Raw genomic sequence first — 72,089 nt, forward strand, 5'->3', positions numbered from 1 at the left:
ATTTATTGGGTATTTCTATATAGGATTAGATACATTTACTAATATGAACCAACATAACAAAATAATTAAACAAACAAACATTAAGTGCCAATGTTATGTCAAGTCTAATCTTTTTAGTGTTTTTCTATTTGACATTATTTAATGCCTTCTTCTATTCCATGAGGTATTTGTTATCATTCTTCTTATTTAAAAATTATCTTGAAAAACATGTGGCTAATATATATAGGTGTATTAAAGATTGGAATACAATTCATCTCAAAATACTTTCATTTATACCATGTTATAGTGCTTCTTTGGAACAGAGGAGTAACACAACTCTCTTTTCTTCTTACTCTTCCTCTACATATTTAATAATTAAATGTTATAGAAGACTCTTGGCATATACCTATCATCTGGCATAGTTATTAATGGTTCTCATTTCTTCTCAAAAGTGTCCTGGTTCGAATGATAATTAAAAGGTCTGGCAACGTTGCACACTTCAAAATGTGGTATTGCAGCCTACCACAAGATGTCAGCAGTGTAACCTCCCGAAAACAGCCCAGGAAAAGCATTTTAATACAAACGTCAAATAATTAAGTGTAGTTCAAGAGTTACCTGCAGGTGAAACCATTCAAAACAAGTGAGAGCACAGGGGGAGGAGAGAAGGAGCAGGTAGAGAACAGGTTACTCACTGATCTCTGGAAGGGAGAGAGGATTTCCCCTCCTAGTTAGAATGCCTCCAGTCTATTCTGGAAGGAGCACCAGGGTCTTTTCATTTTTCATTCACAAGGGACAAACATTATTCAGTAAAGTGAGGACACAGCTGTGAATAGAGATATTTTTGTCTTTCAGACATTACTCCTCAAAGTGGGAGTGGATGGTTTCACGGGTAGCTTTTTCGTTTTAACAAGCCTATTTATTAAGTGACAGCATTTGTCAGGAGCTGACTTGCTTGAACATAATTTCTTTAAACGTGATTTGAAAATATCTACATTTGGAGCTCAATGGCATACCGGGACATCTCTTGGACTAATCCACAGGCGCTACGTATATTACCTCTCTCAATGGGATGTCTTTGCTCTCTAGAAACCGTCCTCATTTCACATATGTGACAAATAATGGCACTTGGGGCAAGCATGGGTTTACAGACGTTCGTGCCTTACAGTCCTTGGAATTGGTTCCTGTTGTTAGTGGTCCTTAGGTGTTCTGAAGCATCTTCTACTTTGGAAAAATCTGCAAATTCTACTGTTGAGCATGAGACTAATGTTCGGTTTGCTGCTGCCAGCTCAGAACTAGATGAGAAGATATCTGTTTTTGCACTGGATTATGACTATGTGCAAATTCCTTATGAGGTCACTCTCTGGATTCTTCTAGCATCCCTTGCAAAAATAGGTAAGTCCCCAAAGACCTGGTGTTGGGAGCTGTTTCTGCAAGAGATAATCTATGTGAAAATTCCTGGTAGATGATGAAGTGTGTGGATTGTTGATATTGCATAAAATTCCCGTGCCCCCAAATAAAAGAAAATTCTAACAATTTTTAAAATAATTTAGCATTATGTTTTAGGAATTGTGTTGTAAACTATAAAAGCATACTTTTGGAACTAAGGTTCTTTTTTATTTCTTCTTATTCTTAGGTAATAAGCATGTGATAAATTTTAGCTGGCATAAAATCACTCTATACTTTTAAAAATATAGGGTAAAATGAATATGGATCTTGCAATTATGCCCTTTGGAAATTCCAGGAAATACATAATGGTACTTCTGTGAAATGGTCTTCCTTCTTTCTTGGCTATATAACCTTATGATTGATCAATAGGTCTCATTGTTTATTCTTTAACAAGTGTTGCATTCTTTAAAAATTGACAACCTCAGGTGCCCCCTATCTCTCAATGATGGGAGAATGGGCATATGAAATGATATGCCAATATTGTTTTAAAATATTATTTAATATCTGAGACACATAGAATAAGTGGGCATTCAATTCTTAGATTAAGTACTAGTCAAGGGTTCTTCATGTGAAAAACCAAAGTGATGGTTTATATTTTGTCCCTTTAAACCCCCTTTTGTCCCTTAAAATTAGCTTATTCCACAATGGAAATTTGATACAAGTATCTCAATACTATTTTCTTTGTATCAATTATGAACACATAACTGACCAGATAAATTACTTTGTGGAGATACAATCTTTGAAATATGTGGATGGTCATTGGCATGTGCTCTCTATGATGGATGCAAAAAAGGAGTGAGTCATATTATCTGTCACTAAACTCTAGCATCAGAATTATGGGACAAATCCATGAATCTAGCTCTCTCTTGGGATAATGTAAATATAGGAGAATTTATTTATTAAGTATTCCTCCATAACTTCTATTTATTTTGAGCTAGTAAGATGTGACTAAGATGTTATTGAAGAGCTTTTGTGTGATTTGTCAACTTATTAAATTGCACAGAGGCCTCTGTATTATTTTTATAAAGTTCCAGTTTGATTTCTAAATATTATGATATTCCTAGTTGAAAACTAGAAATCTAATTCCTTCTACACAAACTTGTGATCACTAGTTACTCGAGACAAACTTACATTATTTTGAATTTCCTTTAAAAGAAATGCTAGGAATTCTGTCCCTACTTGACTTCTTCCTTCTTCATGGTAAGGGAAAGTTGGTCTGGGAATCAAAAACAAAATCTTTCATTAACTACCTAGGCACTTTGTCTTTCTAAACCTCAACTTGTTCATTTATGAGGTCATTTCTAAGATTTCTTTCTAGTATTAAAAAAAGAACTTATATAAAAAAATAAAATGATGTATATTCCACATCAACAAGCATCTCAGTGAAGAAAGTTGCATTTTATTTCTTTGTAGAACAGAATATAATTTCTATTGGGTATGCTCAGGCACTCTATATTGAGAATACTGTAGAAATCATCATACAAATAATTTTTTTTATATTCTTGATTTTTATGTTGATATAATACAGAATATATAGAAAAAATAACTGGGCAAGGGCAATAGTACAGAGGAAAGTGTACTTGCTTTGCACACTGCCTGTCCAGATTAAATCCCTGGCACTACAGAGGTTCACATCTCTAAACCCATCAGGAGAGATCCCTGAGCAAATAAGGTGGCGCAAAACAAAACAAAACAAAACAAAAAACATCCTGAAATAAGTAAGAAAAAAACTCTCATGTATACTATCAACGATCAATGTGATCAAACTTACTCAGATTCACTTTTATAATTGCTATCCTTCAAGAATCAGATTTTTTTAAATTTCCTACCTGAAAGAGACCATATTTATTGAATATTTACTATGTACCAAGTAGTAAGGTTATTGTTTTATGCCCTTAAATAAAAGCTCATTAATCTAAAACAAAGATATATAATGGCAGGAAACATTAAGACTTTAGGAAATCATTTAATTTTTAATTGTCTATAATCTCTGACATCAAGGGCCAGGATTATCTATCACAAGAAGGTCTCTAACAATTACTATAAAAATATTTCACAGCTTCTCTTAATTTTGCCTCTTCAGCTTCATTGAGATATATTTTTCAATATTATTAGTTTAAATTGTGCAATATCCCCCAATCCTTTTCAAAATGTAACTATACATATTATCAAAGAAAGAAAATAGAGAACAAACACAGGATGAAGCATCCACTGACACTATGATTTATCTTTTATTTCAGTTCCATTTTTTAGAACATTAAAAAAAGAGCATTCCTTGTCTCATTGGTCAGACAAGAATTGTAGAGCTAGTAGGAGTTGATGTTTGTGATCATTTATGTTACAAGAACTTGTAACTATTAACTTTCAAAGTGACAGCCTGCTGCCCATTACAGAAAAAGAGGAAATTTTGTAAACTACAACATGTTACATAGTGTTTTCTTTTGCCTCATATCCTACTATGGCATGACATACTGCTACTGCTATATAAATAAAATGTGGCTTAATGTTGGTTCTATTCTAGCAAACTCAATTCCTAGAAGCGCAGGCAAACTATGAAATTAAGAATTTTAGTGTTGAAAAACACAGTAAGGACTTTTATATCTTTTATATATTTAACAGATCGTGTGAGGAAGGTGAAGGAAGGTTAATTGTCATTCAAGGCCACAGAATTATAGAAGGATCCTCAGGCTGGATATAGAAAATGGTTTAGAGTGCTGTATCTTAATGGTAACCCTATTACATTGTAATAACCTCCTTCCCACTAAGTGAATGGAGCTATTGAAATCTATGGTCAGGAGCCAGAGAGATAGCATAGTGTTAAGGCATTTGACTTGCATGCAGCCAACTCAGGATGGACGGTGGTTCAAATCCCAGCATCCCATATGGTCCCCAGAGTGTGCCAGGAGCGATTTCTGAGCAGGAAACATTAACGGCAAGAAACACTAAGTTAAGTATTAAACACTCAAACATTAAGTGCTCAGGAACCCCTGAGCACTGCTGGGTGTGGGTGTGATCCAAAAACAAAACAAAACAAAACAAAACAAAACAACAACAACAACAAAAAAAACAGAAAAGAAAATAAAAGAAAAAGAAAAGAAATCTATGCTCAGGGAAATTAATATACTCTGGAATTTTCAGAGAGACATCAATAAGCTCTCCATAAGTTCTCCATTATTTGGTTCAGGATTTTCTTTGAGTTCTTCCAATATTCTTTCCAATAGATAAATTTTCTATCTAGATGGTTCTTCTCAAGTAAAATGCAAAATAAATAGTTAGATAATTCCTGTCTCTCCTTTTCTCTTAATGTTTTGAAATATTTATTCAGTTTTTCAGCTTCATATGTTGGAGGCTATCTTAATTCCATTTTATGCTCTCAATTCCTTTGTTCAAAATTAGCAGACAACATATCTGGAAGTTTGTCCTTGGATATTTTATTATGCCCCATTAGTCAGAGTCTAGTCTTATTTTAGTATCAAATTAGTTTGATCATATGGCTTTATAGTATAGTTTTATATTAGGTAGTCAGTTGCCTCTTAGTTTCTTAATTTTCAGTATGGTTTTGTATATTTGGTTATTTTATGATCCCATACGAATCTTTATTTTTTTAAATAATATCTTTATTTAAGCACCATGTTTGCAAACATGATTGTGATTGGGTTTCAGTCATTAAAAGAACACCCTCTTCACCAGTGCAACATTCCCACCACCAAAGCCCCCATGTCTCTTCTCCCCACCCCTGGCCTGTATTTGAGACAGGCATTCTCTTTATCTCACTCATTAACATTTTCATGAATTTCAGAAGTGTTTGATCCACTTCTTTGAAAAATGTCATAGGTATGTTTAGAGGGATGGCATTAAATTTGTACAAAGCTTTGGGGAGTATTGTCATTTTAATGATATTAATCCTGCCAATCCAAGAGCAGGGTATGGATTTCCATTTCCGTGTGTCTTCTCTTATTTCTTGTATCAGGGTTTTATAGTTTTCTTTGCATAGGTCCTTCACATCTTTAGTCAAGTAGGCTCCAAGGTATTTGAGTTTATGTGAGACTAATGTGAATGGGGTTGTTTTCTTAATATTCATTTTCTCCCTATCATTATTGGTGTATAAAAAGGTCACTGATTTATGTGTCTTAATTTTATAGCCTGCTACGTTGCTATATGCATCTATTTTTTCTAAAAGTTTTTTGATAGAATCTTTATGGGGTTCTAAGATAGTATCATGTCATCTGCGAACAGTGAGAACTTGATTTCTTCCTTTCCTACCTAGATTCCCTTGATATCTTTTTCTTGCCTAATCGCCATAGCAAGTACTTTCAGTATTATTTTAAATAGGAGTGGTGAGAGGGGGTAACCTTGTCTTGAAGTTTAGAGGGAAGGTTTTCAGTTTCGCTCCACTGAGGATAATATTTGCCATTGGCTTGTGATAAATGGCCTTGACTAGATTGAGAAAGGTTCCATTCATTCCATCTTGCTGAGAGTTCATTTGGAACAATAAACATAAAATAAAATAAAAATAACATTTATTTGGAACAATAAACACCCATGAATAGCTAAAGCAATACTTGAGAAAAGGAATATGGGAAGTATTACTTATCCCAACTTTAAACTGTATTACAAAGCAATAGTTATCAAAACAGCATGGTATTGGAATAAATATAGACCCTCAGATCAGTGGAACAGGCTTGAGTACACAGAGAATGTTCCCCAGATATATCATCACTTAATTTTTGATAAAAGTGCAAGAAATCCTAAATGGAACAGGGAAGGCCTCTTCAATAAGTGGTGTTGGCACAACTGGCTAGTCACTTGTAAAAAAGTGAACTTAGACCTCCAGTTAACATCATGTACAAAGGTAAAATCCAAATGGATTAAAGACCTAGATATCAGACCTGAAACCATAAAGTATATAGAATAACATGTAGGTCAAACACTCCTTGACATAGGGACTAAAGGTATCTTTAAAGAGGAAACAGTACTCTCCAAACAAGTGAAAGCAGAAATAAATAGATGGGACTATATTAAGCTGAGAAGCTTCTGCACCTCAAAGGAAATAGTGCCCAGAATACAAGAGCCATCCACTGAGTGGGAGAAACTATTCACCCAATACCCATCAGATAAGGGGTTAATATCCAAAATATAAAAGGCACTGACAGAACTTTACAAGAAAAAAACATCTAACCCCATCAAAAATGGGGAGAAGAAATGAACAGACATTTTTAACAGTATCTCAGAGACAAGAGAGATGAGGGCTGGTAGGTGCAGCTCAGGACATGCAGCTCATCACATAGAGTGATGAGTGCAGTTGCAGAGATGACTACACTGAAAACTATCATAAAATGTGAATGAATGAGGGAAGTAGAAAGCCTGTCACGAGTACAGGTGTAGGGGTTAGGGAGGAGGGAGATCTGGGAAATTGGTGGTGGGAATGTTGCACCGGTGAAGGGGGGGTGCTCTTTACATGACTGTAATCATACAACTATAATCATGTTTGTAATCACGGTGTTTAAATAAAGATAAAAAAAAGAAGAAAAAAAAGAAATTAACAGACACTTTGACAAAAAAGAAATACAAATGGCTAAAAGGCACATGAAAAAATGCTCCACATCACTAATCATCAGGGAGATGCAAATCAAAACAACTATGAGGTACCATCTCATGCCACAGAAATTGGCACACATCAGAAAGAATGAGAACAAGCAGTGCTGGCCGGGATGTGGAGAGAAAGGAACTCTTATTCACTGCTGTTGGGAATGCCCTCTGGTCAAACGTTTGTGGAAAGTGATATGAAGATTTCTCCAAAAGCTGGAAGTTGAGCTCCCATACAATCCAGCTATACCACTCCTAGGGATATATCCTAGGAACACAAAAATACAATACAAAAATTCCTTTCTCACACCTGTATTCATTGCAGCATTGTTTACAATAGCCAGTCTCTGAAAACAGCCTAGATGCCCCTCAATTGAGAATGGTTAAAGAAACTATGATACATATACACAATGGAATATTATGTAGACATCAGAAGAGATGAAATCATGAAATTTTCCTATACATGGATGTATATGGAATCTATTATGCTGAGTGAAATAAGTCAGAGCGAGAGAGATAAACACAGAATGGTCTCACTTATCTATGGGTTTTGAGAAAAACGAAAAACATTTGTGTAATAATTCTCAGAGCCAAAATAGAGGAGGACTGGAGGGTCCATCTCCTGACATGAAGCTCACCACAGGGATCGTTTAGTGCAGTCACAGAAATAATTACACTGAGAATTATCATAACAAAATGTGACTGAATGGGGGAAGTAGAAAGCCTGTCTAGAGTACAGGCCAGTGTGGGGTGGGGAGGAAGGACACTTGGGATATTGGTCATGGGAATGTTGCACTGGTGAAGAATTTTATATATATATACATATACATATATACATATATATATACACACACAAACGTATATATATAAAATCAAAAAAGAAAAAGAAAAAAAACATTGTCATGATAGTTATACTGTAGTTATTTCTCTAAATGTACTCTTTGTGCTGAGCTTCATATTGCGAGCCAGTGCTTCCAGCCCTCATCTCTATTGTCTCTAGGCATAAATACAATAATGTCTTTTCTTCTTCTTCTTCTTCTTCTTCTTCTTCTTCTTCTTCTTCTTCTTCTTCTTCTTCTTCTTCTTCTTCTTCTTCTTCTTCAATTTACCTTTTATTTCTCAGTGTGTTGTTCATCCTCTAATTATTAGAGTTTTTCCACATTTATTAAAAATGAATCTATATCTCACACCTTACACAAAGTCAATTCAAAGATGATCAAAAACCTTGAGATCAAACTGGGATATTATAGTACACTGAGGAAAACATAAGCAGAACATTCCTATATTTTCTGAACTTCATAAAGTGTATTTGTAAAATATGAACTCCAAAGATAACTTCAGTGAAATGATGCTATTCATAAAGGCAACAAAATAAAAAAATTTAAAAATGAGATTTAATTTGTGTACTAATTTTTTCATGTTCTGGTATAGTGCATAATCATTTTAATGTATACTTACTCATTGTATTATTCCATTATTATTATTATTACGTGTTAATCTTTTATTTCTAAAAGTGGGTCATGCTAGAATTTTTGAAAACATGCTTAGTCCTTCATCCTACAGAACTTTTTAGTACATTTGTATTGGCACAGGAATGCTTAACTGATATTGTTTAGGAGATGCATTCTGTAACTTCCATCTTAGGCAGGGAAGCGATCAGGTGCATATGCTGTATAAAAATTATCTGGAAAAAAAGATCTGAGATAGACTAGAAGATTGAGTTGGATTGGAGATAAGGAATAAATATGCAGAAAAAAATCCTGAGAAATAGGAAGATCTTGAATAAAACAGTGGCAACAGAAATGAAAATACTAAAAGTAACTTAAAGAGAACAAGATCATGAAATAAAAAAATTGATTGCATGAAGCTGATTGTGTGATTATATTCGAAAGGTAGAGAGGGTTGATTTGAAAAAATGTGGCTTGATTTTCCTTTTAACCAGAAAAAATTTTTTCATTGGTTATATAGAAAAAATAGAATAACACATAATTTTGATTGGTAGAGGGAAAAGTGAGGCAAGCAAGTTCAGAATAAGCTGAGATTTGATTGCATAAGCATTAGAGATTGTATAAGTGCAGAATTTCAATCTCTTTCTTCTTCCTGTATGTTTGTGCTCTGATCCATATAAGAGAGTGACAGTAGAAAGTAGTAAAAATGAGTACAATTGGCTGGGCAAGGCTCTATAACCTGGGCATGTCATGTTAAATATTTTTTAAATAATTTTAAAATTGTGTTTAAAATCCCTTCAACACTTCCAGTTCTTCTCATAGATGAGGTACTCAAGGTTCAGAATGCCAGTCAACTCTCTCCTGGTAACTTTGATTCTCTCTGTTCTTTCTTAGGCTTCCATATCTACCACAGATTACCAGGCCTCATGCCAGAAAGCTGCCTCCTCATCATTGTTGGGGCCCTGGTAGGTGCCATAATCTTTGGCACTGACCACAAGTCACCTCCTGTCATGGATTCGAGCATCTACTTCCTGTATCTCCTTCCACCCATAGTCCTTGAGGGTGGTTACTTCATGCCCACAAGGCCATTCTTTGAGAACATTGGCTCTATTTTGTGGTGGGCAGGCCTTGGGGCTCTGATCAATGCCTTTGGAATTGGCCTCTCACTTTATCTCATTTGCCAGATAAAAGTTTTTGGGCTCAGTGATGTGAGTTTGCTCCAGAACCTGCTCTTTGGCAGCCTTATTTCTGCCGTGGACCCTGTGGCTGTGCTGGCAGTGTTTGAAGAGGCCCGGGTGAACGAACCACTCTACATGATGATCTTCGGGGAGGCTCTGCTCAATGATGGCATCAGTGTGGTGAGATGCCCGTGACACTCTTACAGGGGGAGAAAGAATGGAAATGGGGAAAGAAATATATCTTCAGGATTACTTTCTAAACCAGACAGAATCACAGCATGGCATAGATTGGCTTTCGTCAATGCAGAATAGCCCATACTCTGTGGACTTTTGGGGGGAGGGACAGGATATATGTTATTGTTCAAGATCTCTACTTGATAGTCACTAGCCACTAAGCTTCAACTAGAAATAACAGAGAGTGAACATAGAATTCCTGGTTATACTTAGCTTTTCACTTAGCAAAGAAAAAACTGTTACTAAAACCTCTTTGTAAAAAGCAGAAGTTTCTCACTTTATTTTCTATCATTCATTGGACTATTAGACTTCACTCTTACTCATTTAATGAGCGTTTTGTCTACTTAGTGGCCTAAACAACCTGACAGTACAAAAGAGAAGGCACCTTGCGTGCAACTGACCCAGGCTTGAACTCTACACTGAGTCTTCCAGGAGTGATCTCTGAGCATAGAGCCTGGGATACAGCCTGAGCATTGCTGGGTGTGGTGTAAAAAACAAAAGAAAAAAATACATAAATAATTACACGAAACAGCATAAGATGATTGAAAGTTAAATAAAATATGGTATAGGCAGAGCTATGATAGTGTTTGCATAAATACGTTATCTTGTCTCTGTCCCAAGCAAATTAATCATAAAATATGTAAAAGAATCACTTTACTTGGAGACCTATAGAGGAGACAAGAATTTACAGTCTTTATAGACACACAAATGAAGGTCCAGGTGTTTTTTGGCAAAAAATGCTGAGACATTTCAGTCTAATCAGTCCCATTGTACAATTTTATTCCATTGCTACAAACCTTTACTAGGTATTAGCCTATTTTTTTGTGCATACTTTGATAGATCTTACTTATTTTTTTTTTGGGTCACACCCAGCGTTGCTCAGGGGTTACTCCTGGCTGTCTGCTCAGAAATAGCTCCTGGCAGGCACAGGGGGCCATATGGGACACCGGGATTCGAACCAACTACCTTTGGTCCTGGATCGGCTGCTTGCAAGGCAAACGCCGCTGTGCTATCTCTCCGGGCCCAGATCTTACTTATTTATTTTTTTTTTATTTATTTATTTTTTTTTTTTGGTTTTTGGGCCACACCCTGTGACGCTCAGGGGTTACTCCTGGCTATGCGCTCAGAAGTTGCTCCTGGCTTCTTAGGGGACCATATGGGACACCGGGGGATCGAACCGCGGTCCGTCCTAGGCTAGCGCAGGCAAGGCAGGCACCTTACCTCCAGCGCTACCGCCCGGCCCCAGATCTTACTTATTTTAAAATAAATTTCATTACATAAATATTACAATCCATTTTCATTATAAAAAAATTGAACCAGAACCAGGGCCAGAGTGGTTGTACCATGAATAGAGGTTTGTTTTGCTCATGGCTGACATGGGGTTCAATTCTTGGCATCCCAAATGGTTCCCCAAGCACTTTCAGGAGTGATTTCTGAGTGCAGAACTTCTGTGAATTACTGGGTATGGCCCCAAAATCAAACAGAAAATGAAACAAACAAAAAAAGAATTGATGTACAGAATGTTACACTATAAAAAAATTCATGAAACTTGCACTTGTTTTCCTGACTCTATTCAAGAAGCATCAATTTCATTTACCCACAAATGATTCCTTCCCATATATAATTTCCATAATCCCCTTATAATATACAAATTCCTATGATATATACATAGATGGAAATATGCAATATTACATTATAAGGTGGGATTGAATTACTTGTACATATTACTTTAGTATAAAATTGTAGTTCTTTCTGTCTTTCTTTCTTTTTTTTTTTTTTTTTTTTTTTGGTTTTTGGGCCACACCCAGTAACGCTCAGGGGTTACTCCTGGCTATTTGCTCAGAAGTTGCTCCTGGCTTGGGGGACCATATGGGACACCGGGGGATCAAACCGTGGTCCATCTAAGGCTAGCGCAGGCAAGGCAGGCACCTTACCTTTAGCGCCACCGCCCGGCCCCTCTTTTTTTTTTTTTTTTTTTTTTTTAGTTTTTGGCTCACACCCGGTAGCGCTCAGGGGTTACTCCTGGCTCTATGTTCAGAAATCACCCCTCGCAGGCACGGGGGACCATATAGGATACCGGGATTTGAACCACCGTCCTTCTGCATGGAAGGCAAATGCCTTATCTCCATTCCATCTCAGCAGCCCCAACTTTATGTCTTATTGTGAAATATTTAAAATAGATAATTTATTATAATTTGATTATTATAAATTAAATATTTTTATAATCATTATATAATATTTACAATTCAATATAATAATTCATTCAAAAATTCAACATATAATTTATTAAAACTTTTAAATTAATTAAATTTAATAACAATATAATTATTATTCATTTAAATAATAATGAATAATTATTTTCTTATAATGATTCATTTAAACATTTCCTGATAAATAGTCAGTTTATGAGGGACAGATCTCACATCATCAGAGTTATGGAGAAGCTTCTACCCAGAGAGAGATGAGATCAAGAGTTTAATAGTCACATGCATTAACAACCTCAGGAAGAGAACGGCCCTCACAGAAATCAGAGCTACAGTTTGACATTACTCAGGGCCAACAGTGAACAAATAGTGAGTGTGGAAGGTAACTTAGCAGAGAATCTCCAATTTTTGAGAATACCAGATTTATAAACATGCACATTATTTTTTTTTTGAGAGGAAATTACAAAAAGTCATTTGGTCATAACAAACCCAGGAAACTTCAGTGATACTCAGCAGTCAGGCTCTGATGTTTCATCTCTCATAGAGAGCCTCAGGCATGTGCCTCAGAGTTCCCAGTAGACATTGTAAATTTTCAGATGTTTAAACATAATCCTCAACTTTCTTCCCAAGACATTGTGGGGTTGCATTCTGGGAAGTTGCACTTTTGACAAGCTTCTGGGGCAAATGATCATGTTTGTAAACTATTGTCTTAAGTTGAAAGAAGATGGTGCATCTTGCTCCAGTGTGATGAGCATCTAGATGAGCATCTTAGCATCTAGAACCGTGACTATACACCTCTCTTCAGATTGAGCTGGAGTAATTTTTGAGATCTCCTTCCTCCCCTTATTCAAGTACTTTCATTCTCCCAGTGTTGTCTATAAAGTGTCCTTGTATGGGGACCAAGTCTATCTCCTGAGGCAGTTTTTCTGATCTATAATATGTTGATTTTATAGTTCATCTCCCAGGTATTACTGCATTTCACTTTGAATTCACTTCAATTCACTTATGGAGCTCTGGGGTTATTACTTATGCAATCTCATCACTGAAAAACCTAATATGAAATGACATAAAATGACCAGAGTCCTTTCATGGCAGACCATTCTGAGGTTATTCAACATTTCATTTATAAGTTATTAGAAATGTCTATAATAAGGTTCAATCTTCTGAATGTCACTATTTAAATTTCCTCAGATCACATTATCTATTCATCAAGATCTTTATGGTAGAATTGATAAAAAAATTCTTGACAGTAGTTGTTATTAATTGTCAACAAAAGCATTTAGCTCAGCTACTTCTTATGGTGCTTTCCCTGAACATTAGTATCTGACCACCATGAGATGTATCTAGATTTTTAGATCTAGAGCCAATTTAGCTTGGTTTCTGGTTGGGCTTTCTTTGCTAGCAACAACTTTCCCAAAGTTTAATTGCTTCCACTTGGGCATTTTTTAAAACAATAATTTCAAAATAAAAGTATAATTTTCGCTGACCAGAGCATCTGCTGAGGACACTGCTATGACCTTCACTGGGCAAAGCTGCTGCTGTGCTGGCTCCAAAAGGATTGTCCACACGTCATTCCCAGGTCACTGTGTGGTCACCCACAACACAGTGAGTATTAAGTGTGTACTGGGGCACTTCTCTGCCTCTGCATGAAACCTGAGAGTCTCCAAACCAGATTTAGAATGTAGTTTGAAAGCAATTGGCATTCTATGCATCCAGTTTTATTTTGAGCTAAGGGCTGAATTCACCCTTTCATTGAGGAAAGGAGCCTTCCAAGGGCAGGAGTCCCAAGCATGCTCTTTCCATGGAAAGTTTGAGTCATCTAGAAAGTGACCCATGATTTGTGGGCTATGTGTGAAAAGTCTACAGATCTCTCTCCACTGACAGATTGTCTCCTCACTACAGTCAAAGAGCAGTTCTAGAACCAGATTAAAACCAATTATTCTTTTGCACTAGGTAGGTCCCTTGTCCCACTCATTTCTTCTATTTGTTGTATATTTTAGATTATAACTTCAGTCACCAGAATATATAATCAGTGTGAGACAAAGGAACATAATATCCAAATGGCTTTAAAATTGATTTTTCTGGTAAATCTTATGACAAAAAAATCATAGCAAGAAAAGAGGTATTTTTGTATGGGTTGTATTTTCTGTTTAAGGTCACATTTTATTTATTATTTTATTAAATTTTAGATTTTACTATGAGACATGAATTACACATAAATTTTCTCCGGTAAAAAATAAGACAGAAGACATCAAAATAAACCAATCAAAGGCATTGAGTTTGCCACTGAATGGCTAGACATGGGTCGGCTAGTTCCAGTTTCTTTCATTTTAGTCTTGCCTTTTAAAATCCAGTTCATGAATCTATGAGAAACCTGATTGCTACTAATGAGGAGACTGGGCTCACATAATAGTGAATTCTGTTTTTTCTGCAAAACAGAACTCACTCTCTTTATAAAGAATCATATGCTGCTTAAAAAATAGATTTTAATTGTTTCTATGGCTCATTCTGTAAATAATTTCACTTGGTTTAGTTATTAGCTCAATTAATCATGGAAATTCACATTAAGCTCTAACTATAGTAATTGCTTAGCAAGAATTGGGTTTTCCATGAATACTGACTATTCCCTCTATTTCACCCCAACTCATAGGCCTGGCATGGTAGTTGACATGTTCTGAATAAGCAATTGGTTTTTAAATATTGCACAAACTCACTTATTGTAGAAAGATGTTCTTTTTATATGAATCCTCCCTGTATTTTTCTGTATCATTTTTCTGAATAAGCAGCACAGATATACCGCCAAGACAGCTATGACTACGCATTCCTCCCTGTACCAGTTTCCTTGTCCTCAACTTATTTTATGAGAGGTCAAAATCTCTCTCTCTCTCTCTCTCTCTTTCATCTCATTTGAAAAATCCAAATACTCTTTACTACCCCTCATCTGATATGCCCAAATATCTCATACTCTGGGTTCACATGTCTATACTGACTCTTAGTACTTTGAGACTAGTAGATGAGTTATCAGTTTTATTTGGCCAAAATTTTTCTTTTTTTTTCATATACAGTCTCTTAATTAGCCACATGTTTATTGAATATAATGCATTCTATGCAATTCACTATTTCAGAAATATATGTAAAAAATTATTCTCCCAGTCTTATTCCTCAGTCTATGAGTCTCTTCTGTTGAAATAATCAGTAGCAATATTTCCTTAGAAAAACTTTACCTTTTAAATTCAGCCTGTCTTCCATTTAAAATATATAATTCTTCTTGTTAACATTTGATCTTAAATTTCCCAAAAACTTATCCTGGAATTTTTTTTCCTCCTCTCATCTTATTATCCCTTTATTAGCTTAAGTTTATGAGCTACCTGTTCATTATCTTATCTTTTTCTTTTGTAGTTCTCTTACTTTTGTAGGGATCTGAATACAGCACTGAGCATTGGAAGTTACTATAAAACAAGAATAAGTGTGGAAAAAAGAGTTAATAAACAAGTTAGGGAAGGAGTAAGGAAGAGGTTATTCAGAAGCTTTGCTTCCCTTAGAAATAATCACCAGTGACCATGACCATCCTTCCTGCACTCTCCACAATGAATCAGTACTGAACTTGTATTTTTCATGGAAGATGGCAATATATTCTGCCACTACTAAACTTTAAAATTTCCCCCTAACTTAAATGTTAGTGGTAGGATGGAAATAGGACCAGCATGGGAAAGAGTAGAATTCCCATGTCCTTATCTTGCCTGCTGCCCTTAACCACATAAGCACTGTTCTAGGCTTTGGGTGCAAGCAGATAAACTGAATATATTCAGCTTATTAATAATACTTCAATGATGATAGAAACAATGGATCTCACTGATTATAGAGACAAAATGGCAAGTTCAAACCAAGTCACAGCAATGGCAGAGAGCGGCTGTTAGAACAAGCTGAATTTGACATTGAAGTTGTTGGGGTTTATTTTTTTTTATTTATTTTTTTTTTTTTGGTTTTTGGGTCTCACCCGGCAGTTGCTCAGGAGTTACTCCTGGCTCCATGCTCAGAAGTTGCTCTTAGCAAGCACGGAGGACCATATGGGACGCCGGGATTCAAACCGATGACCTTCTGCATGAGAGGCAAATGCCTTACCTCCATGCTATCTCTCCGGCCCCATGGGGGTTTATTTTTAATGTCAGTTTGGTGGCAACTTTTTCTTTGTTGTTCTTTTCTGATTTATATTGCCTTTTCTCAAAGTTCTCTGGCACCAGTAATGTCTCATTAAAATATAGCAATGATCTGGGTGTGACCCAAAAAACAAAATAAAATAAAATATAGCAATGTTGTGGTTTAAGCAATAGTACAATAGGTAGGGTGACTCCCTTATATACAGTTTTGATTCCCAACAGTGCATGAGAACTTCCAGAAATAATCCCTGAGTGCAGAATTACCTGAATATCACTGGATGTGGCTCAAAAAACTAAAACAAAAAATTTAAAAAACAATGTTAATATACCAATGTATGGCCAGTAGCATAAAGATTGAGGCTTTCTAGTTTATTCAAGTCTTGGATCCACTCCTTACAAACTTAGCAACATCTTTTCCTCCTTACTCCACACAGTTCTGTCCATAACAGATATCATGAGAGTTTGAAATATGGAGTTTGGATTTCAAGAATCTTAACTTCCATCTATAAATGGATAGGTGATAGTTTTGACTGAAACCAACTGCATATAACTATAATATAATTTTATTTGGTGTGGTTCACATTGTAACAATACAAACATACAATACAATGGCAGCTGTGATTAGCAGTAAGAGAATTCTATCTCTCGCAATCTCTGGAGTTTATGTTGTGTGTGCGGGTGTGTGTGTGTGCATGCAAGTATAATGAGTGTATGTAATTGGGTGGTTTATATGTGTTTTTAGAAGAAAAAGAGCAAGGCAGGGTGCACCATTGGGGAAGAATATGGAAGAAGGAGAATATGAAATGCAGCACAATTCAATAGTTTGGAATAGCACTTCAGCAAAGCAGGAAAGAAGCTGTGACAAGTAATGAGCATCTAGAACCTAGTGTCTGTCATAACAAACCAGGACATTGAGAGTGAAGAATTTCAGCAAGGAAGAAGCAAATCTGACTCCTAAATAGCCTCAGCTAGATAACACCCTAACCTTCACATGTCTCAGTTCTAAGCTGCGAACTTCAGCTGACTGGAACATCTGTTCCTTTTATAGCTGTTATTTATTCAGAAAAAGGCTGAAGCAGTGCAAGGAAAGAGAGATCCTTTAACTATTATTTCTTTTGAAATCCTTCAAATTTGATATAGAAGTATGTGTTAGATACATTTTCTTCTGGTTGAAAAAAAAGAATAACTGAAGTGTGAATTGTGCTATTCAGTTTTCAACCTGCCTCTGCCATGAGCAGTGCCATGCCTCTGCCATGGATGTCTTCAAATCACTCCACAGTTCACAGAAACAGACAAACGAGCACATCCTTGGTGGATTTCTTTTCTTCCTTCCTCAGGAAGGGAGTCAACAGTTGTGAATATGGACAAGAACCCCTCTTATTTTCTTTAACCCTTTAGGGACAGAGTCAGTATTCTTCTAAGATCTGCCAGCCACAATGGGTGCCAAGTGTTTGGAACATAGAGGCAATTAAAAAGTGTCCTTGATTTTGAGGAACCACAACAGTAAACAGTTGATTTGTTTATTTTCACTTGTTTTAATTGTTTTAATTGTTATTAAATCTTTTAATTGTTATTCAATTGTTAATTTAATTGTTATTAAATCTACAAGAAGGGACTTGCCTATTCTTTATTTTCATAGAACTCTTCCAAAATACACAGTTTATTAATAGAAATACCTGACTAGGAAAAATAAAACAGAACTCCAAATACAACATTATAATTCTCTGGGTACAGTGTATTTATGTAGCTCCTACAACCCACCCTACATTTACAAATACTCACACATTCTCCAAGATTAGTGTGTAAAAGTATATGATCAGCAACATGCGAAAACCCCATGAGCCAACTGCTGATTGATCAATTATATCTTTGAATCTTCCTCCATGATGCTGTATAAGGAATAGTGTCCCTGGAACCTGTCCTGCAGGTTGGCTCTGAGACATTCTATCCAGAGAACAGGTCAAAAATAATGCCATGGATTCTGGGGTTAGGTTATGGTAATTTATATTTTACAGTCTAGCACCCAGTTCCAAAAATATAAATGTTGGTAGGAATGTGGGGAAAGTGGGAGCATAGAATGCTGCAACTGTTCTAAAAGACATGGTTCTCAAAATGTTAAAACTAAAAGCCCATATAGTCCAGCAGTTCTACTACTAGGTTTATTTACCAAAGAATTGGAAGTAGCTACTAAAACATATATTAGTAGTACAATGATATATACATAACAGCCAACAGAAAGAAACCACAAAACTGTCTGTGAACAGAAAAAAATGTTAAACAATGATGTATTTTATACAATGGGATGTAATTTAGCTATCAGAATGAATAGAATGTTGATATATTACTGCAACATGGGTAGACTTTGAAATCATTATGCTTAATAAAAGAAAATTCAGGGCAAATATTGTATGATTCTACTTATGGAATACTTTAATAGATATAAAAAATAGAATAGAATTTATCAAAGGAGGAAGAAATGTAAGCTCAAAATTATAACTATAAAACAAATGTCAGGACTAGTAGATCTAAATTAGATAGAAAGCAGATCTGTCATCTGATTTCTTTTTTTTTGTTGTTTTGTTTTGTTTTGTTTTGTTTTGTTTTGGGGCCACACAAGTGATGCTCAGGGGTTACTCCTGGCTATGTGCTCAGAAGTCGTCGCTCCTGGCTTGGGGGACCATATGGAATACTGGGGAAATTGAACCAAGGTCTGTCCTAGGCTAGAGCGGGCAAGAGAGATGCCTTATGGCTTGTGCCACTGCTCCAGCCCCATCATCTGAATTCTTAAAGAATGTCACTCTGGCATATCAGAAAGAACAATTTTTGTCAAAAAACAAGTTATTTGACAAAGTTTAAAAAATGAATAAACAAATGATTCTGACTCAGGGGAACTTTGATCTACTCAACCTGGAAGGAAATCAAAATTTCAAGCAAGAATTGGTTATTAGGATTTATTTTTCCCTCCATTTTTAGTCTAATATTAATGACCAAAATATTGGTATAGAATTATACAAGTTGCTTTAGTAGATATTAAATATCATTATGGTTTTGGTTTGAATCATCCTAATATTTTATGTGGTACTTTCTTTTCTTTTGATTATTAGTCAGTTATATATCTTCTTTAGATAATTAGTCTATTGCCCAATTTTAAATCAGTTTGTTTTTTCTATTAAAAAAATTGAGGCTTATGGCCAGAGTGATAGTACAGCAAGTAGGGCATTTGTCTCACACGCAGCTGACCTGGGTTGAATTCTGTCATTGCACATGATTCCTCAAGCACCTCCACAAATGTCCCCTGAGTGCAAATTCATGAGTAACCCTTGAGCACTGCAGGGTGTGGTCAACATGAAAAATAAAAAATAGGACTAAATAGCTTTTAGGGTGCCATTATACAGAGGTACTATTATGGGATGATAAAGGTTACTTTGGGCCATTTATCCATATTGGTATGTAAAGATTTCACACTCAGCAAAGCTAGCTAGCAACAGCAGTTCATTGGATTCATGATATGCAAGAAAGATGTATTGAGAGGATTCTTTAGATTCCTTTTGAACTTCTGGTCCTGAGATTGCTACAGAACAATGATATAAAATTTTCAATAATAGTTGATACAGAAACTTAAAAACTAGAAAAGAACATGGAGGATGCATACTTGGCAAATAGGTGGTAATTATAGTTGTGAAATAACTACCATTTTATCAAGTTGCAGAATTTTCAACCTTTCTTTTTTTATATATTTTATTTAAACACCTTGATTACAAAAATGATTGTGTTTGGGTTTCAGTCATGTAAAGAACACCACCCATCACCAGTGCAACATTCCCATCACCAATGTCCCAAATCTCCCTCCTCCCCACCCGACCCCTGCCTGTACTCTAGACAGGCTTTCCATTTCCCTCATACATTCTCATTATTAAGACAGTTCAAAATGTAGTTATTTCTCTAACTAAACTCATCACTCTTTGTGGTAAGCTTCCTGAGGTGAGCTGGAACTTCCAGCTCTTTTCTCTTTTGTGTCTGAAAATTATTATTGCAAGAATGTCTTTTATTTTTCTTAAAACCCATAAATGAGTGAGACCATTCTGCGTTTTTCTCTCTCTCTCTCTGACTTATTTCACTCAGCATAATAGATTCCGTGTACATCCATGTATAGGAAAATTTCATGACTTCATCTCTCCTGACAGCTGCATAATATTCCATTGTGTATATGTACCACAGTTTCTTTAGCCATTCGTCTGTTGAAGGGCATCTTGGTTGTTTCCAGAGTCTTGCTATGGTAAATAGTGCTGCAATGAATATAGGTGTAAGGAAGGGATTTTTGTAATTTATTTTTGTGTTCCTAGGGTATATTCCTAGGAGTGGTATAGCTGGACCGTATGGGAGCTCAATTTCCAGTTTTTGGAGGAATCTCCATATTGCTTTCCATAAAGGTTGAACTAGATGGCATTCCCACCAGCAGCGGATAAGAGTTCCTTTCTCTCCACATCCCCACCAACACTGTTTATTCTCATTCTTTGTGATGTGTGCCATTCTCTATGGTGTGAGGTGGTACATCATAGTTGTTTTGATTTGCATATCCCTGATGATTAGTGATGTGGAGCATTTTTTTTGCCCCACTTCATATTTCTTTCTTGAGAAGGATTTCTTAAAGAAATGTCTTTGCTATGCCCCAAGTCAATAAAATTCAGCCACTTACACTTCTCTCCCTTTTAATTTTGTTTATTTGGGGGAAAATGTTGGTCCATCACCAGCAGTGCTCAGGGATTACTCCTGGTTCTCTGCTCAGGGAGGATCATACCTGGTGGGTTTTTTTTGGGGGGGGGGGGGAGCTTGGGCAATTTTAGGAATTAAATCTGGTTTGGCAGCAAGCAAAGCAAGTGCCCTACCCATGTTTTATCACTCCACCCACTCTCCTTTTTGTTAACTTATCTTTTGCATAATTTGATCATCTTCCTGAACTTGGAAATATAAACAATGCATATTCCAATAGGTATAATGACCCAAGGAACCGGTCAGTCTTATGTCTAATCTATTCTGGTTGTGGAACTTAATTTTCTTTCTGTCAGAAGCTATTGTCAAAATTTTTTCTTTGCTTTTTTATACAGTGCTTATTAGATAATCGCTGATTTTTTCAAGCTGAAGTTCTTTCAAATCAGAACAAGTAGTTTTTAATCAACTTCTATACAACATATTCTAATGTATCAGCATTAATTCATACAAAATGAAAATGAACTGGATTTGTGAATGCATTTCTTGTAAAAAAAAAAGAATGTCTTTCTCTAGGATTTTCTCTGTACCTTTCCAGTACCTTAAATTTAGTAAAGATCACTTTTCCTGTATTATACTGAGACTTTGAACACCCTGCTATAAACCAAATTATATATATATATATATATATATATATATATATATATATATCTATGTGTGTGTGTGTGTGTGTGTGTGTATGTGTGTGTGTATATATAAAACACTCTGTATGTAAGGTGAAACAGTTTTATTTTTAGAGTTGATGATGAGGGGAAGAACAGAGAAAATCTTGGTCTACTGCTTTCCTATCCCAGGAGTGTCTGACATTGATAGATTGATTTTAATTTAAAAAAAATCACATCAATAAAATAAAACACTTATTTTTTGTTTTGCTGTGGTAGAGCCTGAAGGATGGGCGAGCATCTAATTATGCTTGGAACTAACCTTTTAGCCTTGATGGTTCAGTGCTGGGCCCAGTGGAGCTTGGAAATCCACAGTGTTCAAGAACCACAAAAGCCACACCTGTTAGTGCACAGGTGAGCAGTAGGTGCCAGTTATTGAACCTCCTCTTGTCTTGTTCTCTATCATGTAAGTTCTATAACTAGCCCTTTATTCTTTTTAATTTTATTGAGGTCATATTGCTTTACATGATGCAAGGCTTTATGTTTATGTTATGTTTAGGTTTATATTTTATGTCCCTCTGTCACATTCAATTGAATCATCTCCAACTTTCTGTTCAGCTCTTTTGCTAACTTGAATTCTTAGATCAAAGTCTAAGATTTTTTTTGGACATTGTCAATTTTCTTGCAAGAACATCTGGTCTTTATTAACCTTTTGACATATTTGGTTTAAATGATGCGTGCCAGTTCAATCTATGATATCATGAAAGACAAGATTTCATCCTTTTAATAATTAAGTTGTATTTCATTGGGTACAAATAACAACTCATCTGTTCTTGATCATTTGGGTTGTGTCAATATCATAGGGATTTTAAATAGCACTGCAGTGAACATAGGTGTGCATGTATCTTTTTGAATTAGTAGCTTTGGTTTTTTTTTTTTTTTTTTTAGAAAGATAAATGGAAGGCCCCATACCAGAACCTTTCTCCCTAGTCTGGGGAGTGCTGGAAAGCTTGGCAGGCCCCCAGCCGTCCTTGTCTTTTTCCCCTGATCCCAGGCCTTCCCTGGGTGCCAGCCCAGATGGCCAGAGGTGGGTTCAGGTGGACTCTTAGTGGTCCTCAGGTTCCACCCTCCCTCCGTACTCCAGGGGGGAGGTGCATGGGGAGGAGGGTGGGAAGACATCTGGCTTCCGGTTTCCTCTTTGATTCTGGAGACCAGCTCTTGCCAGGTAAAGGGTTTGGGGAAGCCCCATACCAGAGCTTTTCTCCCTAGCCTGAGGAGTGCTGGGAGGCGTGGCAGGCCCCTAGCCATCCTTGTCTTTTCCCCCTGACTCCAGGCCTTCCCTGGGTGCCAGCTCAGATGACCAGAAGTGGGTTCAGGTGGACTCTTAGTGGTCCTCAGGTTACCCCTCCCTCCGTACTCCAGGGGGGAGGTGCATGGGGAGGAGGGCGGGCAGACATCTGGCTTCCGATTTCATCTTTGATTTTGGAGACCAGCTCTTGCCAGGTATAGGGTTTTTCTCCCCTGGACTTCAGTCTTTCCCTGGACACTGGTCTAGGTGGACTTTATAGGGGTCAACAGGCTTTCCCCCTATCTCTCCCTACACTAATGGGAATGCACTCTGGGAGGAGGGCAGGCTGTTCTAGCACTGGTTTATATTGGGACAGTCAGAGAAAATTTTTTCTCTTTTTTTTCATATTGATATTATTGTGTGCATATATTCTATATATCCATAATATCCATCTTGTATTGGGATCTTGATACTGCCCTACAAAGCTCATTTCTAATATTTTACTGCCTCAGTCCCAACACTTACTTCCCCCCATCCTCCCATGTAGGTGCAGCTAATGACATGAAGCTCACCACATAGAATGATAAGTTCAGTTAGAGAAATAACTACACTGAAAACTATCATAACAATGTGAATGAATGAGGGAAAAAGAAAGCCTGTCTCGAGTACAGGTGTGGGTGGGGTGGGGAGTAGGTAGATCTGGGAAACTGGTGGTGGGAATCCTGCACTGGTGAAGGGGGGTGTTCTTTACATGACTGTAATCATACAAGTACAATTATATTTGTAATCACGGTGTTTAAATAAAGATAATTAAAAAAAAGAAAAAAAAACAAAACAAAAAACCAAACTTCTAAAAAATACCACCCCAAACCAAAACAATCCATATATCAATGTCACATCTTCATTCTGGGCCATGGTGAATAAGTTCAGTCCTAGTGGCAGTTTTCATAAATATTATTTCCATTTAAAAAAGAAAAGAAAGATAAATGGAAGTGAAACTGAATCATATGGTACATCTATTTTTAATTCCTTATTAGAAATTTTATACAGTTTTTTTTTTATCAGTATTGAATGGTTTCTTTTATTTCCAAACCTTGCCACACTAGCTATTTATAGTCATTTAGGCATGGATCATTCTCAAAAGTTTAAGCTGATAACTCGTTGTCAGTTTTACTTGTATTTCTCTGATAATGAGTGAATTGAGTATTTTTCATGTGCCAGTGCAAAGGTACCTTTGTGCAAAGGTAAATGCATATTTGAATTCTGAGACCATTAGATTAGAGGCATATGTTATTTATCTGTAAATAGTACAAATCTGAGAGGGGAGATACCTCCTAAACTTTTTTTTTTGTTTGTAGACATTTGGTTTAGTTTCTTCAGTTATTAGCAGCAATATTAATGGTGTGTATATGTGTGTTCTTTCTTCAGGAAACTTGTACCAAACTGTATAATTCTCATTAACTTCCCATAATTATTTTCCTGCTTCTCCTAGAGAATATATCACAAACATTTTTTTTTGTGAAGCAAAACTTTGTAACCCTCTGTTCATATTCCCTTATATCTAAGCATGCCTTATTGGATACTTATTATCCCTACTTGTCTTAATTTCTGAGCACAGAACCAGAAGTAACCTTGGAGTGATGCTAGGTGTGTCCCCAAATCAAAACAACAAGAAAAAAAGCAGTAAATGGAGCTGGGAGGGATTAGAGATAGTGTTTAGGGTGCTTGCCTTGCATGTAGCAAATTCTATATCTGGCACCCAATATTGTCCCAACAACTGTCAGAACTATTCTCCGAGTTCTAGGAGTACTTAAGAGTAACTAGGTGGGGCCGGAGAGATAGCATGAAAGTAAGGCATTTGCCTTGAATGCAGAAGGACAGTGGTTCGAATCCCGGCATCCCATATGGTTCCCCCGAGCCTGCCAGAGCAATTTCTGAACATAGAGCCAGGAGTAACCCCTGAGTGCTGCTGGGTGTGACCCCCTCCCCCCAAAAAAGAGTAACTAGGCGTAAAATATGAGCACTGCCAAGGTGTGGTAAAAAAGAAAGAAAAGCAGGAAGTAACCCAGAGACTCAAAAGACTGGTATCTCTAAAGAAATATAATGGATCAATTTGTATTATTAGTCATAGAATGGAACTTTTTATATATTAAGATAAAATAATGTATATCTTGATAGGTAAATCACTAAAATTTGCTAATATATTTTACAAAGTAATTCCATTGTGAAGTTCTTTTGGTTATAGGAACTTTAACGGAGTTTTGTAGTGTTCCCTAGCAAAATTCATGTTCATCTAAAATAGAAAATTGCAGTCATATTTAGATTTAGTTCTTTGGTGGTATCGTTGCTTATGTCAAACTTACAATGGATTAAGTTGTACATTAAAGCTAATGTTCTAATAATAAGATAATGTAAAGGTAGAGAAGAGCCATACTTGAAGGACTAATAGAAGATAACAGAAGACTTAAGAAATGAATTCATGGGCCTGGAGAGATAGCACAGCGGCGTTTGCCTTGCAAGCAGCCGATCCAGGACCAAAGGTAGTTGGTTCGAATCCCGGTGTCCCATATGGTCCCCCGTGCCTGCCAGGAGCTATTTCTGAGCAGATAGCCAGGAATAACCCCTGATTGCTGCCGGGTGTGGCCCAAAAACAAAAAAAAAAGAAAAGAAAAGAAATGAATTCATATGAAAGTAATGCTAGAGACTGCTAAAAAAAAAAATTAGAAATTAAGAAGATGCAAAGAAATACCTTTCCCTTACATCTGCAGGAGGAGTATGACCTTGTTAACACCTTAACTTTCCTGGCTTCTAGACTCTAAGGAAATGATAATAATTTGTTTGTTTTCTATTTAAGTAGATGTAACTTAGTTATAGTAACCCTAAGAAACTCTACCAGAAAGCCATGCACAAAAGCTTCATTGGAAATGTATGTGTGCAGAGGGACTTTGCCTCTCTGCTGTCAACAAAGTACTTTAGTACTTTAGGACACTTTTGTGTCCTAGATGAGAACTGAGGCCCACTTAGCTATTTCAAGGAATGACCTCTTTCACATCACATTATAATGTCTAAAACAATTATTCACTACACAAGATCCTTGATATATGAAGGGCAAACAAAGTGTGTATACCATTTATGTGGCTAAATCTAGGGCATTGTGTATTGAAATGTTCATCTCTATAGACTAGCTGCTGCTTCTGTTTCTGACCCAAATAAACGTCAGGTACTTCCAAAAAAAATAGTATCAGTGAGATGATCATCTTGAGGACTTTTTTTTTGAGTTTTTGGTTTTTGGGTCACATTCAGTGATGCTCAGGGGTTACTCCTAGCTATGAGCTCAGAAATCACTCCTGACTTGGGGGACCATATGGGACATTGGGTGATAAAACTGTGGTCTTTCCTTGGTCAGCCACATGCAAGGCAAATGCCCTACTGCTGTACCATCACTCTGGCCCCATCTTGAGGATGTTTTAAATAAACTATTTGTGATGATAGTCAGACAAAGAACTAATGTATGAACTGCAGATGATCACTTATGTATGAGAATAATATTTGATCATAAAGGTAAAGTCTTGGATAATTGGCAAATTTGTGCATGCAGAAGACCTGGAGGGGAAAGGACAGGAAGGGGCTAGACAAAGTAGAATGTGAGACAAGGGAATGAATATAAGACTACACACAGACTTTTTTGAGAGATTGCTGGTCTCCTGTGATTCTCAGCGTATAGAATGCAATTATTGACAGAAATTTGGTGTTATTTCCTCAAGCTTTAGCTTTTTCTCCTTTTCTAATTTTTTTCATATTTTCTGATATACACAGATATAAAACCAGCATCAAAGAACATGTTAGAGGTCTTCATTTCCCACAGATTTTTAGATTTCCCTTTTGTCTTGGCTGTGTGGAAGCTATCTCTTTTTAAAAATTAATTCTAAGTTCTGAGTATCCAAGTAACACAAAACATAGATTTTTAAGTCCATACAGCTTTGTATACATGCAGAAATAAGTAAAGAAGTGATAGGAAAATCAGAGATATACATGGGGCTTACATTGAGAAACTGAGAGTATATATCTGGAAAATGTAGCCTGTTAGGTACTATCAGGAAATATATATCACACAGTAGGTTAAACCTTGAAAATTTAAATTATTAAGGATGATAAAAGAATATAATAAAAGAATATAATATATAATCTGTGGTTCCCCAGTACTGAAATACAGTCTCTAAAGGAAGATCATCTTGGAAAAGATTAAAAGTTCATTGGAAGGGCTGAAGAGACAGTACAGCTGGTAAGGTGCTGCCTTGCACAAATCTGACTTGTGTTCCATCCTCAGCATCTTACAGGGTTGTCTGAAACAAGGAATGATTTTTGACTGCAGAGTCAGGAGTAACCCTAGAGCATGACTAGATGTGGTCTCAAAACAAAGCAAAATAAATTTCACTGGAAAAGGTCTGAACAAGTCACTGGATAGAGAGAAGACCTGGGTGCTTTGGGCAGATGATCTTTTTGGGCTGAAGGCAGAGATGAGCAAGGCAAAGATGACTTCAAAGGGTTACCAAGGAACAGCAGTGAGTGCAGGTGGGTTGAAGGGGGAGCAGGACAAAGGCCTTTAGTGGGGCAGTCCTTTGGACTGGAGAAAAGAACGCAGAACAAAAGGGATTACCCAGGGGACACTTGGATACAGAGATACGTTCATGAGGCCTGCTGGAACTCCTCACCCTCAGCAATGCAAACTCTCTGTAGACAAGTCCTCAGCTGGCCAAAACTGTAAGCTTGCAGAATAACCATCTTCAGAGGCAGGGTTCCTACAACCACGACTGACATCTTCCTAGGTAGGAAAGCCCTTTTCCTCTGTAATGGCCCACTAACGCCCTCTATTGAAAGATCTTGACTAGGTGCTCATGTTAAGGTGAGATGCTTCTCCCCTGCCTCCCAAAAAATCTCAGTTTACTGGCAATGAAGTGTTCGTTAAAAAACAAGAGGAACTAAGTTGTTAAGAAAGGGTGTTTGCCTTACACACCTCCGACCCAGGTTCGATTCCCAGCATCCCTTCTGGTTTCCCACAGCCTGTCAGTAGTAATTCTGAGCGAATAAACCCTAAACACAGCTGGGTGTGATTCAAAACAAAGCAAAACCCAAACAAACAAACAAAAAACCCCAAAGGACCTAACAACATCAAAGATAGAACATAGAACAGTGATAGGTATATAGTAGGTTCTCAGTGGTTGGAAGCTGTGATTATGACTTACTTTATGAGACTGAACACACTCATCTTACTTGGGCAGTTAGGCTGTGGTGTTCCTATTCTCCTGTAATTAATTGTCATGTATTACTGAAGTAGACATAAAGTCAAGAGTACATGCCTAAATTATTTCTCTCTATCTCTGTCTCCCTCTGTCACTATCTCTCTGTTTCTATCTCTCCCCAGTGGTGCTGAGGGTTTACTCATGGCTCTGCACTCTTGGCAGGTGTAGGAAGGCATGCCTGATGTTGGGGACCAAATATGGACCAGCTGTATTATCTCTCCTATTCCTCATTGTTAAATTACATATTTATTGTTCTGTTCTCTTTTCATTCAGGTCTTATATAATATATTAATTGCCTTCACAAAGATGCACAAATTTGAAGACATCGAACCTATTGACATTTTGGCTGGATGTGCCCGATTCATTATTGTGGGGGTTGGAGGAGTATTTTTTGGAATAATTTTTGGATTCATTTCTGCTTTCATCACACGTTTCACTCAGAATATCTCTGCAATTGAACCACTCATCGTCTTCATGTTCAGCTATTTGTCTTACTTGGCAGCCGAGACACTCTATCTCTCTGGAATACTGGCGTGAGTACAAAGAACTAATCTGGAAGAAGATAGTAGTGGCCAGGTCTTGCAGACTGGTATCTGGGAAAGGTTTGACTTCTGTCAATAATCCGCCACAGTGTTGGATGATCCTGATTTTTTACCTTTATATACTGATTTATGTCCTTTGCCAAACAAATATTATTTCTCATATTTGTATTTGTTCTCTTCTGTTGATTTCTCTGGGTGAGGAATGCCTATATTAAGGTCACAGTAGACTACCTCAGAAAATGGATGTAGAGAAGTTTGGGGAGAAGTTGATGGCTAAACTCTTATCAGTCAATTATTAGATGAGGGAAACAGGCCTTGAGGAAGTAGACTTCTTGATCTCTGCCTTCTATTATTTTGTTCATCTAGTTTCTAGAATAATGTAGATGATGAGTAGTCTAGAAACCTACCCTTCTTTATTCCTCATGAGAATATATTTCTGAAATTTGTATCTCTGTGTCAGTATGGGAATGATATATTTATTATTTCACGACATGTAGTTTTCCCTAGGATATTATCATCAAATTTAATTACTCGATCAAAAAAATTTAACTTTATTGTATAGTGATATTTACTTTAATTAATTCTAATAGTGAATAATCTAGGCACTCATCAATTTCCAAATTTAACCTAGAAAACAATTGAGATAAAGAAAACTCACTTCTATTCCTTTCTACTGACTTGATAACTGACTCTAATAAAACAGCAACATGCTTGAACAACATTTTATCATAATATTGTAAGAAATGCACTTCCCATTTGGAGATTTGAGGACCTAGCTTAAGGGAAATTACATAGCAATAGTTACTTTATTTTAGACAGAATGAAACTTAATCAGGAGGGAGTGACCAAGCTCTTGCTGGAGAACAGGGTATATCTAATTTGGCTTCACTTTCTGCATGGGTTTGGGTTCTAATTTGTTGCAGACTATGATTCATTTTCACCCTTCCTAGCACACTCAGTTTGTGCAAGTCCCTTAAAGACGGAGAAAATAAGGAAAGTCTGTTGGAAGCCTATAGCTAGAAGATCCATAATTTCTGAGTAAAACAGGATTTGTGGGACCAGAGTGATATTACAGTGGGCACCTACACTCAGTCAACCCAGGTTGATCCTTTTTTTCATATGGTTTCTGAGCAATGCCAGGAGTAATTCCTGGACACAGTTAGGAGTAACCCCTGAGAATTGCCAAGAGTAAACCCCTCAACCTCACCCCCACCAAAACAATCAAAGAGGATTTGTGTTTCTGAGGCATTGGCAATGACTAGGACTTCTCACAAAGAGGAATATTTTGTGACTTCACTGTGAAGTTCTACTCTTTTCACAGTATCACAGCCTGTGCAGTAACCATGAAAAAGTATGTAGAAGAAAATGTATCCCAGACATCTTACACAACCATCAAGTATTTTATGAAGATGCTAAGCAGTGTCAGTGAAACCCTTATCTTCATCTTCATGGGAGTGTCCACTGTCGGGAAGAATCATGAATGGAACTGGGCTTTCATCTGCTTCACGCTCGTCTTCTGTCAGATCTGGAGAGCCATCAGTAAGATACAGTAGAACCCTAAGTATCTTCTTCTTCTAGCTTTGTTCATTTATTTGCTTGCTTGCTTTCTTACCCTTTTCTGTGAAATAAAAACAGAACTACTGAGGAATACTCTTTCATCTTAGAGCTCAGGGAACTCCTAGACCAATCAACAAAAGGCTGGTTGTACCAGTTAGGGCAGTATAGGCACCTTGGAATGGCCAGGAATGTTTTATATTTACTCCTTCAATTAGTTCTTAGTGATTAGTGACTGATAAGATTTTGTACTAAAGCAAGAGTAGAACAAAGGGGTATTTTCTAACTGAAAGAGAACATCTACACATTTTTACATCTACACATTTAAATATAGCTCAGTAAATTTATCTCTTAGTTTTCACTTCTTTGCCAGTTTGTACCCTTTTGCACCTTAAATCAGACATAGATTACAAACTGTAAGTATTTTCACTTCTGTTATAGGAAAAGTGAGATCGCACAAAATGTATTTTGTGTAAGGAAAGTACTGTTAGAAAACATTTCTATAAATAGTACAGATTGTTTTAGTCGAGGGTTGAGTGGCAACGCCATAATATCATGGGTATCTCACTTATAAAATATGCCTTATTTTTTAAATGGGATTCCTCAAATAATTGTTGTTGATTTAACTTGTACATTTGTATTCTAGAGCTAAAAGAATAATAAATATTAAAGTATAATATAACCATTTATTTTGATCAACATAATATTCAAACATAATTTTAACCAATATTTGAAGTTCTTATAAATGATTTTGATCAACATTTTTGTGCTACTTCTTAGAGGAAATTTTAGGAGAAATTGTTGAAAAATTATATTAAAGATATTCCATTTAGATTAAGATGTGCTTTAGAATCTAGGACAGAGTAAAAAGATTGAAGAACTACTAAAATCATATACTATATTACTAGACTCTATAACATACATATTATTTACTAAAATATAAATAAAACTTAATATATGTGCTTTGCAAGTCCCCAGTCAGGAAAATATTAAAGAAAGTATAAAATGGGTTTCTAATCTGTAATATGAATTTCTAATAAAATTCTAATACTGTTGCTAATAACTATTTGACATTGAACACATATTTAATTACCAAGAATCTTTAACTGTAAAATACTGTATGGGCATATTTCTTAGGCCTTTTTCAGTGTTAATACTGTGGAAATCTATATGGGGTAGCAGCAATAATAGAAAACATATAGGAAAGAATGAATATTGTGAACATTTCAATACTCCCTCATCTTTGAGCTCAGAGAACTGCTGGATCAATTACCAAGAGGCTGGTGTTGGCATCTCACTGGAAAAGAGTGAGCCTCAAGCCCAACTCATTGTAACTAATAAAAGTTTATACTTATAGACCATCTTGTTTTATGTTCTTATAGATAGTAATTTTTTAAATTTTATATCCATCTCCTCAGGTTAATGCTATTATTACCTTCATGAAGCATGAGGAATATGAATATATAATAAGATAAAGAACTTAGTCAGCAATTATGCGACTAATCTATGGAGAACTCAGAAAAAGCAAAATAAAATGTTTAAAAATAATTTTAGGGCCGAGTAGTAGCACAGCAGTAGGTTGTTTGCCATGCATGTGGCTGACTCAGGACAGACACGGGTTCAATCCCCAGCATCCTATATGGATTGATTTCTTAGTGCAGAGCCAAAAGTAACCCCTGAGTGCCAGCAGGTGTAACCAAAAAAAAAATCAAATAGTAATAGTAATAATACTAATTTTAATCTATTGTGCCATCACTGTGCATATTAGCAACAGAATTAGCTGTGAAGTGTGTAATAAATCATCAAGAAGATACTGAGAGCTCAATAATTCTTGAAACTTTATTAGTCAGAGGGTTAGTGAAGGGAATTTTACCATTAGGCACTATTATACTAGTGATGGATAAGCATGTGGTGTTATCAGTGTGGTTAAAGAAAAATACCCTGTTCTTCCACCCTCTACCTTCTTTGTACTGGCACTAGGAAATCCCCATTTGAGACCTTTCTAACTTCCTTTGTTATTTAGGTTGAATCTCAAGAAAAGCTAAACCAAACTTAAAGATTTGCCCTCTGCAAAGAGCATGTCATTGAGGAAAACTTTTCCATCTTTAAAATTACATGGAGAATAGAAGTTGATAAAAACACATTTTGTCTCTTCAGTGATACCCTTGTTTACTTTGTTTTTGAAATGCAGAGAAACTTATGACTATTGAGAACTTATATATAATATGTTATATGAAAAAATATTAAGATTTATTTCTTTAGTCTGTGTGTTTTTATTACTTTATTCTGAGAACTACCGTAACCAGAAAAAAAAAAAAAAAAAAAAAAAAAACCTCTGTTTGAATCACCACTTGTTCCATATGTAGTTAAAAGGTAAAAATCTTGATAAGATATACCATTTGTTGTGGAAAGTCAAGAGTGTAAAGTGGAAATAATTTTCCTGTTTTAAAATACCTTGGATGTTCTAACAGTGAATTTGTACTCATTCCCAGCAATGTGACATCTCTCTCATGTTTTAGGTGTTTTTTCTCTCTTCTACATCAACAACCAGTTTCGGACCTTCCCCTTCTCCATCAAAGACCAAACCATAATTTTCTACAGTGGTGTTCGAGGTGCTGGAAGTTTTTCACTTGCATTTTTGCTCCCTCTGTCTCTTTTTCCTAGGAAAAAGATGTTTGTCACTGCCACTCTTGTAGTTATATATTTCACAGTATTTATTCAGGTTAGTAGATTTCTTTCATAGTTCCAATAGCACATTAATTGAGAAATATAAAGCAGTGAGGCATCTTCTCCTCTCCCCAGGGAGGACAATGTTTGATTTTCAGACTGACTTGTACTAAATACCCAAACAAAATTACCAAGTATTTCTAAATTAAAATATTTCTAAATCATATTTGTTGTCATCAATAGACATCTAAAATGTGTTGCTGTTTAATTAATAAAACATAAGGGGCAGGGGCCGGAGAGATAACATGGAGGTAGGCCATTTGCCTTCCATGCAGAAGGACAGTGGTTCGAATTCCGGCATCCCATATGGTCCCCCATGCTTGCCAGGAGCGATTTCTGAGTGTGGAGCCAGGAGTAACCTCTGAGCGCTGCCAAGTGTGACCCAAAAACAAAAAAGAAACAAACAAAAATAAAAACAACAACATTAGGGGACGGAGAGATAGCACAGTGGTAAGGCATTTGCCTTGTATGTGGCTGACCCAAGAGTTCAATTCATGGCATCCCAGATAGTCTCCCGAGTTTGCCGGGAGCAATCTAAACACAGAGTCAGGAGTAATTCTTGAACATTGCCGTGTGTGGCCCAAAAGACAATAAAAATAAATAAATAAATAAATAAATACATAAATAAATAAATAAAATGCTTAAAAAATAAATAAAGCATGCACCTCCAATATTCCTGGATAACAAATGAATTATAGTTATTGAATATTGCCAAAAATGCTATTTAAGTTAAAATTGGTTAGCATAAGTTTAATTTTTGTAATTATCACCAAATTAATAAAGCCTTATTTTAAAAGATGAAACTAAATCTTGTTTTAAATCATAAATGTAATAACTGCTCTTATTACAAGTTTTAAAGAAGTAAACCCTGAAACATTTATCTAGTATAAACTAGAACAAAACAAAGCCATAGAAAGCAGATGTTCTAATAGCTTTGCTGATAGATTTGCACCCTATATAGTGACAATCATCACTACAACAAAACTCTTACTTTTGTATTTCTGATCTAGGGAATCACAATTGGCCCTCTAGTCAGATATTTGGATGTTAAAAAGACCAATAAAAAAGAATCTATCAACGAAGAGCTTCATATTCGTGTAAGTTGTTTTCATAATCACTGAATGTATATGTTCTTCATTTAAGCTATGACAATAATTTAGAATGTTGATAAAACAAGACTATACTTATCAAATACCACATTTTGCCTCTTTCTTCTCCAACTCTATCAAGTTTCTGTATAAGTTTCCAAAACTTGGTAGAGAAGGAATCACCACACAGATAGTGGCTTAAAGCAGCATAAATATATTGTGTTCTGGAATTTAAGTTCAATGTTAGTATCATTTAATTAAAAATATTATTGTCACAGGACTGTTTTTCTCTTTCTCAATTAAGTGTTTATTTATTTCTCAAGGCTTGAATACTATGTAAATTTGAACAGTACAGATTTTCATTTTTTATGTGTGTGAAGCACATCTGTCATAAAAGACAAAGTGCTGTTAAAAAAAACATATAAAACACATTAACTTATTCCAATACCCTTTTTCATTTCATTTTAGTACTAGCTCAGAATCTTCTCTAAGTCATCAGTTTAAAAAAATCCCAAAATAGCAGCCTTTTTATCTAAATTAGTATTGTTATGCTAAACATGTACCTGAAACCAAGCTATCTGCTCCTAAAGCATACAAGTAGGATAGTCATAGAATAATAATTACAAATAGTTAATTTTAAAAAATGGAAAGGAAAGAAGGACTCATCTATTCCAAGAAATTTTCCAAGACTGGAAAAATTCTACTTGGTTTCAAGCCAGGGATAATCTTTGCATTTCTTTGCTCTTCTCTCCAACTTCTCATATAGGTGCTTTAACTCCCCCCGCCTTTTTTTTTTAAATAATTTTCATTGTGGTCAACATGAATTACAAGTCTTTCACTGTAATATTTAAAGTGGATAGTGACATTGAATCAGGGGTATTCCTACCACCAGTGTTGTCCTCTCTCCAACCCTGTTTCCAGCATTGCTCTCCTTTACCTCTTTCAGATAGCAACATTTATAGTCTGAGATTGGACTATTAGGTCCAACAGACTTCTTTCAATTGGCCATCTTTTTTTTTTTAACCCAATCTGGTAGATTCTAACATTTTAACAGAACAACAGAACATATAAAGGATGTCCATTAAGAGTCTTGTAAGGAATTGACTCTTCCATTGTAGAAGCTGGCAGACAAGCTGTAGAATAGACTATAAAGAAAGTCGACTGGATATCTCAGATATGGGCTTTGTACAACCCATTTTTTTTCTTTTTTCACAAAAACCGCAAGTTAGCTGTTTAGACCTTTCAAGTGATAAATACAGCCCCTCTTTCCACAATCCCTTTGCAGTATGTAGGATTATCTACTTCACTTAAGCCTTTTAAAATCATGAACTCTAATCTGCAAAAATACTTTTACAGTATCATTTAGATTATCAGTTAGTAATAACCAGGGACTAGCTAATTCAAGTTCACATACCAAAAAACTATTTAATATTGCCCCAGTTTCTTCTAAAATAATTGTTTTCTTCTCTTTCTGAGAGTTCAATAAGAAAGAAAAAAAAGTGTTTGTTGGGTTACCTATCCTACCTTAATCAATAATTGTGCCTCACCCTAGGGTGTGACCTGGTGATAGTATATTGGATTATTTCTTACTTGATATTCTGCTCCCACCCTAGGGTGGTACCTGATTCTTGTGTATAAAAGCAAGGATCTGAGAAAGGCTAGGGGTCATTCTGGATGGATTCTTCAGCCTTATCTACTGAATAAAGCTGATATTTCCTGAAGTCTGATTGCTTGTGAGTTTTCTACCTGCTGCTATCCTGAACCCTCAGAAATGCCAGCTGAACAGGATGGTAGACGAGTGGTCCAAGCTAGAGGAGAAAGACCTCATCCTCCATTCTATCACCTTTCAGCCCCATCAAGGGCTGAAACACAACAGTGTTTATGGATACTTCACACATTTCCTATAAGTGTTTGATGGAAGACAGTTTTTATCTTTTATAATAAAGATGAGGGCAGTCTTGAGCCTGGTTTCCTTTTGTTCAAGTTTAACATGATATTGAATGAATACCATTGCATATGGCTCCAAGGATTAATACTAAAGTCTACTGAAGGAAGATAAAAGGAGATAAACATTATCTCACTTAATACATTTTAGTCTCACAACTGTTTTGAATGATATAGCCAAAGATGAAACAGATATGAGCAAGCAATGATTGGGAAAAGTAGCCTAATAAAGGTTACTTCAGTTTTGAGGGAACAATTAGTCCAGAAAATTTTTAGTGTTCTTTTATATCAGAATTTATTACTCTCACACTAGAAAACCTATCTTTCAAAATCAGCCTTAAATATTTCAAGCCCAAATCAAAAATTTCAAAATTGTTTTCAGAGTTCATAGAGGAAGATAAAACTATTTCTTTTCCTTTTGGGGGGACCACACCCTGTTATGTTCAGGGGTTACTCCTGCCTTTGCGGTCAGAAATAGCTCCTGGCTTGGGGGACCATAAGGGACATCGAGGATAGAACCAAGAGCCGCGTGCAAGGCGAACCAAGGGCCGCATGCAAGGCAAATATCCTACCACTATGCTATTGCTCTGGCCCCAAGACTATTTTAAATATAAAGAGCTTTGACCTAATTAAAGAGATTTAGTTTTTATTTTTATCTTATTTAGTCACCATTTGTTCTAATTACCTAAAATATTATATTAAAATAGTAAGTTAAGATAATTAAAATACTATTATTTAAGTATTTCACTCTTTTAATTATTTTTTCTTAAAAAATTGAATTTTGATAGTACTAAAGTAAAACAGGGACCAAGACAATAGTAAGGAGGGCATTTGCCTTTCATCATCTGACTTTGTTCAGTCCCAGCATACTGTTCCCTGATCCAGTCTGGAGTAATTCTTGAGTGCAGAGCCAGGAGCATGGCTGGGTGTGGCCCAAAAATCAAAAAAGAAAAGTAAAACTAATTTGTTTAGTAAATATCTATTATTTGGATGGCAAAATGAAATACTGAAATAGAACCATTCTATAAAAATGAGGTTTATGAATAAATTTTGTTGTATTTTATAATAAAATGTACATGAAATATTTTCAGAAACTATAAATTTAATCTTGACATTACCTTTTCATTGACAGTGAAATTAAGGTAATAGTTAACTGATAATCTTTTCATCCATAAATTTTCTAAATTATTCTAGATAAACTATTATTCAAAGCAAATGAAAGACAACCCATTTTCATTATAGATTATGTGAATTACTGAGGAACCTATTTACAGTTTTTAATCATGACACAGTGAAATATAAAATTTACGTGTTTCGGTTGCAAAGAGTGATAGAAGATAAATGCCAGGAAATTAAAGCCTTTGTTTTCCAAAGTATATTTGCTTTTCTTGTTTGTCCTATAGAGCTAACATTTTACCAATCATTTACCAATCATTTTCTCTTGTTTGCATTGGCAGCTAATGGACCATTTGAAGGCAGGAATTGAAGATGTGTGTGGGCAATGGAGTCACTACCAAGTGAGAGACAAGTAAGAAGCCCAGGAGTTTCTGGTCTTGGAATTATTTGTGGCATAAAGAACACCAAAAGGTTCCATCAGAAGTTTAGAGAGCACTCCTGATGGGAAGTTTATGTTAAAATGGAAAATCTTTCAGAGCCAGAGGATTAGGAAGCTAAAGAGCCTTGGAGTATGGCATAAAGCAAGTTCTGGAAGTTCAGGAAATGCCTCTCCTGGAGGAAGAAAAAAAAAGGTTATCATTGGAGATAATTAAACAGAAAATTAAGTGTAGAACTAGGTGTTTCAGAGAGAACCAGCGAGAGCAGTAGTGCAAGTGGTAGGGTGTTTGCCTTGCATACGCTAAACTAGGATGAACTGTGATTGGATCCCCCAGTTGTCCTATATGGTCCCCCAAGCCAGGAACAATTTCTGAGCTCATAGCCAGGAGTAACCCTTGAGTGTCTCCAGGAGTGGCCCAAAAAGCGAGCGAGCGAGCGAGAGAGAGAGAGAGAGAGAGAGAGAGAGAGAGAGAGAGAGAGAGAGAGAGAGAGAGAGAGGAGAGAGAGAGAGAGAGAGAGGAGAGAAGAGAGGAGAGAGAGAAAGAGGAGAGAGAGAAAGAGGAGAGAGAGGAGAGACAGAGAGAGGAGAGAGAGAGGAGAGAGAAAGAGGAGAGAGAGAGGAGAGAGGAGAGAGGAGAGAGAGGAGAGAGAGAGAGGAGAGAGAGGAGGAGAGAGAAATATTGGATTTCAAGGTAGAATTTCAGTTCATAACAAAGGAGAATTTCAACAATTAAATAACTAACTTCATAAGGTTGCAAAGACTTTGGTGACTCATCATGGGTTCTTAAGAAGACATTCCTTGGGGCCGGGCGGTGGCGCTAATGGTAAGGTGCCTGCCTTGCCTGCTCTAGCCTAGGACGGACCGCGGTTCGATCCCCCCCCCCCCCCCCCGGCGTCCCATATGGTCCCCCAAGCCAGGAGCGACTTCTGAGCGCATAGCCAGGAATAACCTCTGAGCATCACCGGGTGTGGCCCAAAAACCAAAAAAAAAAAAAAAAAAAAAAAAAAGAAGACATTCCTTTATTGTAATAAAAGTTGTTTTCATGTAATGATTCTCCAAGAACCCAGATCCCTCTTGGCCACTACATTTCACGTTTAGAGTTCATTTTGTTCCCAAGTATATAGTTATGTGGCTCCTAGGAAACTTTCACTGATGATGACAAAGATGAGAATTTTGGGGTTATATTTTGCTCTCAGGAAGATGCAGTAATTTGCACTAGTTTTATTAACCAGACAAAAGTAGCGTTGAACTCAAGGACCAGCATTTTGGACTCCAAGTTGGTGATGTTAAGATCATCAAGATGGTCTATTATGAAGTTATTTCATCTAATAGAGAATATGTGCACATTTGAATGCTTTTATTTTAATAAGATAGAAGGATATATATACATATATAGTAGGCCTCGTAATATGAAAGTTAAATTTAGTTTATATAAATAACCAATGACCTAGAACATTAACTCTTAAAATTTCCTAATCTGATATTTCTCCCAGTGAAAAAATATTTCATCTTGCTCTATTGGCTAAATCTACACCTAACTTTCTAGGGACTGAGGGGGAGTTAGGTTGGACCATATCTGGCAGTGCTCTAATGTTAACCCTGACTTTCTGCTTGGAAGTGGTGTTCTTGGTGGTATTCTAGAAACTACATGCATTGTGAGGGATTAAACTGAAATTTGTAGCATGCAAACTGAGCACTTTATCCCCTGTGCTTTCCCTAGTTCCCTGTACTTAATTTTCTGAGGTTAATGGCAAGAGCAATAAGCCACATGCAATGCTATCAAGGTTCTTACAATATGGTTGCATGGGGTATAGAGAAAAAGACAGTAAAAGATCCTGAACAAATAATTATTATGAATATGGGCTTTCTATATCCAAGATAACTGTTTCAAATTATTACAGAACATACATAGAAATGAGTCCTGAAAATAAAATTATTTTTCCAAGCAAAGGAAAATGTAACAAAGCCATGCCGTGATAGAGTATTTTAATACTCAGAGGTAAGAAAAATCATGGCATTGTTTGAAGATAAAATGGCATAGTGAGACATTATTGGTAAGAAAGCAATACATGGTTTATTTTTAAATTAGGCATTTTAGCATTTTATTACAGTATATCATCTTTCTCAGAAAGTCCAAGCTTTAAGTTAAGTGATGCTGAAATAGTTAAATGACAATATAGCACAGATACATGCTTTTTTTTTATTGTGACTGAAGTTCATTACACAGAATTATTTACAGTACATAGTGACAATGAATGAAGGGCATTCCCACCACCAATGTTGTTCTCCCTCCACTCCTGTTCCTGGCATGTCTCCCACATATCCCTCCTTTATGCCCCAGAATCCTATGCAACTGTTCTCCACCTTACAGCTTGTTACAGGTTGGGTATCTATTCTGTTTGGTGTTCCAGTCTGGTCATTTTTTTATTTACACTACATGTTCATATGACTGGTCCTGGTATCATTCTTTCCTCCCCTCATGTTATGAGGCTGAATGATTCAAGTTATGCTATTCTGTTGGAGATAAAAAGGTTAAGGAAAAGAGAAAAAAATATTTTGGTATCAACTACTAAAAAAGAAAAAAAATTACCGAATAATATCCACAAAAGTGAAAAAGAGAGAAAAAAGTAGAAGAAAAAAGAGAAGGAAAATAATATCAAAAACAAACAAAAAATAAAACAAAACAGAACCAGAAAAAATGCTGCAGTGGCAGCATTTGGTGTTACCCCACCTTTTTTTTTTTATGTATAGGCACAGTAAGTATTGGGGAAGGAAGGAAATTCCCATGGCCTAAGAGATTCAGGGTTTCTCTTGAAGCATATTGTCATGGGAACAACCACTGGCTCTATACGTTCTCAATGCCATATCCCAGGGTTGTTTTTTGTTGTTTTTCTTTGTTTTGTTTTGTTTTGTGGTGTCAGGAACCTTTCCTCTCGGTTGTGGATGAGAAAATAAGGCCACTGTAGCAAGCAACCTTGGTATTTGCACAGGTCCTAGGACAAGGCCTAGGATAGAGTCTTTAAGGTTCTAGACTCTAGAGGTACTGTTCCAACATTGTTGGTGTGTTCATTTTTCTGTATCATGTGCTTCAAGTTTTTGCTTGTTCCCTAAGCCGAAGTCTAGAAAATTATGGTTCCAAAGGTTCTGCTCAGTCTCTGTTGTCAGAATTGGGCCTCTGTACTAAGAAATCTTGATTTTTGTAAGAGACCTGGGTTATAGCCTAGGGTAGGGTTTTCCTTAATGGTCTCAAGGTACGTTCTGCCCAGTCACAGTTGTCAAAGTCAGTTTTCTGTATTTAGCGCTCTTATTTTTCATAGTTCAAAGGACGATACATCTTCTGATTTCCACTTAGTGTTAGGTGATGTGATAGGACCTCCTGGTCTTAGGTCAAGTTGTCATTTCCTCGCTGTCCTCGTTGTCATATTAACACTGCACAAGTATATCTCCCAACGGAGCTTAGTTTCTGGTGTTGCTGCAGGGAGTTGTTTCAGTTCTACGTCTGGAATCTGGGATTAGAGAATGAACTAACACTGTCCAATCTTGTGGAGACTGAGTTGTATCCACATGACATATGTCCAAGATGGGAGGCACCCTTGTATAAAAAGTGTGAGTTCTTATCCTTAGAAGATAAGATCTTGTGTCTGAGTTCATGATTTCCCCTTATTTATTGTGCCTATACAAAACGTATGTTGTCCTTTTGTATTGCTGGTGCTATTCTGGGTAAGGATGACAGGCTACACATACAGTATCTGTAGAGTGGTCTGAGCTTTTATCCCAGGCAAGACTTTTTTTAGTTTTTGTACCAAGCAGCACCAAAACTAGTGAGGGTAGAGAAAATATGTATATATAAAAAATAGAATATATAGATAAAATTGAGATATAAAAAAAGGAAATTGAGAAAAAAAAAGGAAAAAAGGTATTTGAAAAAAGAAAGTGATGGAGGAGGCTATCTGTATGTTTAGGAATACATATCTTAAGATACATTATTATAAAGGTATTAAGCTTATGTAGGCAATATAGGCCTCCCAATTAGGTCTTCTGAGATATTCTTGTGGGGAGTGAAAGCCAAGGTACTTTTTTGTATCACAGACTTTGGTCGAGAATTTAAGATATGATTTGCAGCATTTCAGAGTCCTGTAGTGTCCTTGAGCTGGGGGTTTTGCTGCAGCTGAATCCAATATCATGCAACCGTCCACAATTTGATGCGGGTGAGAGGGGTCACAAGCTTGAGTCAGGAGGCTTATTGGTTGTGGTTCCTTGTTGAGACACAAGAGGAGGGATCGAGAGGGTGTCGTTCATTGAGGAGCTGGATGGTGGTCTGTTGGGAAGGAGGCCGGTCTAGGTGCCTAACAAGTTAAAAACTGAGGGTAAAGAGGGTTAAATAAGGGGGAAATAACAAATCCGGGTTGGGATATGGGGGGAGTAGAAAGGTCTCTCGGTCTGGAAAAACAATATAGAAGAGGGGCTATATACATTGTATAGATGAAATGTTTAAGGCTAAGGCTCGGTAGTTAGAGAGGACAACTGTATAGAAAGTAACGTTTACTTAGACACTGACTTCAGAGATTTATTTGAGTGCTATACTCCATATATAGGATATTTCATTTCCTTTCCTATAAATAGTCAAGAATTAGAATATTTTTGGATTATGTAAAAAAGGGTATATGTGGTGCGGGCATGAATGCACCCTCGTGCTTTTGAAAATGGTTGAGATACATCTGCTTTGGCTAACTGTCCAGGTATGTGGGGTCTCCAGTCCCCGCTCTCGCCTCTTCACCTTATGAAAGAATGGACAAGGGCGGAGTTTTCCTCCACCCCATCCCATCCCCCAAGACCCAGGTTACCAGATCTGGCCATGAAGACCATTCTGGCGTGGGGGAATCTGGGCCCCCGGACTAATTGGCAGTCCGGGGGTTCTTTGGCTAGCTGTCCAGCCTAGTGCCCACCACATACCAGTGCAAGGGACCAACTCCTGGGTTCTCCAAGCCCAACTCTCGCCTCTGCAGCTTGTGAGTGAATAAATAGGGGAGGAGTTTTCCTCCACCCCATCCATCCCCCAAAGCCCAGGTTACCAGATCTGGCCATGAAGACCATTCTGAAATACATGCTTTTTATAGTGCTGTGTGAAGGAATTATATCTTTGGTCATTAATGGTCCAAAATTCTACTTGATATTCTAATATGAACATAAAAAAACTCAAAATAAAAAGTAGCATGAGTAGACTCAGCTTTTAGAACACAGCATTGCAGCAGAAACTGGATTAGGAAGGGAATATTAACAAATTAGAATATTTTAATTAAAAATAAAATAATTATCTTTTAGATGTAAAATAAGATCCAGATACTATTTTCTATAACTTACATGATTTACTCAACAGTGCTGTTTATTGCTTTTATTAAAAAATGAGGAAACCAACTCAAAACTCAAATGGTATTTGCTTTTACCAGTTGCACCATAAAACTTTTATTTGAATTCAGGTTTGTCTTTATGTTCTCTCCTTTATTCAATTTCAAACTAGTGAGAATAAGGAGTTAGCTCAAAGTGTACCAAAATGTTTCTGAGATAAACTTAGTGCCTTACTCTGGACTGCAGGAGAGGAAGGTGAGGAAAGGCAGAATGATTCCATTTTCAGGCAGGTGTCGAGTGAGAGAATAAAGAGGTTAAATGTATAAGCTGCGGGCAATATTTAGATTTAAATAATACCTTTTATTTATGATGTCTCAAATATGTACTTTGCTCACTTTTTGGAGTAAAGTCTCAAGTTCATGGGGGAAAATATAATAGAAGATAAAAGATATAAATGTTAAGTGTTGAGGAAGTTAAGCCATAGGCATGGATTAAATTTCTAGAAGGATCAGAACTGAAACTGATTGAGGGCAGGACTCTAAGAAGCTGCTACTTCAGTGGGACAATTAAGGAAAAGAAAGGGCAGAGCAAACTTGGAAAAAGTCACTAGAGGGACTGGAAGAAAAATTAGTGTAAATCTGATTTCTGAGAGGAGGACTCAGAAGAAATTATTCTACTGCATATCAGATGTCATGTGATTCATTTAGATGAGGACTATGACAGGTGCTGAATAATACAAGTCAGAGGTGAGATGGAATGTTTGGGGGCTTAATTACAGGGCATTAAGGAGTGTGCAAATCTTCTCTGTAAGGAAGGCAGGAGGCTACAAGACTGAAGGGTGACCCTGTAGGAGCAAGAATGAATCAAGTCTAGGACCAGAATGATAGCACAGTGGTAGGGCATTTGTCTTGCATGTGGCTGACCCAGGTCGGATCTGGTTTGATCTCCAGCACCCCAGATAGTCTCCCGAGCCAGGAGTAACCCCTGAGCATCACTGGGTGTGGCCCAAAAACCAAATAATAAAATAGTCAAGTCGGAATAAGTCTCAAGACTCACAGTCTGTTGAACTAAGAGGGAGAGTTGTCTAAAAAGAAAACCCAACCACCTTACAGACCAAAAAATTGCTCCCAGGCAGGAGTTTTATGTTCCCCTCCACCCCTCCACCCCAAAATCAAGAGACATATTATCCCTTGAATACAAATTGACTGCCAAGAGTTGAAAATTCCAATTCCAAACAAATGATCGACTTCTAAGGCATGGAATTCCTATATGCAGCTCAGTTTAATGGGTCAGCCAGGGGTTCACTATACAATAGCCAGCCAGTGGCCATCAGCTTTTAGTCTATTTATTCGCTATCATTCAGACTGGCAGGGCAAATGTAAGTTCTCCTCCCCTTCCCTTAATTGGCAAGATTCAAAATAATCTATAGCATAATGGGACAAAACTACTCTAACTACTGGACCATATAAACTTATTGGGTTCTGGTTGAATAGCCCAGTATTACAGTAAGTGCAGCTGGCACTGTTATGAGCTATTAGAATGGAACACTTGTTCAAAAGCCTTAACTGCTTCATTTCTGCTTTTACAATTGGCTGGGCTAGGCCGGGCCTCCCTAGTCCTCACTTATGCACACTTTTGCCTTGATTGTAGCTTGTCCCTTCCTTTCGTTTAGCTGATTTTCAATGTATTCAGGCTAGTAGTCCAGTCTTTCTTGTTTAAAAAGATGTATAAGTTCTTTAAAACAAGTTTTCAGTGGCTATAAATTCAGACACTGGCCTGTTGTCATAGGTTTTTGGTTTTATTTTGTTTTGTTTTGTTTCAGAATAAAATTAAATAGTAAAAATTTTAAGAAAAATACTAATTTATCTACTACATACACAGAGTTTAAATATTGATCTCGTTCATTTTTAGGTTCAAGAAATTTGATCATAGATACTTAAGGAAAATACTAATCCGAAAGAACATGCCAAAATCAAGTATTGTTTCATTGTACAAGAAGCTGGAAATGAAGCAAGCTATTGAGATGGTTGAAACAGGAATACTGAGTTCTACAGCCTTTTCCATACCCCATCAGTAAGTCCTTCTACTCTTAGATATAGACTTTCAATATCAGAATTCCAAGTAAAATGAATCACTTTAAAAAGTTGCTCAATCTGTTTTGTCTAATTAAGCTATTTTCTAGCAAATATTCCCTACATATAATTGTATGACACTTGGGTGGTAAGTGAATTTATCTTTTCTAGTACTTTGTCTTCCTGACTATAAGTTTCTGCCCTTTACTTCTCTTCATTTGGGTCTATCATTATTGTCATTAATTCCCTGCATACAATATTTCTCTCCCTCTCTTGAATGAGAAGAGATTTTGTCTACCCTTTGATGCTAACTTGGATGTGTGGACAAGTGCTAACAGAAAGAGATTAAAGTGGCTACTGGGCTATTGAAAGATAAAGTTATTTGTTGTCTTAGCTGAGATCTATATATGATTGTGACTTTTGCTATGAGGCCATTTTTTTGTAATACCAATTTTGGAATAAGAGAAAAAAACGCTGGCTTCTTGTGGAAGAGATAATCTAAAGGAGTTAGTAGTTCTGGGAGTATGTGTGTTTGCATAGGAACATCTAGAATCAATTGCCTCAAGAACTAGCTAAATAATTCTTAAAGCTGTTCTAACTCTCCAATTTAACTAGAAAACCTTCAATATCCTAATAATTAAATCACCTATAAGATTCCCAGCTATTGGGGCTGGTGAGGTGGCGATAGAGGTAAGGTGTCTGCATTGCAAGCGCTAGCCAAGGAAAGGACCACGGTTTGATCCCCCGGCGTCCCATATGGTCCCCCCAAGCCAGGGGCAATTTCTGAATAACCCAGGAATAAGCCAGGAATAACCCTTGAGCATCAAATGGGTGTATCCCGAAAAACCAAAAAAAAAAAAAAATTTCCCAGCTATCTTCCAAGAAATGGTTCTTGAATTGGAAGGATTGGTCCTCAGGTATATTTAGGATCAGGAATGGCAGCCACACCCTTTCTGTCCCTTTAGCAGGCAGTGGCACTTAATCATAAGGTTCACTTATGTCCTCATGTTTGAAAAGGAACTTGAAAGAAGAGCTAAGAATAGATAGCAATAAATTGTCACCAATGCCAAAGTGTTATTTTTCATTCTTTAGTTGCTAATGAATAAGTACCACAAGCCCCCTTTTCACCTGGCCTAAGAAAGAATAAAACCAGTAATCTGAGGATAGCTTTATATAAACACAAAGTTGTCTGCTCTAGTTCCCAGTGAGATTGTGAGATTGGTTTTACTGGTCATGGTATTACCCACTAAGTGGCTTTTAATTTTTTGTTTTTGTTTTTGGGTCATACCCAGTGATGCTCAGGGCTTACTTCTGGCTATGTGCTCAGAAATCGCTCCTGGCTCCGGGGACCATATGGGACACTGGGGATTAAACCCAGGTTCATCCTGGGTCAGTCATTTGCAAGGCAAACGCCTTGCCTCTGTGCTATTGCTCCAGCCTGCACTAAGTGACTTTTAAGAAAACTTCCAATACTATAATAAAAATGTAATAGCAAATGTTAATTTGCAATTCTGTGCTAGGCCATTGCAGATTCCCCCAAAGAAATCACTAATATAATTTTATTCATAAATTTTCAATATTGATTTTTATTATGAATTTTCCATTGACCCTTATTTTCAAAACTACCATATTTAGGATCTAGAGAGATAGAATAGTACATTTTTCTTACATTATGGCTAACCAAGTTTTGATCCCACATGGTCCCTGTAGTGTCCCAAGAGTGATCTCTGAATGAAGGAAAATTCAGGAAGAACTCTAAGCAAAACTGTGTATGACTCAAAAACTAAACTAAATTAAATAAAAATAGTTACATTTAAACTTTACTTGATTACTGATTAGGGATAGCCCTAAGTGTTAGGTACTGTTTAGTGAGTGCCTCATCTATGCCCAGTCTGTTCCCTGGGTACCAATTCTGCCATTGTGGACCCCACCTCCTAGCCAGGGGTATCATATTAATGAAAAGCTAAGTATAGTCCAAATATCCCATCATAAAATCTGAGCTTTCTGGCTATATGAGCACTTAGTCTAGGAATGTAAGGGAACTTATCTTAAATGAAAATCAGATTATCATGTCTTAAAACATAGTTTGAATCTCTATTACATTTTATCAGTCATGTGTAATTTCCCCAGCTTCTAACCACAAAAAAAAATTTTAAGGCTGATTTATTAACAGGGGAATTCTCATGACATATTTTTACTTATTGATTCAAGATTAGTATGAGAATATAGTAGATTAGAGGTCATTTTTTTCTCTAATTATTCTAATCAATTAAATGAGATGGGAGAGGAGATTTTTCTTGATACATATTTAGTATTTAATACATATTTTTTGATCTCAAAAATTTGAGGAATTAAACAAAATGAAAATTTTCTTTAAGATTAAAGCTTATAATGTATTAAAATATAAACTTTCATACAATAATGGAAAGAAGTGTGCACTCAGCTCATTATTATTTTATATTAAAAGAAATGTAGTTATATTTTTCTTTAATGACTAACTACTCTACAACTTGTTAGACACTCATTTCTATGTCCTTTGGGAAAATAACACTACCAGAAATTGTATCTTCCCACAGTAAATACAATTGATTTTATGGAATTTTTTGGATTTTATGGGATTGACATATATTTTTATACCCCAGACAACCATGTACATTATGTATATTATTGTTACCTTAAAGATGAGGAATATAATTTTATCAATGATAACTAAATTACTAGAAATATCAGAGGATAGCAACAAAAAGTAATCAAACATGTTGAAGCTCTAAAACTATGTGAAAACATTAAAGGAATATTGAGGTTTTATAAATTTATGGACAGAGAAAATTATAAAGAACTTCAAAATTACTTAGAACTCCCTCAAGTTTTGACATATTGTTTGTTAAATAAATAAATAAATGAGTTTATATTAGCCTTGTGATAGCTTGTTTAAGTTACTCAAACATTGACAATTATCAGTTTACATTTATATATTTTATTATATGCATATACACATTTATGCATATACAAAGTTTCAGGAATGAAGAGTCTGCTGCAATTTTCACCACTATCATGAAAAAATTGTGTTGGGAGGAGTCATGCCCTCTTTTTTCTTTAATATATATTACTGCTTACTCATTCTATTAGTCACCTTGACTTTTCTAAATAGAAAGAAGCAAATAGGCACAAATAGAACTGATAGATGCTAGTATTTACTCAGTGAACATATCATTTTAGCATGCTTTCCATAGATTTCCTCTACAAGTCTAATATAAATGCAGGATTCTTCTTAAAGAATCATAGTGGAATGTACTATTTTGAAAAAATTTAAATTATGGCATGAAAGCATCTCTAGTCAATTTCATATCTCTATTGCTATGTTTAGAATTATAATATCTTTTTACAATATATCACTTAATTTTTAAAGATAAAGAAAATGTAAACTTTCTATTTAAATGCATTGATATTCACATTTTATTTTATATTGTCAGATTTATATTTTGTGGTTGTTTATTTGTATTTTGTTTTTTGGGGGTCACACTCGATGGTGTTCAGGGCTTACTCCAAACTATGCTTAGGGATCACTTCTGAAGATGTTTGGAGGAACATTTAGCATCCTAAATTAAGGATTAAATTTAAAACAAGATTAAAATAATATTCACTTTATTTGAATCGCCATGAAATTATAGTAAAACTCTCACAGAAAACGCTAAGTATTTCCTTCCTGGGTGATGAATGCATGTTCCTATAAGTCTTTTATCTATAATTTTACCTTTCGTTCTTGACCTATATAAGATTTTACTTTTCCTGTGGTTGGATATGTGATCATTTCATAGATGATTTTGCTAAAGAAATAGCATGTAGAAATATCCATTTTTATCACTTTTCTCAAATTCAATTTTCACCAGTGTGAATTTATTGCCTCTTTTGAGTTGCCTTTGGGAGGTTGATCTTACTCAGCCAGCAGCTTGAATGAATTCTTTTAAGTCCAAAGTGGTCATTTACAGGTAGGGGAAAGTGTAAGCTTCGATCAACTTCTAGCTTGTTTAAGCTTGCTATTTACTTCACCAATCATTTCTATATGAATATACAAAAATGAACTTTATGATTAGTTTTTGGTCCTTTTTATAATCGGTTAGTTAAGTCTACTGTAATAAAGGCTTGTGTTCATGTTGTGTCAATACATGGGTTCTCCAAATGAATTTTTCTTGAAGGACATTTAGCTGTTGGGTTGAAATGTACTGATAATAAGATTTAGATCACTGAAAGTGGGAACTGAATACCAAGTGTTGACATTTGTAGCTCTGTGATATGGAAACTTTGATTTCAATTAATTTCTAAAAGGTCATTAGTCAGTCTCCAGATAGCATTTGCTAAGTGACTACTGGCATTCTCTGATATCTAGTACCCAACCCCTTAAAAGTTATCAATTGTGCATTAGTTATAAAATACCCTTGCTACCTATGTCTGTATTTCTGTGAATATTGGGGGAAATAACAGAATTTGACACTGTAATGAAACAAAAACCTCATCTTTGTGGCCAATTACTCTAAAAACATATGCAAGCAAAGAGTAGGGTGATAGTAATAGTAGTACATCCATGTCCTTAGGCTTTCACCAGAGCTTCAGCTAAAAAAAGAAAATAAGTTAAACTCAGGAAAAGATCCTGCAAGAATATTAAAGGGAAGTGGAGGGCATGTAATAGGGGAAGAGGATGAGTTCACTTTTTCTTTTTAGTTTCCTTTTTTTGTTGTTGTTGTTCTAGTAAGCAATCATATTGATGCTACAATGAAGAATTTTTAAAGTGATTGCTACTAGATTACAATGTTTGAAATTAAGTATACTTGTTACTTAAGAATATATTGGTCACATTTAAATTCTACTCATAGCACTATCAGAGATTAAAGTTCTCAGGAAGACAATCAGGCATTGACTGCTAATCTGGGCATGACTTGGGCTTTGTGCCTTTTTTAGAAGAGGGGACACTTGAAGAAGCATAATTCCGGGAACCTGAACCACGATGAGTCAGTGAACAGCTTCTTGAATCTCACAGAGCACCCCAGATCTTAGACCTAGACTGGTTGTTCTGCTAAAACAGCCTAATTCCTCATGCCAAGTCAAATAGTCTCATTTTTTAAATTATTCTTTAAATAAATACTAAATCCTTAAGGTGGTACTTCCTCTGTTTTGTTTTGGGGCCACACCAAGTGATGGTATCGTTTACTGCTGGCTCTTTTTTCAAAGATTGCATCTGATGGGCTCAAGGGACCATATAGGATGCCTGAAATCAAATCTGTGTCTGCTTGCAGGGCAAATACTCTGCCTGCTGTGTTATTGTTCCAGCCCCAAAAAGATACTTTTGAGATGAACAGTCTCATAAGCTTTCATATTAGAGCACTCCAAGTATGGTGTGGGTATGTCATAGTCCATAGGCAGTTTGTCACTTGCTCATGATGAGATTATGTTAGACCTAACCAAGAGTCAGCCTGCACTGAGTGATTTTATTCTGTGGCACTGAACAGTAAAGCATTTGGTAGGGCACATGCAAAATAAATACTATCTGGGGCCTTCCTTGTGGCTGACCCAAGATGGACTTCAGTTCCATCCCCATATAATCTCCCAAGCCAAGTGTGATTTCTGAGTGCATAGTCAAGAGTAATCCCCAAGGGTCACTGGGTGTGGCCCAAGAACCAAAAAAAAATACTATCACTCTAGCTCTAAACAGTAGATTTTTATTGTATTTCACAAAGGAATCTGTAACAGGTAGGAGGAAAATACTCGTTTGTCACTACTTTGAAAATGAATTAGAAGAATTCTCACATAAAATCTCTAGTCAAAGCAAGCACAGTTTCTTTCTTTCTTTCTTTCTTTCTTTCTTTCTTTCTTTCTTTCTTTTTCTTTCTTTCTTTCTTTCTTTCTTCTTTCTTTCTTTCTTTCTTTCTTTCTTTCTTTCTTTCTTCTTTCTTTCTTTCTTTCTTTCTTTCTTTCTTTCTTTCTTTCTTTCTTTCTTTCTTTCTTTCTTTCTTTCTTTCTTTCTTTCTTTCTTTCTTTCTTTCTTTCTTTCTTCTTTCTTTCTTTCTTTCTTTCTTTCTTTCTTTCTTTCTTTCTTTCTTTCTTTCTTTCTTTCTTTCTTTCTCTTCTTCTTTCTTTCTTTCTTTCTCTTCTTTCTTTCTTTCTTTCTTTCTTTCTTCTTTCTTTCTCTTCTTTCTTTCTTTCTTTCTTTCTTTCTTTCTTTCTTTCTTTCTTTCTTTCTTTCTTTTCTTTCTTTCTTCTTTCTTTCTTTCTTTCTTTTTCTTTCTTTCTTTCTTTCTTTCTTTCTTCCTCCTTCTTTCCTTCCTTTCTTCTTCCTTCCTCCTTCCTTCCTTCCTTCCTTCCTTCCTTCCTTCCTTCCTTCCTTCCTTCCTTCCTTCCTTCCTTCCTTCCTTCCTCCCTCCCTCCCTCCCTCCCTCTCTTTCTCTCTCTCTCTTTCTCTTTCTCTCTTTCTCTCTCTCTCCTCTCTCTTTCTTCTTTCTTTCTTTCTTTCTTTCTTTCTTTCTTTCTTTCTTTCTTTCTTTCTTTCTTTCTTTCTTTCTTTCTCTCTCTCTCTCTTTCTCTTTCTCTCTTTCTCTCTCTCTCCTCTCTCTCTTTCTTCTTTCTTTCTTTCTTTCTTTCTTTCTTTCTTTCTTTCTTTCTTTCTTTCTTTCTTTCTTTCTTTCTTTCTTTCTTTCTTTCTTTCTTTCTTTCTTTCTTTCTTTCTTTCTTTCTTTCTTTCTTTCTTTCTTTCTTTCTTTCTTTCTTTCTTTCTTTCTTTCTTTCTTTCTTTCTTTCTTTCTTTCTTTCTTTCTTTCTTTCTTTCTTCTTTCTTTTTCTTTCGTCTTTCTCTTTCTTTCTTCCTTTCTCTTTCTTTCTTCCTTTCTTCCTTTCTTTCTTTCTTTCTTTCTTTCTTTCTTTCTTTCTTTCTTTCTTTCTTTCTTTCTTTCTTTCTTTCTTCCTTCCTTCCTTCCTTCCTTCCTTCCTTCCTTCCTTCCTTCCTTCCTTCCTTCCTTCCTTCCTTCCTTCCTTCCTTCCTTCCTTCCTTCCTTCCTTCCTTCCTTCCTTCCTTCCTTCCTTCCTTCCTTCCTTCCTTCCTTCCTTCCTTCCTTCCTTCCTTCCTTCCTTTCTTTCTTTCTTTCTTTCTTTCTTTCTTTCTTTCTTTCTTTCTTTCTTAGGGAGGGTAGAGTTTGAGCCACACCTGGCTGAAGTCAGGGCTTATTCCTTGCTCTGTGTTCAGGGATCACACTTGGCAGTGACAATATGAGGTGCGGAACAGGGAAAGACAAGCATCTTACCTGCTGTACTTTATTTATGTTTCAAAGAAACTATATTTTGCAAATACAAGTTCAAGGGACCGGAGAGTTAGTATAGCATATAGGTGAGCTTGATTCCCAAAACTACATATAATCCCCAGTGTCTGCAAAGCCTCCTAAATGCACAGGTAGGTGTAATATCTGAGCAAAGCCAAGTGTGCCCCTCACAAAAAGATTAAGTCAAAACATACATACTGATATTTCTTATGAATACTTAAACAATAGTAAGAATTCTGTATACACAAAGATATGGCAACATAGAATTCCCATAATGATCCTTTTATGTCATTCTTGACAAGGTTGAAAATAATGCCTGTTTTCCCTATACTTATGTTTCCAGGGCCCAACGAATTCAAAGAATTAAAAGGCTTTCCCCAGAAGATGTGGAGTCCATGAGAGAGATTCTAACACAGAACATGTACCAAGTCCGACAAAGAGTATGTATAGACTACCAGACTTGGCCTAATGCCCACTAGAAAAGCACTATTGTTTTTTTTTATTATTTTGTTTTGTTCTGTTTTGTTTTTGTTTTTTTTTGGGGGGTCACACCCACCTAGCAGCGCTTAGGGGTTACTCTTGGCTCTATGCTCAGAAATTGCTCCTGGCAAGCTCGGGGTCCATATGGGATGCCAGGATTCGCACCAAGGTCCATCTGCATGCAAGGCAAATGCCTTACCTCAATGCCATCTCTCTGGCCCCTAGAAAAGCATTATTGTTAACATTATGTTTTTTATTCTACTTGTAGGATAATTTGTAGTGTTTTAGTTTGAAGAATGGAAAATTTTCTCATTTGTTTGGAGTTGTTGGAATCTGTGGTATCAAAAAGAAGTGTAAATCCAATTGCTGGCCCTAGGGGTCAGGCTGTCCTAGTTCAGTATTCTATGGCTTTCCAGAACCAACAGGTTTCTTCTGCCTTTTTCCAGAGAAGGTCAAGTGTGGAGTTCAGAAACTAAGACACAGAAAATAAGTTGGCACCAAGCCACCAAAACATTTGTTTACTTCGATGATTAGACACTAAGAACCAGTTGCCTAATTCTGATTAATTTCAGTAATAGAGCCTAGAAAATTGTTTAGATTAGCACATTACAACTACAATTTTAAAGACCTAAATAAAAGAAGATAAATTAAATATATTATTATTTAGTTTTTTGAGAAGATATGAGTCTATATTAATACTTGGGAGCTGGTCCAAAGTGCAGAGTTAGAATATTTCTAGAGGCAGTAGGTACATTCTTCTGAAACTTTGATTTAGTTAAATGATATTTAAAGCTATGTTCTTTAAGAGTTTTTTCATGTGGGAACATTCAATAAGTTGGAGAGATAGTGCAGGAGATAGGCATTTTTTTTTGGTGGTTTTGGGTCACACCCGGCAGTGCTCAGGGGTTACTCCTGGCTCCATGCTCAGAAATTGCTCCTGGCAGGCACGGGGGACCATATGGGACACCAGGATTCAAACCGATGACCTTCTGCATGAAAGGCAAACACCTTACCTCCATGCTATCTCTCCGGCCCCAAGATTGGCATTTTTCTTTCATGTAACCTGCTCTGGTTTGATCCCCGGCTTTGCATATTGTTCCTCAGCATAAGGCAAGGAAAAAACTCTAAGCACTCTTGGGTATGACATAAATTCATATGGGAGAGCTAAAAATTTCTCTTCCCTAAATCTGTGTTTGATGAAATAAAAAAGCAATCTAGTTAAGTCCTGTAGACAAAAGTCTTCAGTTTCAAACAAAATGTGCTGGAGTTGGAAAAGTTGATTATCTGACTTATTCAATGTCACAAAACCAACCCAAGTTAAGAAGTCTAACAGTGCTCTTTCCATGTCAGAGACTTTTGTAAGCCAGTGCTAGGTTTCTGACTTCCTATTCCAGAAAGATCAGTCAATAATTGTGGGGAGGGGGAGAGAGAGTTACTGAAAGACTTTACATCTGCTGACAGAAAATGTATCATTTACCTCAACTCAATTTAAGCTCAACTTAAAAAAAATGTGTCAGCTTTAAAATCATTCCAAGTGATGGGGCTGGTGTGGTGGCACAAACAGTAGGGCATTTTCCTCGCACACGGCTAACCTAGGACAAACCGTGGTTCAATCCCCCTGGCGTCCCATATGGTCTCCCAAGCCAGGAACGATTTCTGAGCTCATAGCGAGAAGTAACCCCTGAGCATCACTGGGTGTGGCCCAAAAAGAAAAAAAATCATTCCAAGTGAAAATTGTTTAGTCTTAAAAGAGTTTTCGTTTCTTCTAAGGATTGCTGTGGAGAGATTTTCTCCATTTGTCTAGGACTTTGTCCCAAATGCATTATATTCCTCTTGCTTAATTTCTAATTGCACTGTATCAGAAAACTAAGTTCTCCTTTGATAACAAATGTTTAGATTGGCTCCAATACCAACTCCTGAATCCCCATTGAGTTTTTTTCACTTCTTATCACATATGTTCCCTCTTCCTAAAGGAACATCCTTGCACTTTTCAAGAATCAGCTCATTGTAATGTACCTTTTCCACTTAACACTGGACCCACTACTCTTTGCCTATGCTAGATTTAGAGCAGGGGCTTTCAGCCTCTAGTCCATGGACCAGTGTCAAAAGATGTAAGCACATTTTCTCACTTCTATAGTTCCTCAATCTTTGAGCCCAGAACAGTAAATGTTTATTTGATTCCCCTACTACACTTTAAGTCCTTGAGGACTAGGATTCTGATTTAGCTTTTTTTTTTTTTTTTTAAATCAGTGTCTGCCATCATTATATGAGGCACATAAAGTTTTGGATCTGTTGCTGCTAAGTTGAATAAGGAAAAATCTATTGACCAGGAAGTGTCCTGATACCATAAATATCATGGAATGTATTATGGAATTCCATAAGGCATTTGCTTGTGAATTCTAAGAGCAGATCTTCCACACTGGTGCTTTGCAGGCATGTCTCTCAGCACTGATGGTCTATGACTCCAGACAAAATCTTAGAGGGAGAACTCTATGGAACAACAGAGAGAGCTCAGAAAAGGCTTTGCTTTGCCATCCAAGGGTAGTTCCACCACCACAGGTCTGTCCTGATTGACAGAAGAGGGTTTCTGCAAAGATCGCTTTCAGGTGTTTTACTATAATTGGGAACCAGGCTCAGGTGACCTCTGGTAGCCACATGCACCATGACTATTACTGAGCTTTCCATGCCTTTGAATAGATACTGTTCTCACATATTTGATATTCCATTATTTTTCTGCAGACACTGTCCTACAATAAATACAATCTCAGACCCCAAACAAGCGAGAAGCAAGCAAAAGAAATTCTGATTCGCCGCCAGAATACTTTACGAGAGAGCATGAGAAAGGGCCACAGCCTGCCATGGGGAAAGCAGGTAAGATGGGCCAGTGGAGGGAAAGAGTCTCCTCACCACCCCACCAACACCACTGAAATAAAGTGTAGTTTCCAGTTAAGCACAAAACTAAGAAGTTTCAGGACAGCAGAAAAGCCACAGCATCTGGGCTTAGGGTCTTGAAACTCAAAGACATATTAGCATGGGATATGTGGAAGTTAACTATTCACTAGTTTTATCAGAAACTTAATAGTGTTTCTAGGATAGGTCTACACCACTATGGTGGTCTGGAACTGAGAAAAAAATAAGGGGATTTTTTTTGCCACAAATTTTGAATCACAATTTTCTTCACTTTGCACTGAATTATTGAGGCCAAATCAAATCAGTCTTCCTAGAACTCGGGATGTAGGTTAGATTTGGAGTCAATCCTAATCTTAAAGGAACTGTGTGAACAATTTTGAGATAATGATTTATTTTATCATAAAAGGGAAAGAAAAATAAATACATAGCAAAGGCTGAAACATTTACTTTGTTTAAACAAACGAAACTGAAAATCAGTAATCTGAACTAGGGATTGTACTGTTGGTCTGTGCCCTTCACTTATCTAAATATCTTGTGAAGCTGTAAATTGCAGTAGCTGATTCTGCTTTTCATTTTTCCTTGTGACCCACAGACTGGTTCCAAAAACATTCGCTACCTCTCCTTCCCCTATAACAATCCTCCATCAGCAAGAAGAAATGAGAGAGTTGCTGAATTCCCAGGTAACTTCATTAAAAAGCATTTAAGATGCTTCTAATTTTTATCCATTACTCATAAGAAGTTAGAAAGATTTACGAGGAATCAGGGTTAGACTGATATAGACTTTGATATGTATCGGGGCAGTTATTTGAATCTACCTCCTTTCTAACTTGCCCTCTCCCTGCACCTGGATAGCCAGGGAATAGCCAGGTTCTCTAGGGGAGAGCATAGATGGCATGTTTCTTCACTGGAGATTGCTTAGCTAACCAGGTGGTGACTTGAAGATCACCCTCCATTCTTGATCACTCTTTGACCTTTGGTGCTTGGATACTGCTTATTCAATTTTTCTGATGATTATCATGATTTATTACTTTGACTTATTTGGTCAAAGTAATAATCAGGACAGTAATAATCAGGACACTTCTGTGCCTTAAGATTATTGACAAACCAGGTGATTTGGGAAAAGCAAAAACATTCTCTAGGTGGTACAGTGATGGCTTCACTCTAAGTGCATGTGTATTTAATAGTTAAAAATATTTACCATTGTCAAAAAATAGTTAACATTTACAGCACATATTTAGCGTGTGCTAATGTCCCTGAGCTCTATTACTGGTGCTAACATGCGATCCTAATTTTAAAAATAAATTAAAATCTCTTCAAGGGATTCTGCAATGCCTAATGAAGCAAATCCTTAGCAATGGTCATAGAATCACAAACTGAAGATGCTAATTACTGATTCATGACAAAAAAGGGACTCTGGGATAATAAAATGGAGGGAACTTGATGTGAGACATGAACTCTAGTAAGAATGCAAAAACAAGACAATAAAATCAGTATTGTAAATTCTGATGATTTGATAAAATGGAACAAATAAAATTAAATTTTCTTTTTTATATATTTTGTCACAATAAAACAAAACCATGTGGACTGGGGAAGGGTGCATTGGAGATTTGAATTTCACCAGTTAGGTTCTGCCCTCCTTAACAGAAAAGATTGTTTCTCCACTCCTGATCAAAAACTAAGGCTCTGGTTCAGCCTGCAGATAATAAAACTCAATATTCATATTTTGCTGCAAAGGTCTCCATTGATCTCTCCCTGGAAATGCACTGCCAAGGTGCTGATCTGGAGGAAGATTGTACAAATGGGCAAAGTTTAGTCCCTAGCCCCCTTCCTCCTTCTTCCTTTTGCTTTACAGCCCACACCACTCTTCTTTTTGGACAGATCTAGTGAAGGTAATTGGGTGAAGCCTACAAGTCGATCAAACCTCTTCCTAGCACATAAAACCCACTTTCAATAACCAGAATACCAACACTTGACTCTTTGCTGCCCAAAGGATAAGCTCAAAGACCGGATAGAAACAAAAAGGCTCTTGGGAGTGGGGGTGGTAAGAGAAAGTCATGACTTGAGGGCAGAAGCAAAAGGCCATTGTTTTCTTAGGTAATGTTCCAAGTACTAGAGGATCTGGAGAAACTCTGGTCCTAGGCCAGAAAATGAAGCATAAATTAAAAAGAAGTGTTTTAAAAAATAAGCAGTTATTCTAATATTATATTTTTATTTTATTTTATTTTTTTAATTTTTATTTTGACCAAAGTGGATTACAAATCTTTCACAGTAATTTCTAGGTACATAGCAACATCGAATTGGGGTGTTACCACCACCAACGTTGTCCTCCTTCCACCTGGACTGAATCTGGTCAGCTACCTGCAAGGCAAATGTTCTCCCCACTGTGCTATTTCTTCAGCTCTGGTGACAACTTTTAAAAACATGATTCAGTGCAGTATTTTATGGGTCTTAAGCTCCCACGTTCTGTTAAGCTAAACCTTTGAACATATTAGTTCTAGCTGTGGAATTTTATTTTTATTTTAAAATGTTTTACTTCTGTTTTGAGGAGAAAGTAGGAAATACAAAAAGTACCCTGACTTTGGTTTATTTTATGGAGGTCTCAAAATACCCAAATACTTGGAAAATTTAATGTTAAGGTATGTGTAAAGTTAAAACTTTGAGAAAATGATAAAAATAATATATGGAAATATTTATTTGAAGAGGAGTGAATAGGGAAAGAACAATTGTTTTTTAGGTAATTCCTAAGAAAGTAAAAAACTGATCAACATACCAATGGGCACATAATTCTTAATAAATGGGTGTTACAATCATTATCTTGGTCTAGACTCAATATGGCCACTCCCTTGCTTCCTTTGATAAGAGACCATCTAGTCCATGTTTCCTGATAAATACCACTCTCTGCTGTAGTGCTTTCCTATTTCTGGGCTTTCAACATTGGCAATTTTGATGTTTAGAAAGGGAAAATTAGATTTAATGTTTTTGGATAACTACTAAATAAAAGTAAACCCCAAAATCACAGTAACCATATAACCTTTGGTCTTTGACAACACAAAGTAGCTTTGTGCTTTATGGTCTAAACTAAAGCCTACAGCCCATTGATACTTTCTTGCCTAAAGCCTACAGCCCATTGATACTTTCTTGCTTACCTAGAGGATGCTAGCTTCTATTCTATTCCCTTCTTGGGGTACCTAGCCTTGAAAAGGAACATTAAGTCAATTAAGTAAATGAATCTAAGAGTTGGAACCAAAGAAAGGAGGCTACTTCACTTTGAGCTCTTGTTAAGATATTATATTCTGACTCTAAATCTAAAACTATGTTCTTTCCTTTCTTTGTCATCTTTTCCTAGATAATGACAGCAGTGAATCAGAAGTCCTGTCCATTATGTTTAGGCCACACTTGCGGACAGATTCACTTCAAATAAATCGACGGACACAAGAAATAATTCCAATGAAGAGTTTACACAGAAGAGAGAGACCATCCAACTTTGGCTACAGGAGAAATGCAAACCAGGAAGAATATGTTGGAAGAGACAGATGGGCTGCTGTAAGGCCCAGACCATTCTTTCATGCAGTGAATGAAGAGTATGAATCTGGCGAGGAAAGTGAGGAATATTCCTCTGCAGTTGGGTCGAGATGGTCAGCTGAGCATCACATCAAAGAACATCACAAGTCCCACAGTCCTTTGCTCCAGAGAAAATAGTTTTCTAATCTATGAGACATTGTAATTATACTATTTCACAATTTAATTTTCCATTTTTATCATACCCAAACTTAATTCTGAATTCAAACTCTAGTTCATCAACTTTGCTAAATGGTGAAATGGTTAAAATCTTTCATTTTTTCTTCCTTCCTACCCATCTTTTTCTTCATCTGGAAACTCATAGATTAACAAATATTTTTCAGTGTTATATAATATACCAAATGGCTAATCTATAATGATCATAATTGGTCTTCCCATTGAGACAAAAGACATTTTAGAGTTCAAAAAGAGAGCCCTCATTGTTTGAGGGAAGCTCTTAGAGTTGTCTATATAAAAGGCATGCTAATATTTTGGAGGACTGAAGGCAAGCAAGCACATTCTTAGCTGGTGTGCTTTGTAGATGAATTCCTGTGAATTGATATTAGTTACCCCAAGAATAACACTAAAGATTTCTGAGTAGCATGTAATTATTGAAGTAAAATTTTGTTTAATTAATAATTTACCTTAATACTCTGTGTGAAATTAAAAACAAATTTACTGTTAGGGAAAGGGGAAATGTCCTGAAGATATACTGCCTGTGTGTTTGTAAGAACATCATGCCCAAAACTGTGAAGTAAGCTATTGTCTCCACAAAATGATTGTACTGTCTCTTAAATTAAAGCACTGACTTTGATTTTGATTATTGTTTGCGGTTTTATATTTCTGAGAAGTAAAATTGGCCATATCATTGTTACACATCAGTAGCAATAATAGATGCTAGCTATACCATAGGATTAATCTGTGAACAATGAGTTATTGTCTATTATAATTAGATTATTTATTTTAAAAATATTTAAAACAAAATGCAATAAACAGTCATTAATATCAGTGACTTAAATGAAAGTTATTTATTAGAAGTGCATAATCAAATTGATATTTACCTGTAAGGTTTGAAACTATTTCACAATTTAATTGTCCCTTTTCATCATCTTAAACTCTAGTTTGCCAACTTTACTAAATGGCAAAATGATTAAATTTTTCATTTTCCCTCCTTTCTATTAATCTTTTCCTTCATCTAGGAACCCATCTATTAAATGATTTTTAGTGTTATATAATATAAAAAATGACTAATCTACAATAATCAAATTAGCAAAAAAATTCTTTCTGGATGCTATTTTTAAGATCTATATCCACAATTGATTTAACTCAAAGTGTTCCAATTTCTGTTTTAGTGTTGGTGTTTTCCCAACACTTGTTTTGATCCTGTCAACTGAAAGTGATCAAATGATGCCCTTATTCACGAGTGCCCCTACACCATTTTGGATGCATTCTAAAAATGTTCATGCTTATACATGTGTTTCTTTTATGATAATATTGAAGATAGTCTGGATCATTTGAAATTTTGAAACTTATTTATCAGTTGACATCACTTTATTGTTGCCTTGTAAACTTGATTGATTCTTTTCCTCTTAAAATATTCTAGTGCTGTGCTTTTAGTAAACTATAAATGTTCAAGTGAGGCATATTATTGAAAGCTAAAAGTGGCATTAGAAGAAATGTTAGACATTTTTATTCCAGAAAACAAAAACAAGATTCTTGAAATGCTGCCCGGTACTGCTTCAACGTCAGCCTCTCCAAAAGATGTGGATGTGTCTGCTACAGCCTATGATTGCTATAATTGAAAAGAATCACATGACTTTCCCTGCATGATGCTGTGTAAGCAATATTCATATTCATGCCCCTGTTACTGTAGTGCGAGAAACATCATTCAAATGTGAACACTTGTCTTTAAACTAAATCTGAAATATAAGGCTGTATCTAAGTTTCCTAAAATTTTAATTTTAATACAAATAATTTGCTACCAAAAATAGTAACTAGTCCAAAGATATAACCTAATTTTAAAACCCAAAGATCTTTTTGTTTTTTAATTTGTTTAATAAGCAGGTAAAGCCATGGAGGAAAGCATGTGTTCTCACCAGATTGGATGTAGTGAGTCGTGATTTTCAAGGTACAGAGGAGACTAAGAAGTAGAGGAGGATCACAGAAGTCAACTTTACAAAGCCATCTACATTGTTCATCCTTAAGAAATAAAAATGGACTTCATCCCTTATTGGATTCAACATAACAGAAATCTAAATTGCATAGGGTTCTTCCAAAGTGGTCTGTACCCTTTAAAAACATCTGTTATTCTCTGGGATGCTAGTAACATTTTGGAATGGGTTGCTGGCATTTAGGCATGGAAATTTGCCCCTTTAATTGCTAGAAGCCAAAAAGAAGTAGGTTTCCCAGAGGTTATTAAAATAGACACTGGCCAAGCTGCCCAAGTATGGCAACTGACCCTGGACATTTTGCTTGAAAGGCAGCATAGGGTGAAGCTTCTGGTAGCTCACAGGACTGAAAGAGCTTATGATGAATAGGGCTCTTTTGTTTAAAAATGCAACAAGATCTGAGCTTCATTCCATCAGCTACTGCCCATTCAAAGGATTGGCTGGGAGTGTAATAGTTGCCTGGGGAGTGTTCTTGGGTTTCACATGTTAAGTTTTTCCAATAAACACTAACCAATACAGAAGAACATGTTTCCTTTGAGTGTTCAAGATTTGTTTATTTTTCTCTATATAGTCTCTCTGGGGGACTAGCCTCTTTGGGAATGGTCCATTAAGGCTTTCATCTCTTAAGCAGTGTTTTTTCTTTGTTTGTTTTGGGGTCACAGTCAGTGATGCTCGGGGCTTATTCCTGGCTTAGTGCTCAGGGATCACTATTGGCTGTGCTCAGAGGATCATGTTTTGCTGGTGATAGAACCTGAGTCAGCCGTGTTCAAGGAAAGTGCCCTAACCCCAGTACTAAGGCTTCAGTATTTGTCTTTGATCTTCAACCACCCTAAATTAATTCACAAAGTATTAATTTCCTTTTATACATCTTTTGCTTGATTTTTTACTTTTTCTTTGAGTGTGTGTGTGACTCTGAAAGTTTATGAAAATAAATATTTTAACAGTTTGGGCACATATTAATGTTATAAAATAGACTTTTGATTTTATGATTCTCACTATTCATTTAACAGCTTGTTTCTGCAAATTTTTGTCTTTCATCAGGTTTGTATGTTGCACTGTTTGATAATCTCTAAGAGATCCCTTGAGCCTTCCTGCTCTTTTATACATTTCTTTCTGTTCTTCATGCTGAATAATTTTTCTTGTTCTGTCTCCAGATTTATTACACTTCATAATTTCATTTCAGCCATTAAATACATGCAGGTTTACATAATACATATTAGGTAATAATATGTATTTATTAGTGAAATACATAATATTTCTCTAAAATATTATAAAATTGTAATTTTTAAGTTTAGAATTTTGTCTTATCTATTTCTTTTCTGTGATTTCTTTTTTATTAATATCTTTATTTAAACACCTTGATTACAAATATGATTGTAGTTGGGTTTCAGTCATGTAATGAACACGCCCCTTCATCGGTGCAGCATTCCCACCACCAATGTCCCAAATCTCCCTCCTCCCCACTCATATGGCTAGCCTGAATGACAATGGTTTTTAGTAAATTCCGGAGCTGAATAAAAAAAAATTTTTTTATTTCTCTTTCACAGTAGCTTTTTAAAACATGAAAGGTTTTGCTTGTTTTCTTGAGTTTTTTTTTTTTAACATATTAAATGTGAAATTGTTCAATTCCAGGACTAGTGAAAAAAGTGTTGGCTATAAGACACATTATTTAGCTTCTTGACTGTGTTTTCTTTCTGAAAAAGGTTTCTGGGCTTCTCTTATCAGAAAAAGTTAAAGGTATAAAATAAGTTTGAGATGTCCACATGAAGTCAGAGATAAAATTATCACTCCTCTTAAGAAGTGTTAACCATGTACATATAAGCTTCAGATCTTCAACCTAAAATGATAATTTTAGTCTTTAGACTAAAACCAGGCAATCAAATGCCCTTATTCCAATTATCTAGATTTTATCACCAATGTAATTTCAGAACTTATTTTCTGAAATCTAAACACTTCTTCAACAAGAAATTGGTTGACTTAATTATCCCTTCTAGAGAGAAATATTTGCAAAAATAAAGAAATTTTCTAAAATAAATGATTATATAATCATATTTGTAAAATTTGTAAAATATTTAATTGCTTGTTTATATTTAAGAGTTTTATCAAAACTATTAAAATAATCAATAATAACTATAACTATAATAGCAAAAACTATAATAGCTATAACTATTTTGACTGAAATGACTGTATTTGGGGGAGAAGACAAATTGACTTGATTATGGAAAGTATAATTTGCAAACACCTAAGAGTTTTATGAATAGCAGAGTAACATAAGAGAGAATACTGGGGTAGTGGGTTGATTGAGGTTGGAAGAGGAGAAAGGAGTGACACAGAGAACCTGGAAAAACCTAGATACAAGTAACAGGGTCCTGGTCACCTCAAACATTAGCATTCAGGGTTGGAGAGAAAGCATGGAGGTAAGGCATTTGCCTTTCATGCAGAAGGTCAGTGGTTCGAATTTTGGCATCCTGTATGGTCCCCTGAGCCTTCCAGGAGCAATTCTGAGCATAGAGCCAGGAGTAATCCCTGAGTACTCCCGGGTGTGACCCCCCCCACAAAAAAAAACAAAAAACAAAAAACAAAGCATCAGCATTCATTAAATAGTGGCAACAAAACACCTGAGATAATACCTGAATCTCTGGATTCAGGTTTTTCATAGAACATGTTTGGCTTGGTCATTGTCCCCCGTATTATTGCACTTTCCTTCTTTTGAATAGTTTCTCAGGCATTCTATTTTATCAGGGTTTCTTCCCAAAGATACAAAGAATGTAAAGAATCTACTTCTGTAGATCCCAGAAAGAAAAATGTTTTCTTAAGTGGGAAACATTCACTGAAGTTTCCAATTTCTTTATCTATAAGAGATGTTTCTCTAATTAACTTATGGATATTAGTTAACTAGAGATGAGTTTTGAAGTATATTCTACATAAAAATTGTTTTTAGTATGTTTCATATCTTTTTCAAATTTGGGAAAATCAACATTGTTAAAGAAAGTTAATGGAAGCATTTGGCGTTATCTACAGTTTTTTTTTTTCAAGTATGCTTTACACACATACAGTTACACCCAAATGGTGGTTGTTTAGAGATTCTTTCTAACTAAACACTGGCAAGCATCTCATTTCTAACTCCTAAAGAAAAAGAAAAAAACAGCAGTGAATACAAATGGCTTCCTTTAAGGAAATTAGATACTGATTATTGTTGGTCAAGCCATAAACTGAAGAGATAAATTCCTGCACCAATACTAGTGCTTTTTATAATTAAATGTTGTTTCATCTGCACATAATATTTTGTGTTTTCTCTTACTGAGACTTAGTGAACTTCCAAGTAAGAAATAATAAAGTATGCATGATAAAAATAAAAATTTTAATTGAACAGCCTTTTTTAAGCTATGGTTTACTATACAGAGTAGCTAGAGCACTACATGAGCTGAACCAAGTTGATGGTACTGTTTCTAGACACAGAGAGACCAACCTTAAGTCAACATGGCGGTCCTAAAACCAAGGCTCTCACTCTGTTCTGGGAAATAAGTTTTGAATAGTGAACATTTATAGAGTAATCAATTTGTGCCAGGCTCTATTCAAAATGCTTGAAAACACAGATACTAGTATTATCCCATCATAAATGAAAGGACACAAAGTTCTAAAGAACTTAAATGGTCCCAGTTCTCCTGCTTCCAAGGAAGAGCTTACAAACCAGATCTATCTGGTTCATAACCTCCCACCTGAACTTGATCCCTGTGAATGACCAAGAATTAACTAAGTGACTCAGATCCTAACATTATCTTTCTCACTTGGGAAAGATCCAGTGGAAAACAGAGAAGTACAATTTTACTGAAAAGAAAACTACTGCCTTAAAAAATGAGCAGGTAATCAATGGAAGATGGTGGAGTTTCAAAAATGTGTCTTTGTTAAACAAGAATCTCAAAAGTCACATGATGATCTGTGTCACTAAAATTTTTTCTTCAGACAAATAGGAAGTTTCATATCTGGTTTAAATTAGGACTTTGAGGATATATCTGTGGCTTCCAAAGAACTTGTTTGGGGCTCCCAAAGAGCTTCCAAATGGGTAATCTCAATGGTCTCATAAAGCTGAAAATAATGCCCTGTGTTATTTACTTATAAAGCAAATGCAAACCTTCAGCCCATTTAAAGGATGAAAGACAACTGGAATAATGACTTGCCACACTGGTGGTGGGAATGGCCTTGACTCATTATATATCTGAAATTCATCTATGAAGGACTTTGTATATCTCAATGAATAAAATAAAATAAATACAATGAAATAAAAAAATTTAAAGCAGGAATAATGACTTGGATTATTAAACATGCATACATTTAAAGAGAAAACTTGTTCATGGTAAGCACTTTAGCATTCCTTAAAAATATTCTGTGTGGCTGAATTTTTGTTAAGAATTTTGCAAATAGATTTTTTTTCCACAAAAGTAATTTACATAACAATCTTATTGTAGTTATTAGAATCACTGTCTCTATTTAGTGGAGAAATAGTGGAGAAAACTGAGTCTCGGAATAGTTTTGCCAAAGACATACATACAAATGACAATACATTTGACACTCATCTTAAGATTTTAAGATCACTTTATTAATTGAGTGAAAGTTTAAGTCTTTCTTTATAGTCTGCTGCCACTGTCACAGTTTCTTTCTCCTCCCTCTTCTCTCTGCTTTTTTTTTTGGGGGGGGGGGAGGGAGATGGTTACATTTAGCAGACTCAAAGTTTACATCTGGCATTTCTGGGGATCATAATTATGCAGTAACAGTGATGTTTTGTGTTTTGTTTTTGGGCCACACCCGATGATGCTCAGGGGTTACTCCTGGCTCTGTGCTCAGAAATCGTTCCTGGCTTGTGGGACCATATGGGACACTGGGGATCCAACCGAAGTCCGTCCTGGGTCAGCCATGTGCAAGGCAAACACCGTACTGCTGTGCTGTTGCTTTGGGCCCGAGACTCTGATTCATGATGAACCCCAGGTTCATCAATATTGAGGTTCCTCAATATTTTAACTTAAATAACTCAGATAACTCAAATCACTCCTCAAGTAACTGGAGACTCAGAGTTCAAAAGTAGAAAGTTTATTAGAAATCATAGAAAGAAGGAACTCTCCAAATGAGGAGGAACATATCACAAGACTAAGATAAATACGGGGGTCATTTTTCGTAGGGGTTTTTACAGGAAAACCAATTTTTGTATAGGCTTTAAAAATTCTTTGCATTTCTTATCAATTGATAAGAATGTCCAAAGTGTCAGAATCCTACAGAGTAGTCTGGTTGGTTTGAGACTTTTGGGTTTGACTATTTGCTTTGAGACTTTCCTGTTTATTGACTTGTTCTCGGAAGACACCTAAACTCCAGGCAGAATTTTAAAGTCCTGGGGAATTGCAGGACTTTAAAAAATTTAAAATGTAGGATGGGGGTAGTAAAAAAAAAAAATAAATGTGACTACTCACAGTTGCTGCCAAGAGAAAATAGGCTTCCTCATTCAATAGTGTTTCAGCTATATGCAAGGCAAGCTCCTTAACACATGTCCTAACTCTGCAGCCCCTCTTTCTCTTTTTCTTGATGCTAACGTTTCAAGTGATGCAAATAATACCTATGGCTTTGTAGATTTCAACAATTTCTAAAAGCAGGCAGGTAGATAGGGAAGGGCTCCCCACATGGCAATGAGTTTTTGGGTGTGTAATAAAAATGTATTGAGACATAATAAAACCAAATAGAATATGAAGAAGTTACTTTTGGCACTAATCCTAATGCTATTAGGACACACCTTGTGAGTACTGAAAGAAGACCTGATAAAGGAAGTTCCATCAGGAACAAAGACTAGGAAAGAAAGGTCAAAGAAGATCAACTTATCCCAACCCTTACCTGGTAATCACAACAGGACTCTTCCCTTCTATAGGTAGAAATCTCCATGTGGAGCTTTATGAAACCTATATAGGTTTCTAAGTTGGGAGAAACTTATATAAGCCAACTTAGAACAAAGGAGTTGTACACATGTGTTTTCTGAGCCCATGTTATGGTCCCCACATGCAAGTGGGGCCCACATCTCTACTTTTGAAATGTAGGCTTTCATACTTTCCTATGTTCTTGCTGGGTTGTGTATGTACCGGGGTCCTCTAGGCCTTTGCACTCTTTTTTGAGCATATTACTCTTTCCTCTTATTCTCTCTTTCCCCTTCCTTAGTACCTTCCAATAAAATCTGTTTTTACTTCACTGCTCCTTTCTTCCCTAAAATTCTTTACTGTGAGGGAAGGTGATGCTCCTGAAATTCTGGGCTAGGTAGTCACCCAGGGACTTCCAAGGACATCAACGAGGTCATGGATGCAGGTGTCTGCATGTCTTATTAATTATAATCAAATAAAAATATGAAATCCCTTTTAACAACTATTTTGTTGTATATGTTTATTTCTATTTGATGCTTATCTTTGAACTCATAAAAATCCTGAAGTAGCACAAGTTCAAAGTTTCTAAAATGAGGACTCAGCAGAGTTTGGTAAAGGAGTTTAAAAGGAAGACCCTGTAGTATTTCATTTACTCTGTTTCTTTACAGAAATTCTTCTGAGTTACTAAGTGGGAGTGAAACTCAGACTCTGAGTTTCACTGGTGTTCTATTTCACTGGTGAAGGCTGTCCTTGTTTCGAGTTTGTTCTAGTCCTGGCCCTGGTTCAGGAAGCATTCCAGTTATCTAACTATGCCATCTAAAAGGGGTTGTGTGAATGCTTGATGGGAGGTTGTCAGCAAAGTTCTTAAAGCAGTAGTTAAAAAGACAACTTAACCATCAAAAATAAAAAAAAAAAAGGAAGCCAAATGGTTGTCATCCAAAAGGGGATATTCTTAAGAGGACAAAGTGACTGATACCACAGGAACCTCCCAAAGGAAAATCACGCATAGACAAGGCGGTACATACCAGCCACCTTCAGGGCATGGGGTTCAGCAAACAACGATCACTGTACTCCACCCACAATACTGGAGTTGAATTTCAAGTTCTGAGTTGGAACAATACTGGTAGAACTTCAGCAGTTTTCTTCTGCAAGACATGAAGTTTCATGTCCTGTTAAAATATCTGGACAAATATTTCAAAAATAAAAATGATTGGAAAAGTAAAATACAGTCTATGGTGAATCAAGCTTAAGGTATAAAATAAAACAATTTTTGTTATGTGGGATGAGCAGCAACTTAGCTATTTATAAAATCTTTATAAAAAAGATCAGTAATTTCATAATTAGTAAAAGAAATGATGAGTTTTCTGGAGGAAATGAAGTATGATTCGACCCATCCTAGTACTTGAGAGGGTCCAGAAAAACCTTTATACATAACACATATGTAAATATATATAACATATATAAGTATATATACAAAGATAATTTAATATTTGAAAAATCATGTCTGTGGGTTTATGAGCCATTTAAAAATTATGAAGTCTCTGAATGCCAAGCACAATGCCCTGGGGAAGTGTTGCTGTTACATTTATGTGTTTAAATTTGTACTGTAGGAGAGGCCCTTTCCCAGAACATTCAGATGGGCTGGTAGGTTTTTCCAATACACATCACCTTGGTATGCAGAACAAAGGTCAACTGACACCCTGTGGGACTCAGGAGAAAGTTTACAAGAACATTAAGAAATGAACGGAACCTAGATTTAGGATGCTTTTTAAAAATATCCCCACCTCCTTTTATTTTTCGTCAGAGAAATTTATCTTAGGTCTAGACAAACATTTAGAGGCATGGGTTTATTCTGATATATTATCCTTTTTTTTATATCATTTGAAATTCCTTTCTCTCTTCCACTCTACAGGTTCCTATTTGTTCCATCCCTTAACACAGGATATAACTCCAGGGATATTCATTCATTCCAGGGTCCACAACTGTGTAAAACTCCCAAACATATGTAATTAGATCTGGTTTCTTTTATCAATGTTTTAATTTGATGATTTGACTAGCTCTCCTTAAATACCATTTCACTGATAAGTGCCAGATGACAGATGTGAAAAAGTTAAAAACCATTGATCTATCTCTTTAGTTATAACTACCAACTTGTGGACAGGAACACAAAACTTAGCAGTCCTCAGTTGTAAAAAGCTTGAAGAAAAAAAAAAAAAGCTTGAAGAACACACCTTTAGAAAAACTCAATGGAACAGGATGAAATTTGTACTCCTGTAGTCTTAAAATCTAAATATCTTTCAGCAGTGGTCCAAATCTTGCTGTAACATTGTAGTTCTTCCAGGCCTCTGAATTTATCTAGGATTAGATTTAGTATAGCTCAACTGACAATACACTTCTGGGCATTAATTCCTGACTAGATATGACTATGGTCTCTTTCTCCAACATAGAAGAACCAGAAGTTTGAATTAGAGTATTCACTCCATCGTTAGCACTTGTGTAGTGTTGACTAAGTACCTTAGACCTCTCAAGTTCAATCAAAAGTTAATGGCATTTACTTCTCTTACCATGTAAAATGGTTATTATTTTAGATGATATCCATGTATTAACAAAAATTTGAAGTATAAAGCTTGCAAAAATAACAACTTGTGGCTTTATAATTATATGAAGAAATAAATATATCCAGATTGAGACCCAGAGTGTAAGAGTGAAATTAAATTTGAATTATGTTCTTTGTCTTTGTAAAAACCTTACCTAGGTTTATTCTTTCAAAGCTCCTCTATTAGCAAAGTGTGTCATATAGTCAATAGAGTTAGTAAAGTGATTATATTACTGGATGGCTGTTCTAAGAAGGCTGTTTAAAGAGGATCCAACTAAGTCTTTCCCTGTGAGGGAAAGTGCACTTCCAATCCCTCAAAGTCACTCATTAGGCAGCGCTCAGTTCCATTTGATCTGCATAGCCTGGGAAATTGTTACTGCTGTCTAGTTGCTTAGGATCCAGTGCCTGCAAAAAAAAAAATGCATAAAATTTTATTCTTTTGAATGAAATAATGGGGAGTGAGTAACCTTAACCCAGATACCAAGTTCTTTGTGGTCATTAAGAAAGAATTCAAGGATAAGACAGAAAGATTATGCAGAAAGCTTAAGGATTTATTAACAAAGTGCATTCCTGAGATGTGGGCATTGGCACTTCTAAGGTAGAAAGTTTTCAGGATTTTGTGATAGGAACTTTATATAATGAGATAACTAAGGTCATTTTTGACTTATATAACTAGTATGAGCAGTGCTTGGGTCTCTCACGGGCATATTGGGATACAGGCTACTCTCATATGTATCATTAGTACATCGATAAAGGATATGGAGTTAATATGCATTTAGGTTTTAATTAAGGAAAAAGTTGAATCAGGGTCAGATGTCTCTTATTGCTGCATGCACCAGTAACCACCTGGAACTAGTTTTCTGAGTTACTTTATCATTTGAAGCTGGTAACTGAAAGAATTTCAAGTATGTCTCTTCTGGGAATTTCCATCCTGATAGTAATTTTCTACCTCTCAGTTATTTTCTACACTGCTTCTCCAAACTAGGAGTGAAATAAAGTTTATCTATTACCTTATTAATGATCAAATTAGTACACTTTGTGGTTAAGGATAAAAATATGAGGTCATATTGCTTAGAATCTTTGGAATGGTAATATTTTTTAAAGAAAACTGTCATTAAAAATTAAAGGCAATCATTAAATGTAAATAAGTAATTTATTAATGTTAGAGCTAATAATAATGTTTCAAAAATTTTAAAATAAGACATACTTATTGGCATTCAATGCTAAATTGAAATTACAAATCAATGTAAAGGTGACATTTTATGTAGTGGTTAGAAAAATCAATGGACTCAATATTACAGAATTTGTATGTATATCTACAGAAAAATTATTTTCCCTATACTTTTTGTAAATTTATAGTCTCAATTTCCAAATACTGCTGTGAAACACTACCACTCAGGAATTTTGGTTCTCTGAATGTATGGAAAGTAGAGGAGAGGGAAGAATGGGAAGAGACAAAATGGATTGCAGAAAAGTAGAAGGAAGTGAAGGGGGGAAGGAAGGGGAGAAAAGCATGTAAGAGGGGAGACAAGGGAAAGGCAAAAAAGGAGAAGGTAGGAGAGGAATTGAGAGAATGTAGGGGGTAAATTACCTTTATTTATATTTATCCAGGAAGTGTGTGTGTGCACGTGTGTGTGCACGCATGTGTGTATGTGTGTGCTTGAGAAAACAGAAGTTTATGAGAGAGAACATAGAGAAAGTGGTACAATATTGTCTTTGTTTAATAATTCAAGAAACTGTGTTTTTCCTTGAATTAAATTTCTTGGGAAAACTTTTTGTCCAGTTGATATTAAGTGTGAGAAAAAGAAGCAAATATTGATAAATTGCCCCACAATTTCACTTGTTGACAAAACTGTTATTACCAAATCCATATTTTATTTTGTTTTTGTTTTCTATCTTGTTATCTTTTTAGATAGTAGAAAGAAAATTACATAGAAGCTCTGATTTAAAGCAAGACAGAATAACACTTAGTTGCCACTGATTTCATAATTTTAACGCTTATGGAGATGGATTTCTTTTTCTGTGCACTATTTTCTGCAATGATCACATAAACTCCTAACTCTGCTTGATAATGATTCTATTGATTTGTATTTTTCCTAAGGTGATTAATAGTTATCAATATAGCTATACATATCAATATCAATCACATAGTTCTGATTTATAGG

General features: G+C 36.0%; 1 protein-coding gene across 1 annotated transcript; it reads left to right on the forward strand.

Moving 5' to 3' along the window:
* The first annotated feature begins 1,115 nt into the window (after positions 1–1,115).
* Positions 1,116–59,410, forward strand: SLC9A4 (solute carrier family 9 member A4). The gene is made up of 12 exons (XM_049784915.1): positions 1,116–1,371; positions 9,354–9,817; positions 28,463–28,722; positions 30,053–30,270; positions 32,805–33,007; positions 34,023–34,109; positions 37,502–37,572; positions 44,857–45,018; positions 52,665–52,761; positions 55,541–55,672; positions 56,304–56,391; positions 59,058–59,410. The coding sequence occupies exons 1-12, from the start codon at positions 1,116–1,118 to the stop codon at positions 59,408–59,410; spliced, it is 2,391 nt and encodes a 796-aa protein (XP_049640872.1).
* Positions 59,411–72,089: the final 12,679 nt, after the last annotated feature.

Source organism: Suncus etruscus, chromosome 12, assembly GCF_024139225.1.
Source record: "Suncus etruscus isolate mSunEtr1 chromosome 12, mSunEtr1.pri.cur, whole genome shotgun sequence".
NCBI lineage: Eukaryota > Metazoa > Chordata > Mammalia > Eulipotyphla > Soricidae > Suncus > Suncus etruscus.

What these genes read in the sequence shown, in the direction of transcription:
- SLC9A4 (XM_049784915.1), top strand. Translation starts at nt 1,116, where the DNA reads ATGGGTTTACAGACGTTCGTGCCTTACAGTCCTTGGAATTGGTTCCTG. An exon ending in TCAATGATGGCATCAGTGTG is followed by an intron (nt 9,818 to 28,462) that starts GTGAGATGCCCG and finishes CTTTTCATTCAG; the next exon opens with GTCTTATATAATATATTAAT. An exon ending in TGTACCAAGTCCGACAAAGA is followed by an intron (nt 52,762 to 55,540) that starts GTATGTATAGAC and finishes ATTTTTCTGCAG; the next exon opens with ACACTGTCCTACAATAAATA.